This window comes from Camellia sinensis, chromosome 15 (genome assembly GCF_055761805.1).
Source record: "Camellia sinensis isolate YWXY chromosome 15, ASM5576180v1, whole genome shotgun sequence".
In the NCBI taxonomy this organism is placed as follows: domain Eukaryota; kingdom Viridiplantae; phylum Streptophyta; class Magnoliopsida; order Ericales; family Theaceae; genus Camellia; species Camellia sinensis.
Window position 1 is genome coordinate 104,823,432 of NC_138975.1, and position 72,089 is coordinate 104,895,520.

A 72,089-nucleotide genomic window follows, 5' to 3' on the forward strand; every position below is an offset into this window, starting at 1 on the left:
ATGAACAACGCCGGCTTAGGTAGGTGAGAGGGAGTGATATACATACTGGGATTATAAGGGACAGCCAGTGTTTGGATAAGGTTTATTTGCCGAGGTGGAGGGGCTTGGTTATGTGGTGGGAGAGGATTTGTAGTGATATTAGGCTTTTGAGGGGCGCTATCACCTTATTGTCAATGAGACCTTGAATCTCATGACGTAATCTAAAGCATAGGTCAGTGTCATGACCATGCTGTTGGTGGAAAGCACAGTACATGGCCGGGTTGTGTGTAGGAAGGAGAGGATTAGGCAATGGGCGTGGCTCTAGGGGCTTCAGATGCCCTTTTTCTATTAGGACCCTCAAGGCCGCAGATAGAGACATGTAAAGTGAGATGAAAACCCTTTAGCCTCGGGGTTGGTGCCTCACGGTTTGTGGGGTCGTGTCGGATGAACCGGCAAAGGGGGTGGCAGTTTTCGGTGTAGTGGTGACCATACCTACATCAGAGGTCCTTGTAGCTGCATTACTACTTGTAGCCGCATTGGAACTGCATGTAAAAGCCCTCTTAGGCTGCTCTTTCTCATGGTCTATCAGTCCCTGTTTTATTGCATCCTCTATCTGCATCCCTATTTCATAGAGGTCAGCAAATATAGGCAGAGGTAAGACTATCATCTTATGTAGAAGCCTCGGTTGCAGATTACGGACGACCATTCTGATCTGATCCTTTTTAGCTAGCCGAGTTGTCATCTTGGAGGCCTTGGCCCTCCACCGAGTGACGAAATCGAAGAAGCCCTCCTTCGGCTCTTGGCGAGTTGCTTCGAGATCACGAGTTGTGACCTCGATTTGAGTGTTATAGAAGTATTGAGCAATAAAGGCCTCAGCCATCTCTTCCCAGTTCCTTTTTATAGAATCCTCAAGTTTTGCGTACCAAATGGCCGCGATACTCGATAAGGTCCGGCCGAAGAGGGATAACTTATGCAGTCTAGTTAGGCCCATCGGCCACAGAACATCTGAAAATAGTCGCAAGTGGACCATAGGATGACCCAAGCCATCAAAGTGATCTATATGCAGCATTTTAAACCTATATAGCAATGTCACCGCTGCATCTGTGTAGCTATCCTTTATATCCAAGATCGAATTGACACCCTGAGCTCGTTTGAAGAGCTTCTCAAGCTTGCTCACTTTTTGTGCGGTAGGGTCGACCTCATACTCAAAGGGTGCCTCTGTTGGGTAAACTGGTGCTTTGGAAGTTTGGGGTGGAATCGGATCCACTGGGATGTCCGCATTTTCCTGAACATTGACTGTGGGAGCAGGAGCTCTGCGTACTGGAATGTTTGCAGGAGGTGGATGGGATGCAGAAGTTGTTGCTTGTTGCGGCTATTGTTGCTGTAGTCTAGCAATCAACTCAACCTACTGGGCTGCAATTTTCATTTGGTGAGCAGTGACTTCCACTTGGCGGGCAACGTCGAGCTGCATATTCTTGATAGTTTGTTGAAGTTGGCATAGCATTTCTTCCATGTTGTCTAAGGGGTGCTGTAGACACCCCATTTTTTACTGTCCTCAAGACTTGGACATCAGCCCGATGATTTCGCATGCTCGTGTTCGTTTTGAGTCCCTGAAGGTCTCGGTTGAGCGCATTGCCTTGGAGCCTCTCAACTTATCTATTTTGTGCTTGGTTGTGGACCAACAGCTTGTTGCTTCACTTCTAAAGAAGAGGGTGGCTTGTTGGCCATCCCCAATGTCCATCATCCATGGCTTATGCCTATCGGCCATCAGTGGTGGCCGGTCGGCCACTAATGATGTCTGACGGTCATTTTTCTCCTTTTTCAGATATTTATTTGCCAGTTATGTCAGCTGTTGATCACTGATTCTCATCTCCATACATGTGTATGGAGGGATGAATACAAGTTTTTGGCTTGTTTTTCTATATAATGGGGGGTCTCTCCCCCATTTGAGGGGTTACAAAAATTTGTGAGCAAATTTCCTCTCTCTCTCTCTCTCTCTCTCTAGAATCCTCTATCTCTTCCTATTTTGTGCTTGAAAGTGAGAATTCTCTACACTTTTGTTCTAGGACCCTTAGCCAAACACCTTCATCTTGGAGTTGAGATTCTTGGAGGCCTAGTTTGAGTTCTTAAGAGTGGTTTTAGCTCAGAATTGTTGTTGTTTTAGTTCTGTGCTTCAAAGGTATAAGGCTCACCCCTTTTAAGCTTAGTTTTAGTTACTTGTTTGGCCACCTTTGCATGCTATTTTGAGGCTGGTTTTAACCTCTGAAATCTCTGTTTTTATGGTTTAAAATGGTGGTTTGAGGTTTGTTTTGGAGTTAAGGGTGGTCTACCCTTTTTGTAGGCTGTTTGCTAAAGTGTTATGCCATTTTTCAAGATTTTAAAACAACTTTTTTTGGCCTTTTAACCGGTAAAAACTTGGTTTTGAGGTCCAAAATAGGAGGAGGTGGCCTCCCCTCCTTGTGTCTTGTTTGCAAGTGTAGATAGCCTAGCATGTGAGCATGTTTTTCTACCTTTTTATGACTTAATATCAACATGTTTTAAGCTCTGAGTTGGCATGATTTAGCTCTGTTTTGAGCTGTCTTGGTCATATGAGCCTTGTCTTGCATGGTTGTAGTGCAAATGCCTTCACTAGCTTAGTGTTTTAAGGTCTCTAACATGTTGTGCATGTGTTGCTTATATGTTGTAGCATCATTTTACATGTGATTTCAGCATATATAGCTCTGTCACACTCTCACTTATTTCACTCTTTCATTGCTTTTGAGAGTTGTGTCTTGAGTCTTGCTTGCGAGCTAACATGAGAGCATGTTTTTCTTGCCTTTTATGCTTCAATCTCAGCATGTTTTAGCCACTGTTTTGGCATGTTTTAACTCTGTCTAGAGCTGGTTTAGTCAATTGAGCTTGATATTGCATGCCCCTAGTGTAGTGTTCTTCACTAGTTTTAATGTTTTTGGCTCTTAACATGTTGTGCATGAGTTGTTTGCATGTTGTAGTATTATTTTTCATGCCATTTCAGCATTGAAAAGTCTACAACCTCCCTCTATTCTTCAATTTCTAATTTTCTTTGAAAGTGGTCTTGAGCCCCTTGTTGGCTTGAGTGTGGACTTGAGGCTCTCATGCCTAATAGTTTTAACCCTCTCTTGAGGGTTCCTCCTAACCAACAGCATAAGGCCTCTTTCATGCTCAAGGCTCTTGTGGCATAAGCCCTCTTTCCAATTAGAGGACTCTCACATTGGACTTAATCGGTTAAAGAATTAATCGGTAATGTAAAATGTGTAAACAAAATTAGCAAAGTAAAACATGAACAAGATAAACATTTGTGTTGCATTGCATGTGTTTGGATTGGACGTTAATCCAAACACAAGAAATGTGGGACGTTTCATACTCAAAGTGATGAAACGTGTCATATTTCTTGGTTGCCGATACCCTTGATCATGCATGATAGCGTGGTGGTCCTTTGAGTCTTATTTGTGCATTCATTAAGCTTGTACAAGCTTGTCTCTTAGGCCATCATGCATTGAAAATGCTTGATTGGTGGCTTGAGAGCCAAGTGCTACACTCCTTTGAGCTTGAGAAATGATAAGGAGGGTGGTAGTACACACATTCTTTGAAAAATGCATTGATTTGCCTCTGTTGCTCTCTGTTGCAGCAAAAACAGAAGTCTGGAAAAAACAGTGGCCGACCGGCCACTTAAACTAGCCGACAACCATCTTCTGTGGCCGATTGGCCACCAATCAATTTTTGTGCAAAACTATTCCTGTTTTGGAGCAGAGGCAGTCTGGAAATTGGTACAATGTTCAGAGATCAAGGCGAGTGCAAACAGAGGCAACCGATGGCAAGGCGATGGATTTTCGGGAGGAAGCCAACCGAGCATGCATGTCTCCCTCGTCCCTCGAGGCCATTTAAATCGCTTTACTAGTTAGTTAGCGTATCTAATCATTCAATTCGTTTTGTAATATTTTAATTAGCTTAGCATAGCTAGCTATTCAATTGTGTTGTAATAATTAATTAGCTAGAATAGTTAATTAGTTGTTTTGTAATAATTAGATTAGCTTAGTGTAGCTTAGCTTATTTATTCAGACCCTCCTTCCCGAGGGCGTAATGTTGTAATAAGCGTGCGTGTGTGTGTGCATGTCTTCCAACCCCACGTCTTTCTCCCTTTTATTTATATGCCTTTGATGGTTAGATTAGGGATCATTTTCAATTAGCATACCTTATGCTTGCATGTTTGCATCCATTCATTTGTCTTGCATTCACCGAGGCTCGGCGCATCATTCAAATTGCATTGCAATTTCAATACACTTCTTTGAATACGTGTTCTAAAGCATGTTATCAAATTGTTGCAAATGCCATATTAGTAGTCGAGCCTATTAATTGCATTATTGCATGTGTTGCATTAGGCATCTTGTATAGTTAGGATCATGCATCTTTCTAACTAGCTTTTGTTTTGGCTTGGAGTACACTGTAAGTTTTATGCTTTAGCATACTTGCATGAGTGTGAGTGTTGCCATGTTTCGCATGCTTGCCATGAGGCTATTTGCTTAAATTCTAAATTGCATGAATGCCTATGGATGAAGGTTTGTTGCCTGAATTGGAACAATTCGATGATTGTTAGTTTTAAGCCCACTTTGTGAAGTGGCAAAATCATGTTTTAAGCCCACCTGAGGGTGGCAAACCGACATTTTAGCCTACTTAAGAGTTGCACCTTCAAACCATTTTTGAAAACAAACATGAGTTGTTTTGTTCCAATTCTCGCGACTTAGTCTATAGTTGTATGTGTGCGTCACATAGTAAAGTTAGATTAATAACTGGATAAGAACACATGAAGTTTATAAAACAACATATCACGCTTAGTAGAAGCTGATCCTTTGATCGGGCGAGCGAGGGTGCTCATTTCAGGACCTTCCCCTCTCGTACCCAAGTTCCCAAGCCAAGGCAACTATGGTGATGACGGATACGTGGCCTTTGGCACGAGCTAGGGTTTCCTAAATTTCTCCAAAATAAAATATTTAGGTGGTGACTCTGTAATCTGGCAAAGCAGTCCATTTTTGGTGCTTTTTTATTCAAAATCAATTTTCCAAAATGATTTTCCGGATTAGACTCTTTGGTGTTTATCAGTCTCACATTGCACTTTGTGAGATTACATTCAGAACCGTAATAGAAGTCTGAACTGTAGGACCAATTCAAGCTCTCCGAAAGGAGGCGCGAAGAAAGTCGAGTCTACAGTTTCTGGCGACTCTGCTGGGGATTTAGAGAATTTGACTCGAACTCATGATATGTTGTTTTATCTATATTTGTGTGTTTTTTTGCATTGGATTTACATAGGTGCGCCTATGTCACAGTGTTTGCCATCTGCTATTCCTAAACGGTTTGTCGGAGGCTCGCTTGGAAAAGCTTGCCATAAGGCTGACCGGTTGTGGGCTCTGCCACGATGCGAACAAAAACCTCGGATCTGGACTACCGCTATACCATTTGATCCTCCTTTCACTTCTCGGTGTTAGGAGCGAGAGGTATATTAGGTGGTCTTGCTGAGGCACCCCCTTTTGACCAATTGACCTAGTTGCATATCGAAAGCCTTAGAGACTGTTCCAAACCAGGACATGTTGCTCACCCGAATGCAGGATTCTATGAAACCGCATGCGTGCGTAGTGAACCCCTAGCTCCTGACGAAACTAGGACAGGGTAGCCCTACCCCACCATAGGGGTGTTTTGGCTTTCACTTGCTTGGTATGTGCTGTTAGAGTGTGTCTCTACAGGAATGTATGTATTAGTTGCAAGCCTGAGTATCAATTTGAGGATATCAGCTTTAGGGCCAAAATCAGTGTTTAAGTACAGATTGTCTAGCTTATGATTTCAACTGTGTGTTGTCTCTATCTAAGCCGAGGTGCTGTGCGTTTGCTGATTGTTGTTTCCTTTTTTTTCTTTATTTTTCTTTTTGCAAGGTAGTATATCACAATTGTTTTCGACGAGGCAGATACCCCCCGAGCACTCTGGACCAGAGTTAGGAGGATTTACCGATCTGAGGATCTTATTGGAGAACAACCAGTGTTCGTTTCACTACCCCCGATTACGAGATGGATGATAGTCAGGCATAGATCACCGGTTCAACAGTTGCCAATTCAGCGGTCATTATCTGCTTCACTTGTGTGTAGTCGGGCCCAGTTTTCTCCTTCCACCTCAGAAAGAGAGCATACACCGATTCAGATAGATCAACACCCCTTAGTCAGTATGGAGGACATGATGCGTCAACTTCAACAAACTATCGAGGCCATGCAGCAGGACACTGCTCGCCAAGCGAAAGTTACCACTCGCCAAACAGAGGTTGTAGCCCAGCAGGCAGAACTAATTACTAGGCTTCCACAACAACAACCACAACAAGCGGCAGCTTCCGCTTCACATCCATCCCCAGCTAGGGTTCCAATATCCCGGGGATACAACTAATGTCCAGGAGAATGCGGACATTCCAACAGGGCCAGTCCCACCTCAGACTTCCAAAGCACCGGCCTACCCAACAGACGCACCGTCCGAGTTTAAGGTCGATCCTACTGCCTTGAAAATGAGCAAGCTTGAGAAGGTTTTCAAACGAGCTCAGGGAGTCAACTCGATCCCAGAAATAGAGGATGGCTACACAGATTCGGCGGTGACATTGCCAGATAGATTTAAAATGCCACGCATAGACCGCTTTGACGGTTCGGGTGATCCCATGGTCCACCTGAGGCTATTTTCAAATATTCTGGGACCGATGAGCCTGACTAGACTACAAAAGCTATCCCTTTTTGGCCGGACCCTGTTGGGTATTATGGCTATCTGGTATGCTAAACTGGAGGATTCTGTGAAAAGGAGCTGGGAAGAGATAGCCGAGGCCTTTGTCACCCAATATTCTTAAAACACTCAAATCGAGGTCACAACTTGTGATCTCAAGGCAACTCGGCAAGAGCCGAAAGAGGGCTTCTCCGACTTTGTCACTTGGTGGACGGCCAAGGCCTCTATGATGACCACCAGGCCAGCTGATAAGGACCAGATAAGAATGGTCGTTCGTAATCTGCAACTGAAGCTGCTGCAGAAGATGATTGTCTTACCCCTAACTACATTTGTTAATCTTCATGAGATAGGGGTACAGATAGAAGATGCGATGAAGCAGGGTTAGATTGCCCATGAAAAGGAGTAGCCCAAGTGGGCTTTTACATGCAGCTCAAATGCGGCTACGAGTAGCAACGCAGCTGCGAGGACCTCTAACGTTGGTATGGTCACCACCACACCAAAAATAGCCACACATTTTACCGGCACATCTAGAGCCACCTCAAACCTGCAAAGTACCGACCTCGGGGCCAGAGGGTTTTCACCCCACTCTACATGTCTCTATCCAAAACCTTGGGGGTCCTGATTAGAAAAGGTCATCTGAAGCCCCTAAAACCGCGCCCATTGCCAAATCCCCTCCCTCCTACAACCCGGCCAAGTATTGCGTCTTCTACCAGCAGCATGGTCATGACACCGACCTATGCTTTAGACTCCGTCATGAGATTTAGGATCTCGTTGACAACAAAGTGATAGTGCCTCCTCAGAAGCCTAATGTCATTACAAATCCTCTCCCACCACATAACCAACCCTCTCCTCCACCCAGACAAGTAAACTTTATCCAAACAATGGATGTCCTATACGACCCCAACATATACATCACTCCCTCCCACCTGCCTAAGCCTGCGCTGTTCATCCTAGAAAGCACAAACTTGTGCATGATGAGCGCGTCCATATCCCAACCCGAGCCTATGGTGGTGGCTGTGGTAGAAGAAGGCATGCCCAAAGGCTCCGTGGGCTTAACTAAACAAGAGTACAACCCTTCCTGTTACATTATGCCAACTAGCCAAGCCAGACTGAGGGTGGGATTACCAAAGGGGATAGAGGTTAATGTAGTCCGAGAGGACGGGCCAAGCCAAGGGCTAGATGATTTAGCTGAGCTTGAAGAGAACATCAGTAATCTGTAGTTCTTTGATGAACAAGATCTGGGGAATGTACAGATCGGCTAGTTTGATGTGAATGGATCAGCGGATAATATAGGGTGGCTTAGTGATGAGCCGAATGTCGATGAAGGGTCTCCACCAAAGCAAGAACAGTTGGAAACGGGAACGTCTGCAACGGCCAGAATAGTCGACAATAAAGGGAAGTTGCCGGAGAGCACCGGTACTAAGAATTTTGCTCAAGAATTGGGTAACTTGTGTACAGTTGATACGGAATAGGAGGCCACGTTGAAGTGGTTCGAGCAGGAAAGAACTGAGACTGATTAGAAGGCTAGAAAAGCCAAAGGCCCTGTAGGGACAGAATGTGTTGTGAACATGGGAACGATTATAGCGGAACCGGACAGTTGTTTGTCGGTTGCCAAAGGAATGTGGTGGGAAGACAATGATTTCCATCTTGCCCATATTGATCAGGACTGGGGACAGAATTTGCCGGATGATATGTGGTATACCGAATTGCTTTTATTGAAGCTAAACATACAACCCACATTTTATTTTCCATTTTAGGTCCTCCATTTTAGTTTTTCAAGTTACCCAATTGCTTTTATTGAAGCTAACATACAACCCACATTTTTTAGTTACCCAAATAAATAAACCCAAATAAACCATAAGCTCTGATACCAGTTGTTAGAGAAAATATATGACTTCTCACAAGTAAATCAATCAGTGGAAATGAAAACTAATGCAGAAAAATTAAATCAACAACGATATAAGAATTTTTACGTTGTTTCCTCAATGTGAAGTACGTCTACGGGATCGAAATCCAATTCCACTATCAACCAAAAAGTTTTCAAACGATTACAAACGAAACACGAATGGTCTCACAAACCACTCGTAGGTGAATTCTAAATAATTAGAAATAAACAAGTGGAAAGACCTTACTATATAGATGAACAAAAGTCTTTGAAACAAAGTTGTAAAAGACTCAAAATAATAACCCAAATCAACACCTTCTATGCTGAGCCGAAGTTGTCAACCAAAAACCTCAAACAATTATTCAAATCTTTTGTAGAAGATGCAGCAGAGTGAAACCCCAAAACAAAATGCACAGCCACTACTTTTTAACCAAAAAGAATTAAGCCACCGAATTTTTCTTCAATATTATAACATAGCGGCCTTAGCACCTCCTACAAGCCAAACAATACTTTTTTGGGCTTTTTATCAAAGTCCTAACTGTTACCAAACAGATTATTAAATATCCATTGGGCCTCCAAAAGTCAGATATAATATATTAAAAATATTTTATAACCAACACCAAATCAAATTAAATATTTTTAATCAACCAATTGGGTTTCATACTCCACTAAGGAGATATACCCAACAAATTGGTGGATTTGCCACCGGGATGTAAACCACTTGGATACAAATGGATCTTCAAAAGGAAAATGAAACCAGATGGATCAATTGACAAATAGAAGGCGAGACTTGTGGTCAAAGGATACAAACAAAAGGAAGGTCTTGATTACTTTGATACATACTCACCAGTTACTAGAATAACATTCATTAGAATGCTTATTGTCATTGCAACTTTGCATAATCTTGACATCCATCAAATGGATGTGAAAACAACTTTCTCAAATGGTGAAATAAATGAAGAAATTTATATGGAACAATTAGAAGGATATTCTGTTCCAGAAAAAGAAAAGAAAGTATACAAATTAGTTAAATCATTTTATGGTTTAAACAAGCACAAAAGCAATAGCATGAGAAATTTGACAATACAATAATATCAAATGGATTCAAAATTAATGAATGTGACAAATGTGTTTATATTAAGAACACAGACAAAGTCATTGTATGCCTTTATGCTGATGATATGCTCATCATAAATAGCAATAATGACATAATTAAAGCTATCAAGAAAATTTTGAATAAACATTTTGACGTGAACGATATGGAATTGCTGATGTAATACTTGGTATGAAAGTTATCAAAACCTCATAACGATATGCTTTGTCCTTATCACATTAAATTAAGAAAATACTTAAGAAATTTAGCAAAGATGATGATCATCTTGCTAGGACACCTGTAGATGTTAATCTATCCATTGCTAAGAATGTACAAGAAAATATTTCTCAGTTAGAGTATGCCCAAATTATTGAAAACTTATTGTATTTGATGAACTACACTGACATTGATATAGCATATGTAGTAAGTAAATTAAGTAGATATATATGAGTAACCTAGGGATAAAACACTGGAAAGCAATTATTAAAGTTCTGAAATGCCTCAGGTTTACTCATAACATTGGGTTATACTATACTTAATATCCATCAATACTTGAAGGACACCATGATGCAAGTTAGATATCGGATACTAGAGAATCGAAATCCACTAGTGGATATGTCTTTACACTCGAGGGTGCGGTTGCCTTGGAAATCTTCCAAATAGACATGTATTGCTAGATCTAGTATGGAATCAGAGTTTATAACTTTAGATAAAGTTGGAGAAGAAACATAATGGCTTCGTCAGTTTCTTGAAGATATTCCAATGTGGCCAAAACCTATGCCTGTTATATGCATACATTGTGATAGTCAATCAGCAATAGGTAGAGCGTACAGTCATATTTATAACAGTGAATCACGACACATTTGTCTTCAACATAATACTGTGAGACAACAACTCTTTAATGGAATCATTTCCATTGAATATGTAAAGTCCAAGGATAACATAACGGATCCACTATCCAAAGGGTTAGCAAGAAAGTTAGTTGAGAATTCATTAAAGGGAATGGGACTTAAGCCTATTAACTAAGAGTTACCATAATGGCAATCCAACCTAATTGACTGGAGATCCCAAGATCTAGGTTCAAAGGGACCACAGTGTTGTGTGTAATTCATAAGGATCATTAGGGAGTCAAATTCCTACCCTTTTTCTATGAGGAAGTAGTGATATCTGTAGAGTGTTAGGATAAACAATGCTTTTGATGATTCTTATATCTATGAATACGCAATGGAGTATGGCAGGATACTTTTCATAAGAATCACTTATATGAGTGTGAACTTGACCGGTTTTATGAGAATTGTTAAGGCTGAAATTCTCCAGGGTACTCATGAAGTACGAGGTTATTCAAAGCCAAAATGAACACAATTGTGAGAACCATACTGTGTCTAAAAATATGTTGTGTGAGTTCTATTGTCTTAATTTAAACAAACAGTTGACCAATTCAAGACATCATATTCCCTGACTAGCTAGTAAATTTGATAGTGTCTTATAAGGGAAGGTTCAAAGTCAAAAGCTACCTATCCTACGTAGAATATCTCCAATTTCTACATTCTCTTTAAAATCATCATGTTGTTGCATTTCTTTTTGTCAATTCCATTCATGTGGGCGATTTTTGGAAATTTGGTTTTTATAGGCTTATTTTGGGCTAACTTTGAGCCCAAATTCAAGTGGGACCCACATGTCCTTTAAGGCGGGTCTAAATGGTGATGTGTTCCTTGCCTGCATGGTAAGTCACACCTCGAAGTCGATTCCTCAAAATCATTTATGAGTAAATGGGAAGTTGACATCATTTTCGGCTTTGTGAAGTTCGAAGTTGAAGACACAATATGGGTTGCTCACTGCTGGAAATTAGGTTTTTAGTGGCGTTTAAAAAACGCCGCCATAGCTATCAAAAACGCCGCTAATTGTTTTCGTGACGTTTAATATCAAACGTCGAAGATGCGGCCGTCGCTGTAGCTTTACGACGCTTTAAAAGCGTCGCTATAGTAGTGTAGGCGGCGTTTTTAAAAACGCCGCCAAATGTGCTGCATAACGCTACTGTGACGTCACACCACATTTAGGGACGTTTTAAAAATGTCGTGATAGATCTTTTCTATTTAAAAATATAACCATTGGCAAAATTCTATAGCGGCGTTTTAAAACGCCGTTGTAGCTTCAATTTTTTTTAAAAAAAAAAATTTGTGCTAATTTTGTGAGATTTAACTAAAAAAATACCTGTAATAAAAATGAAAAATATTTAATATATTGACTAAATTTAGGTAAACATAATACTGGATCAATTCATGCTTCTCAATATGCAAAAATATTTCAAATCCAAGATGAAATAAAATTAAACTAGCGCCTAATGGTAAGTTGAAAGTTATTACAAAACAAATCGGCAGAAAAGATGTAATTCAAACTAATTATACATACAAGTACTATGAAAGACCAATGCCTTTCAGGTTTAATTTTTCCCAGGAGTGTTTGTTTCCTAAGAAATTGTTGGGGGAATTGGTTGCCAACAAGGGAGAATGGTTTGATGTCATGAATTGAACTAGGAATAGGACTCATTGTTTCGGTTTCAGAGTGACCCATTGCTTGAAACCCATTGAAAAACCTTGGAGAACCAAAGAAAGAAGAAATGGGTATAGTGTGATTTGGGGAGAGAGAAGCTAGAGAGCTCTGGTCTGCCATTAGAGCTTGCTTGGTCGTCACTGCTCTATATCTATTCCTCAGCATAATGACCAAATTAGATAAATTCCACTGCAAATCACAGATTCAGAACTTAAGATAGAGAATCAGAAAAAGTAAATCATCTTAAGAATTAAACTCAATGATGAGAAATGTTACCCGAAACTCAGAGAATGGAAAAGTCTCCTAAATTTCTTTAGCTTCCATGGCTGACTTTTTTTTTACTCCCTGATTTGTCTGTGTGTGATCTTGTTCCATCAGCAAGAACAAGAATCGATTGACACTCGCATGCAAGCCATGCAATCAACGTTGAGCTGCTCTGCCATTGACATGTGTGTTGTTGATCTATGGACTCTCAAGTTTGTGCATTGAATTTTCTCTGTTCTCTCTTCTCTTAGTGGGTTTTCATTTTCATTGTCATCAATTACTTATATGTTGAGTAGAGAAAAGAGACAAGTTAGAGAGAAAAATGTTCTATGGGCTGGTGGCATTTTAAAGAAGGAAATCTATTAAATGGGAGTAAAAATTAATGAGTCATGCTAGGATACTAAATAGTTTATTAAATTTTTTATTAAACTTTTTACATGGGTGTGGTTTCATATTTATGTGAATTAGCGAGAGATCTATTATCCAATGGTCACCAACGAGAACAACCTAATAGAGAAATCTATTATCAGAAAAAGAAGCAGATAACAATAGACTAGAAAGTAGCATACAAAGACTTGTTTACCTGCTTCACGCCAAGAACCAAGGGAATAAGACACTCGGGCTCAGTTGCTTGAGTAGATTCATCAATAAGGACCTATAAACAGATTGAAAGCAATCATGTAAACCAGAGCAGAAAAGATTGGCAATCCTTTATGACAGTAAAATGTTCACAAACCAACCTGGCGAAATCTAAAATTAGCCAATCGAGGATCGCCAGCACCAACACATGTGCAACAAATGACATCAGCACTCTGAGATACCTCCCACTCTATTGCTCGCTTCAGAGCTTTATATTTCTTCTCATCACTGCTGGATAATTCTCCTGTATATGTAAAAGGAAAGCTCCATTAACGCAAATCCAGGTCACAACAGATATCATTCCAAGTTTAAATATGCACCCACCCATAAACATAAAAAAACACTTTAGTCGGGTTAGTTGCAAGGCAGAATTTCTGATGCGTTAAATAATAATTTTATTATCCACACAGACAAAAAAACATACACAAAGTCCCATGCAATGGTTGTCATGACAAATTTGAAAGAAGAAAACAACAAGATATATACGAATTAGCAACCAAAACATAATTCAGCTAAAACACAATACAGAACAACATTGGAAAGGATGACTTGGCATGTTTTTCGAAAAGTTGAAAACCACTCAACTGAAAAATAATCCTGCAAACTGGAATTTTAAAGAAACCTGATAGTGAGAAAAGAGACAAGTTAGAGAGAAAAATGTTCTATGGGCTGGTGGCATTTTAAAGAAGGAAAAATGTTCTATGGGCTGGTGACCAATTAACAAGTAAACAAACCTGATAGTGAAGAGTTAAATGCTCCACGGGAGAACTTCCCTTGATTTTGCACAGAGCCTAACAACCTGGTTTAATTAAAAAAAATTAAAAATCTCACATCAATGAAAAACGACAAAATCAAATATCTCAAACGGAAAATCAACATTTGTCCTCATGTTAAAAAAATACATGAATAGACTAATGTTGATTGGGAAGATGATTGTCTGAACGATAGACCAAAAGTTATACCACACAAATAAAGCCAAAAGATCAATGTCTCAAGTAAAAATACTTGTAGAAGGAAAGCATTAAAAACCCTTGGAATACAACCCTCTCTTTTTCAGGGGGTGAAGCAAAAGGCAATAAAAAAAAAATTAACAAGGAAAACTCTCAACCAAACACACTGAGGAACAGCAAGTTGTTGTCAACAAAAGAAATGCCATCAAATCAATATTTTGGGTGGTCTTTCTTATTCTTTCCCTTATTTGGAAAAAAACATTAAGGAGCCACCAAAAAAAAAAACATTCACACACAAATCATTTAAACAACATTAAGGAGCCACCAAAATAGGATGCCCCTCTATTTGAGACAAAATAGGAATCTGGGCATTTAAGCCAACTTGATATTCATAATCTCATATGCAATAACCACATTCACACACAAATCCTTTTCCTACCAAAGATCAACTCCACTCATATAGCTGTCTATGTTGAGCACAATCAAACCCCTCAGCATCCTGGAGGAAAAGTTAAAAGGAAAAAATTTAAAAATATGAAATAACAATAGTAATAATAATTTAAAACAACAATAACAATAAAGATCTTAGGTTATTTGAGTTGAAGTACCTTTGGGATTGGGATGTCTTTCCCATCAACTTCAAGCTAAACTTGCCATGGTAAGTCAGCACAAGTTCTGTCCATTATATCCCTTGCACCTTCTTTCAATTAGCAAATCAAAATTGTGTGTGCAAATCAAGGGAGCACACATGATGTATTTATCTAATAAAGGTTTCAAAACATATTTAGAGTATATAAGTAGTGTTATGAAGAATATAAAACATTGTTATTATGAAAAGATTCAAAACACAAGACATGAAGGATTCAAGAAGTGTCAATAAAGTGTCCGATATTATGCACTTTTATTCTTCTTTTATCTCTTATCCTAGCTATGTTGTAACTCATCAACAATTTCTCCTGCTCCTCAAAAGTCCATGGGAATGGAGTTGATGCTCCCACATCCATGGCATGAGTAGTTAAAGCAAGTGAATGATTTGAAATTATTAGAATCTCATGGTTCAATGGAAGCTTCCCATCAATACCAAGGTCAAGATAACTGCATAGCTCTTGAAGTCGTGCATCCAACCCCTTAAGGGCTGCAAGTTTCCCAGTCACCTGCAACGGACAAAGAGAACAAAGTTTATTTTATCTTTCTTCTTCTTCTCCTTTGTCTTCAATAGTCCAATTGAAAAGGAAACCAGAACAGTAAAGAAAGAATACCTCTATTGCAAGGGCGCTAATGGTTGTATCCTTCACATCCCTCAGCAAGTGCTCAACCCTGTTGAATAAAGAAGCCAGTAGAAATTAAAGATGAAGCTGATACAAAAACAAGATAATATGCACATATATCATACATGTGAATTTTTTAGAGGCACTAAGTAAGTTGGCAACTTGGCATCTTCTTTAAAATCAACAAAGAATGAGAGCAGATGCTCAGAAAAAAGAAAAAGAAGATGCATGAGAGAGAAAGAGAGAGAGCATCTATTTCAGGTTTCTATCCCAAGTGGCATACCAATTTCCTCAATTTCATGAGCGGCAATTTCTGAAGGCACATGCACAAATACCTGCTAGACCAAACATGGATAGTTTTTTTTCAAGGACAGAATTGAGAGATATGGTGGATGAAAATTAATCGACTTAGGCATTTAAACATGGATAGTTTTTTTTCTTTTCCCTAATGTAAGAGTGGATTAAGCAGTTATAACTCAATTTATAGCTCTTCCTAGACCAAACATTGGACCTCATACTTTAAATCCTATTAACTATTAGGTACTTCAAATAAAGTTAGTAGGCATTAAATCACACCACTTTTGGGGTAACATTGGCAAACTAATTCTTAATTATGGATCTGTGCAGCTAATAGACTGCTTCCAGAAAATAATAGTAGCATAGAAAAGTTTTCTTTGTCCATGATGACCAAATGGGAAGAAAAACCAAAGTAAAATTCATTGAGCCAAACAATAAATAGCAGTATCAGCCACAATAACAGACATTACTTGGAGAAGAGATTGTTGATGGTGGAAAAACTGGCAAAACTGCAGAAGGTACACAAAAAATTAGCATAGCATTTTGCATCAATCATTCAAGGACAAGGACACTACAGAACAACATTCTCTCTAACAAGAAACCTGATGGGAGTGAATAGTCAAAACGAGCCATTGTCTGGAACAGGTCCAGATAAGCCATTGTCACATGATCACTACATCTAGAAAATAATGTAACATTAGCAGTCCACTGAAAATGAAGGATATATTTGTGTATAAAATACCAGAACCTCTGGAATTTACCTCATTTCCTATTTCCCGTAGATATCTAATAAAATTCTGGAACCGATTTTTATACCCGGACACGTAACTGCAAATTCAACAGAAAGCAAGAGAGAGGTTAATGAAACCAAGTCAGGCTACAAAAGACCTATCAGAGTTATAGTTGATGTTATAACTCCACACATCAAACAACAGCTAAGTTAGAAAGCTGACCAAGTCACGTACACGACTACAATTTACTGTTAAATGACCTTAAGCTACCAATGTAATTGGAGAAACAAACAAATTATAACTAAACCCCATACTAGAGCACAGTGCCAGACTTCCATTATAAGAAACAAATCCAATTTAAGCAATCCTAATCTATAGATCCCACCAAGATTTTTGCACAAAATGTTACAAACTTTACAGCTTTATTCCAAATCTAATCCACACAATAGATTCAACTTTGGATTAACAAAACAGTACATACACAAAGATTCTTGTATAAACTAATCCAGAAGTAGAATAGATACTCACGCAAAGGGATAGGGCTCAACAAAGAGAGCAGTTTAGCGAGGCCTGGAAATAACACATGGATATAAAGAGAACAGGAATATGCGACGTATTTATAAAACGTTGTTAAATATTAATAAACGTGGCGTTTAAAAAAACGCCGTTAAAAAAACGCCGCTTAAACCCATTTTAGAAATCACTTATCTTTTCATTATAACATGTTAACAGTGAAGAGCTTAGTTTCAACAATTAAAACTCATACTGCTTGACTAAAGTAGAGAGCACATATGAGTAGGCTTGAAAGAGTACAAACCTGTAACAGTTCAAGACTTCAAAAAATATGGTTTTGTTAATTAAATATTTATTATATGACTTGAATTATTGTCACACATGGATATAAAGAGAACAGGAGACAGTAAACTTTGAGGTAATTTGAACCACAGACAGTAGACTTGAATTAAATAGTACTAATTTCGTAGTATGCAAGTTCAACATGTGGCCATTGAAACTTCAAAATGTGGGTCTGCTTCTTACATAGTTCATTTACTTTAGTACTATTTACCCTTCAGAAATAATTATTTTCTTTGGCACTCCTTTTTAATCATGCAATGTATTGTGCTAGTCTGAAAATGAATTGACTCTATTAGCATGTTTTAATCATGCAGGGGGGGAGGGTCCAAACGAACCTATATTCACAAGGCCTCTTGTGTTTTGATGTGGGATGATGGGATCATAACACAAGCTCCTTTAAAAAGACGTTTAAATAAGAAAATGGAATTTGATGCATCAAATTGCACTGGCCATTACAACATACAAACAAAAGATTGCCCTGTAACATAAAGTCATTGCCCAAATAACTTAACACAGGACAAATATCCAAATAGGTTTGATTATTGATGTCCTATAGTGGCCTTATATGAGTTAATTGACTCATTTCATAAACAAAGATCATCTCCACATCATTACTCTTCACTCTTCAGAATCCTTTGAATTGTAATATGGATGTTTGATCAACTTTAAAAATGGAGGGCCAATTCAAAAAAAAAAAAACTTCGAAGATGGAAGGGGCATCAATTTAAGCCATTAAATCTGCAAATGGCTCTCTTTGAGACAATTCAAGAACACCAAGAAAAGGGAAAAAAAAAGATAAAAAAGAAAAGGAATAGCCAATCTTTGACCAAAATTACATGCTTCAAATATTGTATGTTCACTAAATCAAACATACAGCAGAAAAAAATGTATCCAATCCTTGACATATACACACAAATTTCACATGCACAAACAAAATACATACAAAACACTGATGATCATGGAAGAGAGAGAGAGAGAGAGAGAGAGAGAGAGAGAGAGAGAGAGAGAGAGAGAGAGAGAGGGTACCTCTTTATTCAAAATTATGATGCTGCTCTTCTCACAGAGATTGAAAGCCCTAAAGAACAAAATCCACAAAAATATCAAAACGCCAACCCCCCAAAAAAGAAACGAGAAAGAAAACAAAAGAAGAAACAACAATTGAAAAAATAAATAAATAAATAAATAAAAATTATAATCTTGAGTCACGTATCGATTTTTTCTTTTAACTGGAATCATAGATCGATCAATTTCAATTTCATAGTTCTTGGTTACAATTTCAATTTCAATAACCAAATCGAGAGAGACAGAAGGAAGAGCATGTGAGAGACAGAGAAATCGGTACCTCGCTGGTGCAGATGGTGGTGGCGGTGGAGCTTCGAAATCAAAATCGAAATCAGAGATTCAGATGAAATCGAAATCAGAGAAATCGAGCCGGTGCAGACGGTGCTGGCGGTGGAGATTCGAAATCGAAATCGCTCTGAATCTCAAAGATGAATCTGTGAGAATGATAAGGGCTTAGAGAGGGTTGAAAGAGGCGAGATTTGAAGCCGTGAGGATTCCAAATAAGATGAACTTCGAAATCAAAATCGAAATCGAAATAGCCAAGATGAATCACCGAGACTGTATCATTCTGAGATGAATTGATCCATTGAGATGAATCGATTCATTGAAAGGGTTGAGAGAGAGAGAGAGAGCGAACCAGAGAGTGATTGAGTAAAAGATTAGGGCCACAAAATGAGTGATTGAGAGATTAGGGCTTCAGAGGCTCGCCCATTTAAGGGAGAAAGAGAGAGGACATTTGAAGGCGCTTTAAGACGCCTTCTGTTATTGAAACGGTACCGTTTTAATATTTTTAAAAAATGACGTTTAAAAAACGCCGTCGAATATTATAAAACATGGCGTTTAATAAAACGCCGTCAAATAAACGTCGTCAAAACCCACATTTCCTGTAGTGGCTCTAATTGTGTTGTTCCACATTGGAACAAGGAGACAGTTTGTGTGTACATATAAACTCTAAGTTGACACACTTGGGTCGGGCCCAAGATGCACCCAAGTTTTGTGGAAGGGAAAGTTATGAACCAGGCATGCTTTGAACTGAACACCACACGCGCACATCGTCGTCATCCAATAAGCGGAGCCGGGCTAGGCGCGGGTGGATGGTGTGGATTATGGATTGTGTTCTACCTTTAATTTTTTAGATGAAATTCGTTTGAGTTTTCCTCAAATTTTTTATGAGAAATTTTAAATTTATGAAACAATTTGGTTCAAAATTTTGAGGGAAAATTTTCAAATCCAAAATTAAAAATTCAAACCCAATAGGTGTGCCTCCTCTCTCCAGTCACCTTTCTTCATTTCTTGCAATTCAAACTTGCACCTATTCGAAGGATTTCCTAGCCTTCTGAGCAACCACCACTATGCCTATAAATTCAGACTCCTCTAGCACTTAAATTCATTCAATATCCTTCTCGTTTTTCGTTCTTTCCTGCATTATCCTACATCTTAGTTTTAGAGAGATTTAATAGAGTTGTAGAACTCAAGTTCTGATTCACTGGGCAGATTCATTATAGTGCTACTTCAATCTGCGTTTTTAATCATTGTATCCTGAGAGATAGACGCCTTTAACCCATAAGCACCTGTGCGGTGGCGAATCTGTTTTAAGAATATAATGTCACACACTCGACCTGATTATTGAAGTACTAATCTGTTTTCGATAAATAAATTTTGTAAGTAAATTTATTTTATTTGTTTGATTTGTTTATGTTTTCATATTGTACACAGAATATATTGTTCCAACAGTTATGACCAATGAAATGATAAACTAAATATGATATATAAATATGGTATAGCATTACGTATTGAAAAAAAAAAAATAGAAATACACAATTCTTTCACAAAACTAAATAAAAAATGAAATTGCGTTTAGCTTACTATGACAGAAAAAATATCAGTAAAGAGCCATAGCTCCAACCATGGATCATTACATTAGTCAATCAAAGAGCTCCATAGTCCCTTTTGATTGTTGTGTCATGTGTGTGCTTAAACTTATGGTGAACCTTATATTGGCAAAGTACTGTGAGAATCACCACAACATTTATAGAGACAAAAAAAGATATATAATTGCAACAATGTTGGAGTTTATAGCACTGTACTATAGGCATCGCTTCTTGTCCTTCCTCTTTGCTTTGTTGTTGATTTCAAGAACTAGATTCATTTGAGCTCTCTGATTTCTCCGTTCTTGTACTAAGATCAGTAAACACATAATGACTAGCAAAGAAATTGAAGTACATGAAATTGATCACTCCCAATCCAGCAATGAGGAAGTAAAAGTAGTCAAGCTTGTTGGTGTTAAGGTCATGACCACCCAACCATGGTTCCTTCCCGCCCCTCCCGCTTAACTCATGAACAAGATTGACAATTACAGAGTTCAAGTAACTGGCCATTGACAAGCTGAGGAAAAAAACTGACCCTGCAACGCTTCGCATGCTTTCTGGAAACTGGTTGTTGAAGAATTCCATTATGGCAACAGCAGCAAATGCTTCAAGCAAGCCTGACAGGACAAACTGAGGCAATAGCACGGTAATACTAACTGGCGAAATGAAAGAGTGGTGTGCAATAGCAGCTTCGCGGCGCTTTCTTTCCATGAAACCTGCCACGAGCATGCACAGGATCGACATTACAATGCCAATCCTGATCTTATGTTTTGTTGACAATCTAACATCATCTCTTTTGGTGGTTCTCTGTCTGAAAGGGATGTACAAGCACTCGTAAATGAAAATCCACGTTGCTAGGGCAATCATCGATGTCAATCCCAACCACCCGGGTGGGACTTTGAAGTTATGAATCAAAGTATTCGATTGAATTGCTTGGAGGATCCCCAATGTGTTCATTTGGTCCATGGAAACGAAACATGCGATTGCAGTGAACCAAACAGGCACGACGCCCACCAAGCATTTCAATCGCTCGACCTGTTGGATACTACATAGACTCCAATTATCATTGGGGACACCTTCCGGATTCAATTCACTCGGGTCAACAATCAGAGCAGCCTTGTCAAAGCACTTGAACCTATTGGTACGAGCAAGCATAGTAACTACTTGTTGATCCGATTCAATCGGGTTAGGATTGTAGAACTCAGAGTCTGGACTTAATGTTAGCTTGCTTTTTTTACGTGCAGCGCTGATTACTTTGGCAATGTCGACGAACACGCTTCCCTGAGGCTTCATGTAGATGTAGACATGGTGGCCGAGCAAGAAAATGAGGATGGAGAGGGCGAAGCAGCCGGTTGGGATGGCGAAACCGAGAACCCAACTGACATTGGTCTGGATGTAGACAACTCCAGTGAGAGCTACTAAGAGAGCTAGTGTGAATGAGAAGTACCACCAGTTGAAGAAACTCTTGAGTTGGGATCTCCCTTTCTCGGTTTTGGTATCGAATTGGTCGGCTCCGAAGGCGATGTTGCAGGGACGGATTCCGCCTGAACCGATGGCAAGGAGGGCGAGACCAGAGAAGAGGAAGGCGAGCTGCCATGACTGAGACTCAGGGCAATTGGGCTCCCCTTCGCAAGGGGTGGGCCTGAGATCAGGTATGCCTGCAGTTAGAGCTACCATTCCCATACCCTGTAATTTTGACACCAACTTGGTTAACGATTTTATGGAAAAATAGGCACTCACAAAACGAAGTGCAAGGTATAAATTTAAATTTAGACAGCATAAGTTGCATTTAGAACGAATCTAATTATCACATTTCGATTGTTTGCCAAAATTTTACGTATTTTTCTGAGTGTGCGTGCATTGTTGATGATTTTAACTATAAATTTGGGGTTTGAAACCATCAATTCTTGTCATTGAGATGCATTTATCAAAAGGGCGTGGCTTCTGTCCAGTCCTTAATCGGATTAGACCGTGCTGTTGGACCCGTGGGAGCCGATCACGGGTCATGTTTTGATAATCTGAACCGTTCGATGTGTAGAACTCGTCGAGTACTATATGCCTGTAAAAACTCACGTTAATCGGATATCAACAGCTATGTGATCAAATCAATTTTGTATAAAAAAAAAATGGACGGTGAATAAATTAACGGTTAACAAAAATCTGTTTTGATCACATAGCTATCGATATCCAATCAACGTGATTTTTTACAGGCTTATAGTACTCAACGAGTTCTACACATTGACGGTTCAAATTATCAAAACAGGACCCGTGGTGGGCTCCCACGGGCCCAACAGCACGATCCAGTCCGATTAAGGATTAAGGACTGGACAGAAGTCATGTCCAGTCCTTAATCGGACTGGACCGTGCTGTTGGGCCCGTGGAAGCCCACCACGGGTCCTGTTTTGATAATATGAACCGTTTAATGTGTAGAACTCGTCGAGTACTATAAGCCTGTAAAACATCACGTTGATCGGATATCGATAACTATGTAATCAAATCAATTTTGTATAAAAAAAAATGAACGGTGAATAAATTAACGGTTGACAAAAATCTGTTTTGATCACATAGCTATCGATATCCGATCAACGTGATTTTTTACAGGCTTATAATACTCGACGAGTTCTACATATTAAACGGTTCAGATTATTAAAACGGGACCCGTGGTGGATCTTCGCGGGCCCAACAGCACGGTCTAGTCTAATTAAGGACTGAACAGAAGCCATTCCCTTATCCAAAGAGTATGATTTTTGTCCAGTCCTTAATCGGACGGAAAGAAACTCTAAATGAACACCGCCAACCAACAGGTTGACACGTTTGGTCAAAATGTCTGTACTTTATTAAAGGAGGGTGGATTCTTTTCAGTGGATTAGAAGTTGTTTGGGCCCACGGAGCCTAACAGAGTTTTATTTAGTGATTTGAACTCTTCACTTTATTGGGCATTTTTTATATTTTATTTTTTTAAAAAAAATATTACATCAATCTAATAATTTTAATCTATTTAATTTATCATATTTCTCAACAAAAAATCAAATAGTCTATTTTTTTAAAAAAAAAATAATTGTCCTCTATTTTTAAAAAAAAAATAAAAATTATCGTATATTTTTTTAATGATAAACACAATATTGAATAGTTATGATTGTTGGATCGGCGTAATTTTATTTTATAAATGAAATAAACAAAATTTTAACAAAAATAAATAATTTAGATCATCGAAAAAAGACGTATCATAAACCTCCCAAGGCCAAATAACACCCTCCAATCCGCATTATGAATCAGAGAGAATCCATTTCCATATTAAAAGGTTAATCATTTATTGAATCTCATTGCGAATAAAAACCTAAACGAATGCCACTATATATTGGGAAAAGTAATGATTTAGCAAACTTATTTTTTAATATAGTCATTCATAACTATCACTTAAATTTCACTTTCATCTTTTACTTTTTCATTGTCACAATTAAATCACTAAACTTTAATCAGAGTTTTTTGAATTTCATTTTGATCATTTACCTTTTAATTGTAACAATTAAAGCATTAGACAATAACCCAAGTTCTAATATAGTCCTTCTGTCATCATCATCCTATCGTTTAAAATTTAGATTTAAAAGTTAAAATTTCAAAGATTAAAGTGAAAATTTGTGTGAAAGTTAGATGATGAAAAATATATAATTTTTCATTTAATGCCCTAAAAGCTAATGTGGCAATTGAGTACATTCAATTCATATTTTTAATAGTTACTTGTTGAAGAACTATATTAAAACAATGATTAAAGTTTAAAATTTTAATTATTACAATTAGATGATGAAAGACTAGGTATTGTTTGGGGTGTCTTAAATAAGTGCATTTTTTGTCTTTTTGGACTAAAAAATTGAGGAAAAAAATATCGATGTTTGGGTTAACTTTCTGACTTTTTATGGAAAAATGTGTTAATTGTATAAATTAGTGTGTAAGAGAAGATTGTGATGGACGTGATGGAATAGTTGTACGGTGAGGGACAGTGTATGCAGAGTAGGGGGGAGATGATTCCCTACTTTTCGGGCAGTGAATTGAAGGTGTTGTTCGGCCCGTGAGGGCCTACCACAGGTCCCGTTTTGCTAATCAAAACCGTTCGATGTGTAAAACTCGTCGAGTACTATATGCTTGTAAAAAATCACGTTGATCGAATATCGATAGCAATCTGAACGGATTAGTTTTTTTTTCAACCGTTAACTATAACACCATCCATTTTACAAAATTTTAACTGATTTAATCATATAGTTACCGATATCCGATCAACGTGATTTTTGGCATATGAATAATACTCGACGAGTTCTACACATTGAACGGTTCAGATTATTAAAATGGGACCCGTGATGCCCCCAACGGACCGAACAACACCGTGCTATATGTACACCTAAAAAAGTGCAATTTTTCCCACAACAATGCTCCGCCTGCTCTGCCTTTGTGATTGTTTGAAAAAGAAAATTGTGTAAAATTAATTTTTTAATATTTTTTTTGAGTGAATAGTGATAACTTTTTAATTTTTTGAGTAATTTTTTGCCCTTTTAGCCTTTTCTAGAGTACCCAAACCAGGCCTAAATGAAAACTCGAATGAAAGATAAAAGGTGAAAGGTGTAATTTATCCATTTTAAACTTATTAAACATTATTCTAGATGCAATAATACTACAACGACAACATTTATTTACATGTATCCCATTTAGTAAGGCAATACATAAGTGACCAAACTAATTTAATTTAGTGTCCAGCTTGTCTTCGATTGGAAATCAATATTAGACCGTTCAATCCAGTCTATGGACTCACTTTTGACTCCTATTTTGATAATCCGAATCATTCATATTTTAGAATTCGTCAAGTACATTATTTCTGTAAAACATCATGTCGATCGGATAACGGCAATTACGTGTTCAAATCAGTTTTATATAAAAGAAATGAACGGTGAAAAAATAAGCAATTCATAAAAAACTAATTCGAATACGTAGTTGTTGTTATCTGATCAACTTGATTTTTTACAGGTATAATGTATTCGATAAATCTTAAAATGTGAACAGTTCGGATTATCGAAGCGGGACTAACGTTCTAAATCGCTGTATCGGGTGACGAACGGTATCGATCGCGGAGTATCAGTATCGGTAATATCGATCGGTACGTATTGGAAATCGGGTGTCGCGACGGTGATATTTTAAAAATCATTTTACAGGTTTTTTAGCTTTTTTTTCCCGTACCGGTCCGAACCGGTGAGTATTCACCCGTCGCAGCTTGTGTAACGGTTACAGACCGATACGCACTAGGACTCGACCGATACTCTTGCGATTTTCAATCTCAACGGTATACCGGCCTATATCCGTCGCAGTATCCCATTTTTTCGATACGTAACGTATCGGCCGGTATTTAGAATTATGAGCGGGACCCAAAAGTGGGCCCACGAACCAAACTGGATGATCCAATATTGATCTCCAACTGAAGACAACCTGAACCCCCTTATTTATACAATTATGCCAAATGATATGATAAATCAAACAGGTAATTCTACTATGAATGACCCTCAAGAGGGCGTACAATATGCAACTTATAACACTTTGACTAAATTAGTTTCAATCCTAATTAAAAGGGCTATAATAAATTATATCCAAATATCACTTAATCAAGTCATAATAATCAATATCATAATGAGTCATAACTAAGGATTATAACCAAACATTATTTGAGTCAAAATTAAAATAAGGATATTTCTAAGTCATAACCAACACCATAATATATTGTAAGTGGGATATATGGAATACACTTTTTTTTTAGGTTTTAAAGACGAAAATCAATTTTTAAGGACAAAATATTTTAGTTGCAAAAAGAATTATTGTTGTATTTTTAGTAATGAAATTGAACATTTAGTGATCAATTATTATTCTTTTAAGACAAAACTTTTTTGTCTAAAAAAATAAACATTTTTTGGGACTAAATTATTTTGTTCATAAAGTGCATTTACTAACAATATTTTCAAAATTTTGTTGACATGAATTTGTTCCCAAATATTTTTTTGAACAATGTTTTCATTTTCAGGGACAAAAAAATTTAGTCCTTAAAACAATATATGTTGTAATGTATATTATAGAATTTTTCCAAAAGGAAAAATATATGAATATGATAATTTTAACATCACTGTTATGGATGTGATTTCTGTTCCCAATTGTCTGCATGCCATATTCCTTTTGGGGAAGTGGTTACTTTAATAATTCATCAGATCATAACAATAACTTACGAAAACTAAAAATAAATTCAAAATCATGAATAGTAATCTAAACAAACATTTAATGATGAAACCCTAATGAAAGAGAGATTTGGATAGGGTGAATGTGAGATGTGATCAACATACCAGAAAAGAGGAGATAGATCCAAAGAGGAGGGTAAGGAAGCGACCCAGATAAGCATCTGAGAGGAATGCACCAGCCAATGTGGTTATATTAGATGATCCTGACCATATACTCACCACATTCACTAATTCTATTCCTTCCATATTATATTTTGTTCTCAAATATACCGTTATATTTGCTATCAAACTCATCGATGCCAACTTTTCAAACGATTCATTGCCTACAATAAATCAAATGTACCCATGTTAAAAATTTGTAGAAATTAATGATGATATGAAAAAAACCATGGATTGATTGATTTGTTTATTTGTGTTTACCTAGAATAAATGCAATGGCATTCCATCCCCCTGGTTTTCGAGGAGAATTAGGAACAAGAGCTGGGTCGCTGTCTCTACTTGGAGGAGAATCTCTTTGATCCTCCATCTCTCACTGATTAACTCTTCCCTTTACCTTCTCCCTCTTGTTTTACCCTTCTCAATTTCTAAATTGTTTTGTTCTAAACTTTATATTCCATATCAGAGAGAGAGAGAGAACCTGTTTACCTAGAATAGTAAATCAAATATGTTAAACACTTGTATTTTACAGCATTCTCAATTGCACGATATGAGAATCTTCGTACGATAAAAATCTTCAAAAATGAAAATTTAAAGTCACGGTCGTGTGGCTAACAATGTATTAGGGAAATGATTTTCCTGATAAATCTCGTGACATAAAAATAAAATTAAAAAATAACATTGTTGGTCTGCATTATTTTGTTAATTTGATTATTAACTTTTTCAATTTGTATATAAATGATATCAGTGTTGTTTTCATCAAAATTTTCGTCCAAATTTTATTAAAAATACTAAAGTTCTCATTATAAAATTTAAACCAAAATAGTGTTGGGATCATTTAAATATAATTTCAATAATTTAGAGTAAATTGGTAATAAATCCAAGCTAACGAGAGTATAAGTTATGGATTTTTTTGCCAATGGGTCACAATAATTGAATCTATTACTCATTAGGTCCTAATTTCTATCTCATGCACCAAGAAGCCTTGTTATATTTTTTATCTCGATTTTGCCCCTGTTGTTGTACTGTAGAGCCATTGATGAATTAGTGGTGTTGATGAACATGATAACTGCTAGAGCCATTAATGAATTCGTTGGTGTTGGTTAACATGAGAACTGCATCTGTGGCCCTTGGATTTGAGAGAGATGGTGTTAGATCTGAGTAGAGATTAAGAAAATCGACATGAATGGAGTTGGGGTGTGTCGACATTGACGAGTTCCAAAGCCGTTGATGAATTCGTTGGTGTTGGTGAGCACGAGAACTGTCTTTGTGGCCCTTGGATTTGAGAGAGATAATGTTACATCTAAGAGAGATCAAGAAAATCGATATGAATAGAGATGGGTGTGTCGACAATGATGAGTTCGGAGCTTCGTATTGTATAAACCAGTGATAAATTTGTCTAAAGTAGTGTTAAATTTATCATTGATGAATTTGTTAAAAAATTTACAAATAGCAGACTTAATTTGAGAGAGGGGAAGGGGGCATCACAACAAATTTATCACTGAATTAAGTAACAAATTAACAACTTTAGCATTCATAAATTAAGTAACAAATTTATCACTGAATTAAGTAACAAATTTATCAGATCAGTTATATGTCTATAGAAGATCAACAACACCTTTCAATGCACTGATTGGACACTTTGCATCCCAAACCGGTGATAGAGGAAGATGATGGCAATGACGATGTCGAAGATGTTAGATTGGTGATAAAGGAAGATAGTAGCAACGATAATGTTGAAGATGGTAGATTGAGGATGGAGGATTACGATGTTGAAGCTAGCAAATGAATGATGAAAAAGGAGCAATGGTGATAGCAACGAAGGAAAAGGAGACGATGGTCGGTGATGAATGAAGATTAGGAAATGGTGTGCCCATGACAAAAATGGGAGAGAGAAAGAGAGAGAGAGAAAGAGAGAGAGATGTGTTTGTGTTTAGGGTAAAATCATTCAACTGAATATAAGGTGTAAAAATGGAAGATTAGTTGAATTATTTTGGGTCAGGACTTCCTAGGAATTAAGTTCAGTCCAAAGGACAGGCCCGTAACTCCCCCATAAGTTATTAGGTTCAGTAAATATATATATATATATATATATATATATATTGTCAGAGCCTGCCAAATAGTTTGGTAAGAAGTCCTTTTGTATGTTTTGAACAATATTTGTTTTGAATTCTACCTATTAATTTATCTGTTGGCTTTTTTTGACTATCTGTTCAAATTCATATCTATCTGTTCAAATTATTTTCTATCTATTCAAAAAAAAAAATTGACTACCTGTTCAAATTTATATATATATATATATATATATATATATATATGTTGAATTTTTTCCTTATCTGTTCAATTTTCTTCCTATCTGTTCAAATTCTGTGGATTTCTCTCTCTATTTGTTCAAATTATGCCGGTTTCTCTCTCTAATTTTTCCTATCTGTTGAAATTCTTGTGTTAATTTTTCTTATCTGTTGAAATTATTGTGCTAATTTTTCTTATATGTAGAAATCTATTTTTATCTATTCATTTTTTTGAATGAAAACCTAACCCTTGTCACACCAAACAACTGAATTACAATTAATTCCTTATCTGTGTAAAATATTTTTTTTGGAATAAATCTATATTTGTTTTGCTCTTACCAAACTAAAGAAGCAATATGTGTTCTTATCTATTCAAACAAAAATGGATTGGAATCCAAACACATATTCGAATCCAACATGAACATGATGGTAAAGGAAAAAATATATACGTTCTTATGTGTTCAACCTGAACATGTGTTCAAACAAAACACAAAAGAAACCCGTATTTTTTTAAACAAACACAAAGACAGATCAATTGTAGGCCATCATCAATCTCAAAACATAAACAAAACACAAATCGAACACACCCACCAACCAAATCTAACAGATCTGAGTTCAAATATAAAAAATAAATAATAACAAATAAAAAAAACCTCGAAGAATAACAAATCTAATGTAGATCTGAGTTCAAATCTAAAAAATATATATCTAAAACATAGAGATAGAGGAACAAAAAAGATGGAGATAAAGAAAAGAGAGAAGGGGGAAGTGAAAGTCCCCGTGAAGTCCCTCCAATTCAGGTGCGTATGCAATCCCTAGCATAGCCTCTTCATCAACCTAAGGTTCATCTTCTTACACCATCATCGCATCAAAAACCACCATCGCACCGGTGAAGCGATCAACTTAGTAGCGGTGAAGCAATCGGCGACGGAGGCAGAGGCAATAGAGGTAATGGAAGCGATCGGTTGCTTCAACGGGATAGATGAAGAGAGAGAGAGAGAGAGAGAGAGAGAGAGAGAGAGAGAGGGACTATCGTCTGTCTAGGTCCGTGTAAATGAGTAATATAAATATATAAGGATAGTTTAGTCATTGTGCAAAAGTATGTCCTTATGAACATAATAATTTCGTATTAGAATTTTTAAATGAAAGAAATTTAAATTTGAACTTTTAAATCAAGCGCCTAATAATTTAATAACTAAATCGATATAATTAAAATATGGGATATTAAAATAAAATAAATTGCATACTTTTTAAACACTATGTTAGTCATTGAGGGATGTGAGGGAAGTGTACGTGGTACTTTGCATATGTTTTTTATAGCCATTATTGATGTGGTGGCTCCGAAAGCTATGGAGATTAGTTGATTAGTATCAATCAATGCATGTCTAATCGTTGTAACGTCTATGTTTGGTGAAATTATTTTAGTACAGACAAGGTATGTGATACATTTTTCTATTAAGGTGATTTTTTTTTTTTATATTAATAAAATAACAACAATACATAAGCACTATTACTATGATTGGCTTAATGGGAGTTTATCATCAATGTCATACATTCTATTATAATAACGAAACACTGGGTTTAGTGAACTTTAAGGACAACTTATTATCTAATAAGTCCTATGATAATTAATTATATTTCTAATTAAATATTATTAAAAAATATCACTAATTGTTAATTTTTAACGACGGTTTAAAAATTATCACAAAAAATCATTAATTATAAATTTTAGTCACAATTTAAAAAAATTGTCACAAAAAAAGTCACAAATTTTCAACTTATAGTGACAATTCTAAAAAATTTGTCTCAGAAAAATATCACTAATTATATGATTTAGCAACAATTTATTAAAATCGTAACAAAATTATCAATTTTTAGCTACATACACAAAAAAATCATTGCAAAAATTATTTTTATCAATAATTTTTTAAAACTTATTTTCAATAGAACTTGATGACCATTAAGTCCAACTATTAGGACCTATTAGTAGTTTACCCTAAAAATTATTTATAATTGTCATGTTTGGTACAATTTATTATAGAGAAAATTATTGAGAAGTCTAAATTAAGGAGGGTATAATGCATTAGATCTAGGGGATATTGTTTGTTGGGGAGAAATCCACCATTTGTGAAATAATTTGGTGAGAAATCCAATGTGAATTTTGAAAAAAAGTATGTTTCTAATTTTGCCGTTAATTTATCTATTAAATTTTTATTACCATCTATTCAAATTTATATCTATGAGTTCAAATATATTTTTTACTATTTGTTCAAATTTTTTCTTGTCATCTGTTTAAAATTTTCCTATTTATTGAAATTTACTACCTAATCTAATGAATTTTTACACATCTCTTCTCTCTCTATTGAAATTCTCATTTTTCACTTATCTGTTCAAATTCTCATTTTTTAACAGATCATATCCACTATTTAAAAAGATTATATGTTCAAAAAAAATTCTATCCATTCAAATCTTTCTTTTTTGTCTTCCTCTATCTGTTGCAATATGTTTCATCATCATCATCATCATCATCATCATCAACAATAATCAACTACCAACCATCAACAACAGATAAAAAGTAAAAAAATAATAATTCAGATCTAACACACACACACACACACATATATATTCAACAGATCTAATACAAATCTGAGCTCAAATCTATAATAAAAAAAAATTGAAAAATAATCCATCTATTCAAATCTTTCTTCTCTCTATCATATGAAATAAAGATTAAAAAAAAAAAAGGAACTTACGTACAGGCCATAATACGTGAACTTATTATCCAATACATTCTATGATAATTAATAGCGTTTTTATCAAATTCTATTAACAAACGTCATTAATTGTAAATTTTCAGCAACAGTTTAAAAATTGTCAAAAAAATATCACTAATTATAAGTTTTAGCAATAGTTTAGAAAAATTGTCACTAATTTTCAACTTTCAACGACAATTTGAAATTTTTGTTATAAAAAAAGTAATTGTTAGTTTTACTGACAAAAGAACTCACCAATTGTTAAGTTTTAGCTATATATGCAAAAAATCGTCACGAAAAATTACTTTTAGTAACGATTTTATTAGACTTATTTTCAATATGACTTTAAGGAAGTTAAGGCCTCGTTTGGGAACAAGCTATTTTACGAACCTTTTGGCTTTTTAGCTAAAATATGAGGTAAAAAAAACTAATATGCTTGGAATGATTTTTGATTTTTTACATAAAGATGTACAAAAAGTAAAGAGAAAAAAAAGGACATCTTTGACTTTTTTTGTATAGGTTACAGGCTTTTGATTTTTTTAATAACTTTTGACTTTTAGGCTAAAACAAGCACTTGCCAAATGAGGCCTAAGTCCAACTATTATGAGCTATTGGTAGTTTCAAAAAAAAAAATATGAAACTCTGTCATTCCAAAGCTAAGATTTATGTTGAAATAAGACTAATGTTGGTCATGAATAGTCACGGATTGAGCAGAATCAAAGAAAAATCAATTTGTACACACATATACACAAGTTGATATGTATGTATAGACACAGAGAGAGAGAGAGAGAGAGAGAGAGAAAAGAGATGGAGAATGTTTGCTCAGATGTAGAGAGAAAAATCGAAAGGGAAGGGTACAGTGAAACCCTAACCCTAACCTTAGGCAGATTGCAATAGTGATGGTGGAGCTTCGATTGAAAGATTTGGTGATTCGAATAACAGATATGGACATCAACATATCCAAATCCAACTTCATCGCTTACACCAAATTCGACGCATTAGGCGACGACAATAGGGGTTGTTGGTGGGCGACTCGACGGTGAGCAAAAGTGTCTGAGGTGGAGAAGTTTAGATATGTAGATTCATCATCAGACACGCACACACACAGAGGTCTCAATCTGCGATGGGGTTGAGGAGCTTTGGTGCGAAGAACTAGAGACACGGGCAATGCTCTGGTGCAACAAAATTCTAGTACAACGAGCTTGAGAGAGAAGGTGGAAAAGAGGAGCAGAGTAAAGAAAGGCTGAACGGTGGTGTTGAGATGGAGGACGGTGGTGGTGGTGTCGGAGATAATGAGAGAGAGAGAGAGAGAGATTGATTGATTGATTGATTGATTTGGTGGGTTTGATTTCGGGGTTCACCATATAAGAGCAACTCCAACCACGCTCTTCATTTTTCACTAGCTAAAGTACAAAAAAGATAAGCTCTTTATTTTTCCTAATTACTTTAACTATTGTATGTTCCAATTGTACTCTTTATTTTAATTAGTCATTCAAACAAACTTTACCAATTTTTAAAATAAAAAACATTATATATTACTGTTGACATAATTGTTGAAGTGGCATTTATAATAATATATTTTTTAACATATTTTAAAATAATGTTAGTTATTTTTTTAATTAAAATATATAGTGCATAAATTATTATTTTTTCATCAGCAAAAAAGGAAACTTTATTGATGACAATAGCATACAATATATATATATATATAGGAGATTTCATCGATAAATGAGGGGAATGCAAAAAGCTCAAGCATAAGCAAGCACAACCACAAAGGTTGGAGAGGAACCAACACAAGCCAAAAGAAGAGGAGAAAAAATTAAGAGGCTCAGACCCACACTACTGCAGCATGTTGCTACCACAATGCACCAAGGCTATTATCATTTCAAAAACATAATAACACAAAACTCCAGTGTGAATTTTCCATTACTCAAGCAATCCTCATCACAACCACCCAAGGCTATCCTAACAGAATACACCAAGGCACACTGCAACAGATCAACAACCAAGGCCAGACCAAAGCAAAGCCCAAACCCTGCCACAAAGCTACTATTGCTCTGCTGTTACTATTCTAACCCAGGCGCCTTCTAACCTGATGCATATTGTATATCAGGTCATCGACACAAATGGAAGCTTACCAAAATTAAGAATTGAAAGAACACAAATTAACACTGTAAAATAATTAAGTAGTTCAGCAAGTATGAAGAGATAGAAAACACAAAGAGTACATAGTTGAAACTTGTAAATAACTAACACTTCAACAAATATTCACCTTTGTAATTAAACTACTAGTAGTTCCAGCATTCATTCATTTCAATTCCAACATTGTTCAAACAAACAATAACTAGTTCCAAAATAAACTAATAGAAACAAAATTCTACTTGCAAGGGGAAATTAAATCCACCAATAATCTAAGTCGAAAACATAGTTCGAAAATAACTAAATTCCTTTTCGGAGAATTTCCATTTGGCAGCGATGAATATACTCAGCTTGCAATGGAAGCATCCCACTCGTATCTATAGACATTATTCTCTCTTCCTCCTTTAGTTGTTCCATTTGCATCTTTTCTATCTCGTTTTGAATCCTTTCTTTTTCATTATCAATCTTTTCTTGCTCTTGCAGATAGGACCTTTCATATATTTCTATTTTCTTCTCATTCATTTTTTTTTTTTATCTTCCTTTAAATCTTCTAACAATATCATAATAGGTGACCCTCGTTGATCATTTCTATGATTTTTGCTCCTTTTTTTATTCAAACGATCCTTTTCAGCCTTTCTACTCGATGGTCTTTCCAAGTTTACGTAGTTATCATTCGACGCATCGTTGTCTCCTAAATTGATTGAATTCATTGTAAGAGAACAAATGTCGGGAGTCACTGCTTTGTTTGTTTTTTGTTTCTTCAAGTTATATTCCTCTTGCCATTTTGGTTGATCTCTTAACTCATTCCAACAATGTTCAAATGGAAATGACGATTTATACAATTTTTTATACAATTTCTTCGCATCACAAATCTAAAAACAGATAAAAGAACATTAACTATCATGTAATCAAACAACGACTACAATAATAAGTATAAAAAAAAATTGACGGCATTGATACCTTGTCTTTTTCAGTAAGATCACTTTGATCCAACTTTTGGATTTGGGCAAAGCACCCATAGAACTTATTCGTGGCAAGTTGAATCGCTGACCAACAATTCATTAGAGAAGTTTGACTACGAGTAGATGAAAAGGTTTCATACTGGTGGAAATACTCCCAGACTCTTAGCCAATATGCCTTTGATTTTTGTTCATTTCCTTGAACTGGATCTAAGCTAATGTTAAGCGAAGCCGATATGATCATAGCGTCTTCTTCTGTAGTGAAGTTGCCACCGCATTGTGATTTCTTGGTGGTGTCTATTTGAGGGGGGGGGGATTACAGAAAATTGCCCCTCTTGGTCAAACGGTTGATCTACAAATTCATAGTTGGTACCATCGTTTGTCAAGTTGGTGTAATAAGCATTTTGTTGATGATCCGTCTACAGACAATACCATAAACATTTTTTGAATTCTTAAAACTCAAAAATAAAGCATTACAATGTAGTAATTTGTGTAAACATAAGACTAGATGAAAAAGAAAAGCAAAAGAACAAGCTAAATTGAATCAGTTACATTCATTCAAAATAAATTGAATCAATCACATTCATCCAAAATAAATCACCTTCAACAGTATTAAAAAAAACCCAAAGAAAATTGTTATTCCATAAGGAGGTTAAGGAATGGTCATTCCATTCCAATATATTTTCATTTCAATGAACCAAACACAACCTCAAAGTTAAAATATCTTCAAGAGAGGCAATCATTCTAATCTAATAATGACCTTGTTAATCAATGCATTCAAGTTGATTATTAGTGTCATCCAAGTGGTTTCATTGGGCTCATCTAAATCTCTTTTCCACCAATAGCTCTATTTACACACAACATAATTTTAAAGGAATTAAGATTATGCAAAAAAGAAAAAGAAAAAAAAGATTACACTATAGATAAAATTACACATACATATCAAGATTTCACGATAGTTAATTGGCCAACAACAATAAACTTTTCTAATCCATCAATTGAAATGAAAATTATTATTTACCTTTCAAGCATACAGAACAAATTAAAAAAGTGACCAAACACATTGACGAACCAAAATAACAACCAAATCAAACCAACATGACAATAAAATAAATAAATAAAATCCTACACCTCCTACTAAATTGAATATATTTTCCCTTTTCAATATTTTTTTATATTGAATAAAATGTTACTTTTGCTGGAAAAAGATAAATAAATCAGAGATCGAATAGATTTGGGGTATTTAGAAAGCAGAACAAATCATCATCAAACAATTTCCACCAAAATCTGTGGATTTCCAAAGCCATCAAATGCTATCATTGTTGTGGTCTCACTATATATATTTCTGATTTCATAAATCAATCTAGTCGAAGGGGGTTACAAGGAGGGAAATGGGGGTTTAAAAGAGGGGTTTGGGAAGAGGGTTTCACATATAGGAGATGTCAGAAGATGGGTTCTAGTGGTATGGAGTGAAAGAGTTGTACAGAGAGAAAAGAAAGGTTGAAGAGAGGTTTTGAAATAGGGTTTTGTAGATAGGGATGTGGGGGAAGAGGGAAGGAAGGGAGAGAAATGGCTTTGCCAACCATGGAGGAAGAGAGAGATAGATTGAGAATGGTACATACCTTAATGAAGGAGAGAATTGCAAAGATGGAGTTGCCCAACGATTTTGCAGAGGGGTTTGGGAAGAGGGTTTCACATGTAGGAGATGTCAGAAGATGGGTTCTAGTGGTATGGAGTGAAGGAGTTGTATAGAGAGAAAAGAAAGGTTGAAGAGAGGTTTTGAAATAGGGTTTTGTAGGTAGGGATGTGGTGGAAGAGGGAAGGAATGGAGAGAAATGGCTTTGCCAACCATGGAGGAAGAGAGAGATAGATTGAGAATGATACATACCTTAATGAAGGGGAGAACTGCAGAGATGGAGTTGCCCAATGATTTCGCAGAAAAAGACTACAACTGTATTATTTGGAGAGCTTCTTGTGCTCTTTGAATGTAGCCAGCGAGTAAAGGTGATGGTAAAATACCTAGCCTTTTGGCTAGCCCGTCGGAGGGCTGAAAATGGATTGAGATTGGCTAAAATACCTAACAAGCCTGTTTTACCTAGCCCTTTGGAGTTGCTCTAACACATGTATATATATTAGGTAGTTTGGTCATTTTGTAGGAAGTTTTCTTTATGGACAAAGTAGTTTGTAATGTGAACTTTTAGGCAAAGAAAAACTAATTTGGATTGATGAATCGAGTGCTCTTAATTATAAGTAAAAAATTGATAATCAAAAAGTAGAAAACAAAAGTATCATTCTTCCAACTTTGAGATCATCAATTTTTTATTTTTTTTGGGGGCTTATTTAAGTTCTTTTTGCCTAATATATTGTGAATAGAAACTGCATCAAATACTCTGACATTAACTCATATATTAAAATAAATTATAATTAGCACATTTAAATTACAACAAATAACCCTAATATATCTCTACTATTATAAAAAGGCTTATAAGAGCATCTGCAGCAAACCCCCTAAATCATTCCCTTACCTATTTTAAGGGATTAGAGCTCCTTGATACCACCCCACTAGCTCCCTTATAAGCCACCATAAACTAATATTTGCTACAGTGACTCCCTATTAGTAGGGAGTCACTGTAGCTCCTTCATATCTAACAGTGGTTGTCCATCTAAATGTCCCAGATGAGTGATTTGGGCAAAACTTGCTTCATCGATCGTCCATCCAAACGTCTGGCCAGTCGACCTCCCGGACGTCCAGCCGGTTGGCCGACCAGTCGATCGCCCCTTAGTCACTACTCTACTCTGTCCATTATCAAACCTTCAATGTCTTCTCTCTCTCTCTCTCTCTATATATATATATATATTTGTATATGTATGACAATTGCAGAAGTGAAAGGTAAAGATCATCTATAGTTTCTGTCCATTCTCAATCTATATTTTCTCAAACCATCAATGTCTTCTCTCTTTCTTAATGATTTTCTTACAGAGTTTTGAATTATAGTTTCTGATCATCTATAAGGGAGCTGATGGGGATGCTCTAAAGACATGTTTCAAGTAGGGAATGGTACCTACCTCAATAAAAAAAAATAAAAAGTAGAAGAAAAAAATTAAGGAATGGTAGTTTTATAAATCCAATCAGCTGAAACTGAACAGCATTCCCTAGGGAGCCTCTATTTACTAGGACTGGTGTAGACACCCCATTTTTGACTGCCCTTAAGACTTCGATACTACTGATGGTTTACTTGGTGATGAAAGGTGTACAGGGCAAAGGTTCAATTTATTCGGCAAGGAGAGAGTCAAATCCCAACTTCATTCCCCTTTTGGACTAAAACTATTTTTCATGGTTTTTAGACCTTAAAACCCTCTCTTTCAAAATTCTTTTGAAAATAAGTTCCTACGATGTTCCGACGCTCGCATTTTGTTAAATGTTGCGCTTTTCGGTAAACCGAGCAAAGGACAAAGTGGAAATGAATGAAAGAGAGATGAAATCTTTGGAAAATCTTTCAAAACACCTTGTTTAGGGGTTTGGAGTTGAAGAAAAGAGGAGAGGAGAGAAGAAACCAAGTTGGGAAAGAAGATGGGCATGAACCGTTAAGAGAGAGTCGAGCAACCCTCGCTAAATTAAGTTTATCCTTTTGTATACTTGGATTTAAGCTATGAGGCCACCACCGTTGGAAATAAAACTTCTGGGGCTTCATTTTGCACTCAAGAATCTTCTAAAGACAAGTCCGGATGGGGGAGATATGATTGGTTGAAGTTGGGCATCATTCCAGTTGAACTGAAACTGAGTAGTCTTCACTAAAAGAGACATAACTTTTTTCACAGTTGAAATTTTCATGCAAGACTACCACCATTGGAAATATTACTTCAGGGGATTCAATTTGGACACCAGAATAACCTAAAAAGGAGTTCATATGAAGGAGTTATACCCATTTGAAGTTGGACCTGCAGAGCAGAATTTGCAGTCGGCCACAAATGTGCACAGTCAGCCATAAAAGTGGCCGATCGGCCATCACAAGTAGCAGGTCGGCACCAAAGATGGCCAGCCGGCCAGGAGTGACACAAATTCAGATTTTTTGAAGATCTTTTCCCTCCAGCTATTTCCAGCAAGCTACAGCTGTCCCAATTCAGATATTTTGGACCAAATCTCTTGCTTTTGCTATATATTATGCCAAATATCTCATATTCAAGGAGAAGATTCTTGAACAAGTTTGAGAGGTTCTCTCACTAAACTCCCTCTCTCTACAAATTCAGAGCAAAATCTCTGCCTCTCTCTCTAAAACCTCTCTCTCTCTCTTGCCTCTTTTATGCGTAGAAGTGCATAGAAGTAGAAAAATACTTCTAGTTTGCCTAGGCAGCTTTCATCAAAGTTTCATATCTATGGGTTGAGGTCCCTTGGAACTTGTTTTGGGCTGCTAAAGCTTGGTTTTAACTCAGAATTCTTACTGTTTTGCTATTTAGCTTCAAGGGTAAGTACTTGTCCCTCTAAAGCTTTGTTTTGCATGCTTGTTTTACCACCTTTGCAAACTGTTTTTGGCTTGGTTTTGAACTGAAGAAAACTCCGTTTTTCAGTGCTAAAAATGATGGTTTGGGCCTATTTTGTGTTAGGGGGTTGTCTCTCTCTTTTGTTCCTTAGCTTGTATAGCTTTTGAGCCATCTTTCAAGGCCTTTCAAAACAACTTTTCGTGGCCTTTTCACCACTGATATCCAGAAAATTTTTAGTGGTAAAAATCCTATTTTGAGGTCCTAAAGAGGAGAGGGAGGTCCCCTCTCCTCTTGTCTTGCTTGCTTGTGTTGATGGCCAACCAAATGAGCATGTGTTTTTACTTCTTTATGGCTTTGTTTAGGCTCATTGTTGTGACTTCTTAGACCTTCCATAACTCTGTTTTTGGCTTGTTTGATCATTGGTTGCATGCTTCATGCACTTATAGTGTAAATCTTCTTTGCTAGCCTTGCATGCCTAATGAGTTAGCTTGTTATTCTAGCATGTGTTGGCTTAGTCTCAGCCCATTTTTGGTGTTTTTTTGGCATTCTCTAACTCTGTTTTGAGTGGTCTTCATCACTCAAGCTTTGCTTTGTATACTTGTAGTGCAATTGTGCTAAATTGCCTAACATGTGCTATTGTGTTAGCCTCTAAATCTAGCCATTCTTAGCTTATTTCAAGCATGTTTTAGAACTCCATTTGGGCTATTTTAGGACTATTTTGGGCTGCCTTGGTCATATGGCTCATGTTTTGTATAGCTATAGTGCAAATGCCTTAACTAGTCTTAAGTTTGAGACCACTAGCATGCTATATTTATGATGTGTGCATGCCTTGGCATCATTTGGCATGGTATTTCAGAGCTTATGGGCTTGTTTGGTTTGTTTTGGGAGAGTTATTTTTGAAAAAAAAATTGGGAGAGTTGTTTTAGAAATTTTTTTGGTTTGTTTGGTTGTATATTTTGAGAGAAAATTTTTTTGTGGGAGTTTGGGATGATTTGATATTTTGGAAGAATTGAGTAGATATGTGTGAGAGAAAAAGTAATTAAGAAGGAGAGAAGAGAGAGAAAGAGTGATTGATTGATGTGTAAGAGAGATAAGTGATTTTGAAAATTGTTTAAGAAAAATCTCAAACCAAACAAATTTTTGGAAATTTTTTTCTAAAACTCATCTCCCAAATTCAAACCAAACAAGCCCTATATCTTTGTCATACTCTCATGTTTATCACTCTTTCATTGTGTTTAAGAGTTGTGCCATTGTACCTTGTTTATGAGCTAATTCGGGAGCCTATCTTTCTTGCCATCTATGTTGCAAGTCTAGCATGTTTTTGCTACCATTTTGACCTACATTAGGTCTGTTTTGAGTGCTTAAGGTCATTTGAGCATTGCTTAGTATGGTTGTAGTGTAAAGCCTTTGACTAGCTTTGTATTTCAAGTCCCTTCGCATGCTTTATTTGAGCTATTTGCATGATATGGCATCACTTGGCATGTAATTTCAGAGCATATGTCATTGCCACACTCTCAAATTTTCCACTCCTTCAATGTATTTGAGAGTTGTGTCTTCTTGCCTTGTTTGCAAGCCATCAAATGTGCATATTTTCCTTGTGTTATATGCCTTGATCTTAGTATATTGCAACCACTGTTTTGGCATGTTTGACCTCTGTCCGGGGTTGGTTTGGTCATTTAGGCTTAGTATTGTATGCCTATAGTGCTATGCTCTTTGCTAGTTTCAATGCTTTCGACTCTGAGTTTGCCTTGTGTAACAAGCCCGCGGGGGGCCTCGCTACAGCTCGGACTCGATTTGTAGTCACGGCTCTAAATCTGAACCAAAGAGTCCAAATCCGGCAAATCGTTTTGAGAAAGCAGATTTTTGAAAGAAGTGCCAAACATGGACTGCTTTGCCAGATACAGAGTCGCCACCTAAATATTTTATTTTGGGAAATTTAGGAAACCCTGACTCGGTGCCAAAAGGCCACGTGTCCGTCATCACCAAAGCTGCCTCGGCTCGGGAACTTGGGTACGATTAGGGAAGGTCACTTCGTGAGCACCCCCGCTCGCCCGATCAAAGATCGGCCTCTACTAACCGTGATATCTATTTTTGAAAACTTTGTGTGTTCTTATTCCGGTTATTAGCCTAGGTTACTATGTGATGCACACAGCACATAAGTATAGACTGGGTCGCCCGAATTGGAACAAAACATTTCATGCTTGTTTATTTGAAAGATGGTTTGCTACTCGCAAGTAGGCTTAAAATGCAGATTTTGCCACCCTCGGGTGGGCTTAGAAAAGATAGTTTTGCCACTATCTAGTGGGCTTAAAACACACATTTGATGAATTATTCCAATTCAAATAACCCAACCTTCACCCACAGGCATTCAGGCAGTTATATCACATTAGCAATTAGCCTCATGGTAAGCATGCTATTCATGGCAGTCACTCACACGCATGCAAGGATGCTAAAGCATAAAACTCACCGAGTACTCCAAGCTAAAAAAAGAAGTTCATTAGAAATCATGCATGATCCTAAATATACAGAAATGCCTAATGCAACACATGCAAAAATGCAACTATAGCAGGCTCGGCTATTCTAAACATGGCATATGAAATGCTACAACTAACATGTATTCAATTTGGAATTGAAAGTACGATGCAGTTAGTATGGTGCGCCGAGCCCGGTGCATGCAAAACAGATGAATGAATGCAAACATGCTATCATACTGTATGCTAATTGAAATATGCCCTAATCTAACCATCATAAGTGGATAAATAAAAGGGAAGAAAGACGTGGGGTTGGAAGACATACAACACACACACGCACACTTATTACAGTTATGCCCTCGCACAGAGGGTCCGAATAAATATACAGTCCCGAATAAAAGAATATTACAGTCCAAATAATATACAAACTCCTAATTAATTTAACAAATTAACTAAGAAAGCTGTAAAACTGGCGTGCAAGCCAGGGACTGCCTTGCTTCTGATGAATGATGCATGTCTAGGCTGTTTTGCGCGGAAATCCATGACGATGCCCCAATTAGCCTCTGTTTGCAACTGTTCTTAAAATGCGTGCCAAACCTCGGAAGACCGCTGATTCTTGATTTGCTGCAACAGAGAGCAGGAAAGGGGCATAGCAATGTATTTTCACAAATATATGCATGCCTCGATCCTCGTGCCACCAATCACGCATATCGAGGCATGATGGCAGAGGAGTCGAAATGTGCAACTTAATATAGAATGAATGCACGTGTAAACGCAACAAGAACCTAACTCCATCATGGGTAATCCGGAGTGTCGGTGACTGGAAATTGAGACACGTTCCGTCACTCGAAGTACGAAACGCACCTCGTTTCCCGTGCCCGGGCTAACTCCTATTCCGGACACGATGCAATATGCATGACATGCATGAAATGTAACTAAGATACAATCCTAACATGCACAATGCTATGAAAATGAGATGTCTCGAAATACGTGCACAGGGGTACGCAAACCGAGGAAATGCATGAATGCGATCTAAGATACAACCTAGTATGCACTATGCTGTGAAAATAAGATGCCTCGAAATGCGTGCACACGGGCACGCAAACCGAGAAAATGACATACACAATGCAATAGCATGGAAATGGCATATAGAATGCAACATGGACTTATACTAACATGAGAGAGCCTCAGTCACACTCACATAAGAGGCCGATGGATGAAAATGGAGTGCCTCGAAATGCGTGCACGCGGGCACGCAAACCGAGGCGATGACATACGCAATGCAATGGCATGGAAATGGCATATAGAATGCAATATGGACTTATACTAACATGAGAGAGCCTCAGCCACACTCACATAAGAGGCCGGTGGATGAAAATGAAGTGCCTCGAAATGCGTGTACACTGGCACGCAAACCGAGGCGATGGCATATGCAATGCAAATGCATGAAAATTGATATGCAAGCATGCTAATGGATTTTCAACAATGAAATGTGGGGGAAAACAGCCCCGAAGTGAGGCGAAAACACACCCGATGCATGGAATAGTCTCGAAGCATGAATTTTGGGACCCGAAATGGCCTATAGCTATACCAAACATGCACAATATGGATATGCAATGAATAGACAGAAGCAAGGCAGCCCCAAAATTAGCATTTTACTAGTACAAAGCATGGCCAAACAGCAAGCAAAGATAGGGCAACAATGGCATGCAAAAATGGCCCTAAACACGAAGTGGGTCTCTCAGACCTCAATGTCCCTCAAAAGGGAGCAAATAAGAAGTATGCCAAAAACCGGAGCAATAGGAGATGGTTAAGCGGTCCCGAACCGAGGCACATGGCCTGACGGCTTCGAAAACCGGGAACCGGACTCCGAAATGGGCAAAATGGCCCGCGGCCACAAAATGTAGCCCACGGCCACTAAGAGATGGTCTACAGGACCTCTTCCTCCCCTCAGGAAAAGAAACAGAGAAAACCGAGTCTGGTTCGCAAACCGAGGCAAGGCACAGAAGACGGTTCGGAAGTCCGAAGGCAGGGCTCACAGCCAGGACTCTGCAACTTCTGAACGAGCACGATATGCAAAATCACCGAGTGCTCAACTGGTGACGTCTGAGTCTTAAGGTCGGTCAAAAATGGGGTGTCTACACCTTGTATGCATCGTTTTCGTGTTTTGATGTCATTTAGCATACTATTTCAGTGCTGGAATATATGCCATTGCATCCCATTCTCCATTTGTTATATCAATTTGAAAAAGGTTTTAAGCCCTTTGTTGGTTTGAGCGCGAAATCGAGGCGTTCATGCCTAATGGTTTTAGCCTTCTCTTGAGGGTTTCTACTAACCAATGGCATGATGCTTCTTTCATGCTCAAGATGCTTGTGGCTTAGTCCGTCTTTCCATTTAGAGGACTCCTCACTTTTGGACTTAACCGGTTAAAAGATTAATTGGTAATCTAAAATGAGTAAACAAATTGAATTGAAGTAAAACATGCCAAGATAACATGTTTGTGTTGCATTGCATGTGTTTGGATCGGACATTAATCCAAACACGAGAAACGAGGGACGTTTCATACTCAAAGTGATGAAACGTGCTTCATTTCTTAGTCGCCGACACCCTTGATCGTGCATGATAGGGTGGAGGCTCATCGAGTCTATTTGTGCATTCATTGACTTGTACAAACTTGGCTTCTTGGCCATCATTCATTGCAATGCTCGGTTGGTGGCCCGAGAGTCGAGTACCACACTCCTTTGAGCTTAAGGCATGATAAGGAGTGTGGTGGTACACACATTTCCTTGCAAATACACTGCCATGCCTCTGTTTGTGCTCTGTTGCAGCAAAAGGAGAAATTGCAGGAAGCAATGGCCGACCGGCCATCAAAGCTGCCGACCGGCCACCAAGTCTGCCGACTGGCCATCCTTCTTGGCCGACCATCCCTCAGCATGTTCCTAAGGTGGGTCAGAACTTTCAAAAGTACAGAAGGTGTGCAAACAGAGGCATCTTAAGGCACGGTAGTGGATTTCCGAGCGAAGTCGACCGAGCATGCATATCCCCCTCGCTTCCCGAGGCCATTTGTTTAAATTGCTTAGCTAAACTAGTTCATTAGCTTAGTTATTTTGTAATTAATTAGTTAAGTGTTTAATTAATTAATTTGGTTTGTACTTAATTAACTTAGAATAGTTAGTTGTTTCAATTCAGTTTGTAATAATTAGCTTAGCGTAGCTAGTTAGTTGATTTATTCGGACCCTCCGCCGAGAGGGCAAATTTTGTAATAAGTGTGCGTGTGTGTGTGAATGTCTTCCAACCCCACGTCTTTCTCCCTTTTATTTATCCACTTTTGGTGGTTAGATTAGGGCATATTTCAATTAGCATCCTTATGCTTGCATGTTTGCCTCCATTCATTTGTATTGCATGCACCGGGTTCGGCGCATCATACAAACTGCATTGTATTTCAATGCCAATTTGAATACATGTTATCAAGTTACATTCACATGACATCTTAGAATAGCCGAGCCTATCTTAGTTGCATTTTGCATGTGTTGCATTAGACATTCTTGACATAGCTAGGATCATGCATTGATTACTAACTAGCTTCTTTTTTTTGGCTCGGAGTACACTGTGAGTGTTTACGCTTTAGCATACTGCATGAGATGTGTATGTTGCCATGTTAGCATGCTTGCCATGAGGCTATTTGCTTAGTTGATAAATTTCACGAATGCCTGTGGATGAAGGCTTCATTACTTGAATTGGAACAATTCATTGATTGCGAATTTTAAGCCCACTTGAAGTGGCAAATCATCATTTTTTTTTTAAGCCCACTTGAGGGTGGCAAATCCGCGACTTAGCCTACTTGAGGGTAGCAACTTTAAACCATTTTTGAAAAACAAACATTGAATTGCTTTGTTCCAATTCAGGTGATTTGGTCTATACTTGTATGATGTGTGCATCACATAGTAAGCTAGCTAATAAACCAGAATAAGAACACGTGCTTTCAAAAACAACATATCATGTTAGTAGAGGCCGATCCTTTGATCAGGCGAGTGGGGGTGCTCATTTTAAGACCTTCCCCTCTCGTACCCAAGTTCCCGAGCCGAGGTAACTTTGGTGATGACGGACACGTGGCCTTAGGCACGAGTCAGGGTTTCCTAAATTTCCCAAAACAAAATATTTAGGTGGCAACTCTGAAATCTGGCAAAGCAGTCCATGTTTGGCGCTTTTTGATTAAAATCGATTTGCCAAAACGATTAGCCAGATTTGGACTCTTTGGTGATTTATCAGTCTTACATTGCACTTTGTGAGATTAGATTCAGAACCGTGACAGGAGTCCGAACTGTAGTAGCTAGAACTACAATTCACGCCCTCGCGCGTGGAGCGGAGTTCGGGGCGGTCTACAACTGGGCATAGGGTTATCCGAACCGCCTAACCCGAATTGATCCGCATACAAATGAGTGGTTTCGCAGACACAATGCGGCAAATGCGGTTTGGAATATGACATGATTACGGGTTGCGGGTTTAACCCGCACCCGCAAGAACCCACCCGCACTTTAAAAAAAAAAAAAAAAACCTAGACTGTTGTTATTTTATTATTGCATTTTTTATGAATGTAAAAGTTAATGAAGAACTACTTTTAGGTAAGTTTAGGATTTTGAATGATTTTACTTTAATTGTATTGTTGGGTAGTAGATGGTGAATGAGATTGATGATCTAATTTATGATTTTGAAAGTTGTGCTTGTGTTAGTTTATGATTTGATTTAAAAGTTTAGAATTTTGAATGATTTGTTTGTGTTAGGAATTGATTTTTTTGTGTTTTAAATTTTATAAATTTTAATTCATTAATTATTAATGATGGAGCATTTTAGAAAATATGAGGAAAAAGACCCAAAATAAATATTTACAAAATGGAGAAAAAAAATGCTCCAAAATAAATTTTTAAAGAAAAAAGTCCAATTCGCAAACCGCTCGGACATCCGCAAACTCTATCTGCACAAACTGCAACCCGCACTGTGGGGGGTTGTGGGTTGAATTTTTCCCAAACCGCATACATGCAGACGAGTCTAAATCGATCCACAAACTGTCCAAAACAGAACCACGACCACATCTACTATTTACACACCATCAATTCTCTCATCCCATACTATTAATTTATTCAGTCAACGCAATTTTTTGTAAAATCTTTTTCTTAATTCACACCCGAAATCCTCACATACCCTCGTCTTTATCATTTTTCCACTAACTTTAACCCTAACCCTAAAGCAGTAATGATAGTACAATTGGATCAAAGCAGTCTGTGAAATCAGATCAAAACAATGCAAGAAATGTAAACAGTTAAGGGTAGTACTGCAGAAAAATAGTGTTCGTGCCTCTACGGCGATGGCCGACAAATGAGACACTGGCTCTCTCAGTAGGAGGTCCTCTGGTGCGTCTTCAGCAAAGTCAGTAAAGGATTTGATGCCTCCTGCGACGAGTACTATGTGAGTCTAAGGATGGTACCTCGCTGGATCGAAGGGACGTATGCTCAACGGTAATAGCTCCGGCTCGGCCTCAAAGTTTGCCTCGAAATCTATTGGAGGAAGTTCGAGGAGAGCCCCGTCATGAGGAACATCATCCGCCATCTGAAATACATGCAAAATGAGCAAAAGTGAGGAAAAATGAAGGAAAAGGGTAAAACTTTGAAAAAGTCAACCCTAGGAGAGAGAAAAAGTCAAAGCCGAGAAAAATGCGCAAACCTTGAGAGAAACTCAAAGGGAATGAGCCTAGAATGGTGGAAATGAGAAAAGAAGCGTCGAAATCAAATTCTGATCGGTTCAAAGTGAAGAGAACTAGAGGGTATTGGCGGAGAAAATGTTTTTAGGGTGTTAGAAAACGCGTGGAACGCGTGGATCTAGAGAGAAGGAGCACCTAGAGAGCAAAAGGAATGATTTTCGTGCAAAGATTTGTGGGGAAATGAAATGTAGAGTTGTGTACTTAAAGACCCAAGGGTGAAAGGACCGAATTGCCCAAATCTTCCATCGATGGCTGGCAGTGGCATATCGATGGCCGACAGTGGTGCACTAGTGGCCGGTAGGGCACACCAGTGGTTGACAGGTGGCCGGCAGTGTTCCACAAGTTTTCCATGCATCTCTGGCTCTGTTTTGTGTCCTTGGATTCCAAAAAGTGCCAGGGATGTTCAGTGTTTGATTCAGAATGTCTTCACGGAAGTTTGAAATCGCATTTCCAATGCGTGATGGTCATCGCTCATTAACATAAACGAGGTGTATCCTTTTTGATATATTGCAACTCTTCTGAGAGGTAAATCGGAAGTTGCCTCTAAGTCATCTTTATCAAATACGCTTTTGTCATTGCATAGAATGTGCATTTCTTTATCGTTGCATGGAATATGCATTTTGAATTGTTGCGTAGAACATGCATCACCATGTTTGCATAGAATATGCATGTTGCATTGAATATGCATTGTTGTTATTTTTGCATAGAGCATGCTCTCACTCACGCCGCATAGAATATGCTTCTATTTTGTTTCTTGCATATTGTGTATGAAACATGCTTCTAACATTGTGTCACGGTTATTCGTCTCGCATCGAATATGCATTCTTATTGCATGCACTTGTTAAGTTTCTTTCTTATGCAGGCACGATATTGTATGTACGATTTATTCAGAGGAAGTTCAGGTAAGATCATTCATGTCCCTTGAACCCCTTGTTGGTTAGAAACATTCTGGTACACCCGGTGTTTACACCGACACCTGGCTTTGATTAGAAACATTGGGACGTGTTCCCGATGTTTATACCACCTCCCGGTTAGAAGCATTTGGAACGTGTTCCGATGCTTATACCTCCTTGTTGGTTAGAAACATTGGGACGTGTTCCCAATGTTTATACCACCTACCGGTTAGAAACATTTGGAACGTGTTCTGATGCTTATACCACCTTGTTTTGGTTAGAAACGTTGAGACGTGCTCTGATGTTTATACCACCCTCCGATGTTTACACCACTTCATTTTCTCTTCTCGCGTGTAATGCGCTAGGATATGTTTTCGTTTGAGACCTCGGGTACGCCCGACAGTCGTTCTTAGCCTGCATGAGACGCAGTTAAGTTTACATAATTTTCTTACATCCTTTCTACATGAAGTGCAGTTCGGCTTGTGGTTCTCAGGTGTGGCGTGTTTATTTGCTTACTTCTTCTCATGTATGAGATTACTGTACCGCGTTTCTTTGCTTAAAATGTGGCAATATCTTTGCATGATGTTTGCATGTAAATGCTTCATTATAGCCTCATTACATGATCATAAGTTATGTTTTTGCATTGTGCATACCATTTGCATTTTGCCTCAGCCAGCGGACGCAACTATGTATTGTTATCTTTAATGTTTGTCTAAGTCTTGCAGCCTTATCAAAATGGGTCGTCTCTGGGCTTTGACATTCACTCGCGTCATTTTATGACTTTGAGTTCTGTCAAAGAGGGGCAACTGTAGACACCCCATTTTTGACTGTTCTCAATACTTGGATGTTCTTGCATGTACATCCGATAATGAGTTTGATTTCTCGTCGAGCGCTCAAAGTCCCCGGCGGAATGACACAGGTTTGAGTTTTCCAAACCTGCATCCATTCTATTTCATTTTTGGACCTTCTGTAGGCCCTTTCAGCATGTTGTTTCATGGCTTGCAAGCCATCCTTGGGCATTGCCGGCCATGGCTTTTGCCTTGCCGGCCATTGATGTGCCATGCCGGCCGTCAATAAGCCCCTGCCGGCCATCACTGATGGTCGCTAGCCACCAATGTATCAGTAGATATTTTCTGATATTTTGTGCCAACTGTTTACACAGATTGAGCTATCTGCTTGTACGTGTATGGCTGGATCTCTTTGAGGGTATTTTGTATCTTCTAAATATAAAGGCCCCCTCTTGCATGTGTGGGGGTTGAAAATTTTGAAGACAAAAAAATTTCTCTCTCTCTCTCTCTAGAATCCTCTCTCTAAATATTTTGTGCCTTATAGCCTAAATTCTCTACACTCTTGCATATAAGCCCTTGATGAAACTTGATCACCATTGATTTAAGGTTTCTTGAGGTCCTATTTGAGCTTTAGAAGAGGATTTTGGCTTGGTTTGGCTTGATTTTGGTGCCTAAAGTGTATCTTGTCTTCAAGAGGTAGAACACTTGTGTTTTAAGCCTAATTTAAATACATGTTTTTGTCATCTTTGCATGCTGTTTTGAGGCTGGTTTTGAGCTCTGAAAGTCTTTGTTTTTATGGTCTAAAATAGTGGTTTGAGGTTTGTTTGGAGTTAGGGGTAGTCTACTCTTCTTGTAGCTTGCTTGCTAAGTTGTTGTGCCATCTTTCAAAGTTCTTTAAATTAAACTTTTTGGTCTTTTTGCCACTGAATTCTAGGGGATTTTCAGTGTTAAAAATTATGTTTTGAGGTCCAAAATGGGAGGGAGTAGCCTCCCCTCCTTGTGTCTTGCTTACATGTGTAGATAGCTTAACTTGTGACCATATTTTTCTAGCATTTTGTGACTTGATCTCAGCATGTTTTTGCTGCTATTTTGACTTGTTTTACCTCTATTTAGGGCTCGTTAAGTCACTTAAGGCTTGCTTTGTCTGCTTGTAGTGCAATTGTGCTTGATAGTCTAGTTTGTGCTATGTTTTAGCCTCCTATTCTAGCTTTTTTTTAGCTTACGTCCAACATGTTTTAGAACTCCTTGTAAGTTGTTTTAGGATTGTTTTGAAGTGTTTGTACCTTGTGAGCTTTCTATTGCATGCTTATAGTATAGTGATCTTTACTAGTTTAGTGTTTTTGGCTTTTAAACATGTTTTGCATGAGTTGCTTACATGTTGTAGTATCATTTTGCATGCAATTCCAGCACTGAAATCTCTGCAACCTCCCTCATTTCTTCACTTTTTCATTTGCTTTGAGGTTTGGTTAGCCTTGGGGTTGTGTTTAAGCTTGAGATTGAGACTTGTGCTTAATGGTTTTAATCCTCTTTTAAGGGTTTCAACTAACTAACGGCATGATCTCTCTCATGCCTTAAGTCATCCCTTGGTTGACCCCTCTCTCATTAGAGGACACTCACCTTGAACTAACCGGTTAAAGAATGGTTTGGTAATGTAAAATGTGTAAACAAAATTGGACAATTAAAACATGAACATGATAAGCATGTTGTGTTTGCATTGTATATGTTCAATCGGACGTTATATTGAACACAAGGAAGATTGGAGCATTTCATACTCAAAGTGATGAAATGAGCAAATCTCCTTTGTCCTCATTGCCTTTGATCATTCATGACAAGGTAGTGGTCTAAAGTCTTGTTTTGTGCATACAATGAAATTGTACAACTTGGATCTTTGGCCATCATGCAATGAAATTGCTTGATTGGTAGTTTTGGATCCAAGAGTGCCACTCCTTTGATGCTTTGAGATGATAAGGAGGAGTACAGTACAAACATACTCTTGAAAAACCCTTTATTTTCCTCTGTTTATGCTCTGCTGCAGTGTGGTGACTCAGAGCACCAGTGGCCGGCAGTGCCTCATTGGTGGCCGGCAGGGCACACTTTTGGCCGGCAGATGGTCGGCAGCAAGCATTCATGGCCGGCAGGCCACTGATGCAATCCTTAGCATTGATTTGGTAAGGTGGAGCAGAAAGGTTCTGCAGTATGATCAACCCTGCAAACAGAGCTTCTCAAGAGCAAACCGGTGGGCTTTTCAGGTCGAAAACCGAGCGCATGCATCCTCTATTTCCCGAGGCAGAGCTGAGGCAGTGTAGTTTAAATATCTTGCATGATTAGTTAGTATACATTTGCTTAACTAGTTTGCTAATTAGTTGAAGGGTTGTAATAATTAGTAATTAGTTTACTAGTTATTCGTTTGGTTTGTAATAATTAGTTTAATTAGCTTAATCAGATTAGTTTGATTAGTTTAGCTTAGTGTAGCTTAGCTTATTCATTCGGACCCTCCTTCGCGAGGGCGCAATATTGTAATAAGTGTGCATGTGTGTATGCATATCTTCCAACCCCACGTCTTTCTCCCTTTTATTTAATCACTTTTGATGGTTAGATTAGGGACACGTTTGGATTAGCATACCTTATGCTTGCATGTTTGCATCATTCATTTGCCTTGCATGCACCGAGGCTCGGCGCATCATTCAAACTACATTGAATTTCATACACTTATTTGAATACGTGTTTCAAAGCATGTTATCAAATTGTATCACATGCCATATTAGTAGCCGAGCCTATTAATTGCATTATTACATGTGTTGCATTAGGCATCTTGTATAGTTAGGATCATGTATTGTTTTTAACTAGCTTTTGTTTTGGCTTGAAATACTCGGTAAGATTTTACGCTTTAGCATATTGCATGAGTGTAATACCCATAAATGACATGTTTCGCATGCTTACCATGAAGCTATGTGCTTAATTGCTAAACTGCATGATTGCCTGTAGATGAAGGCTTGATTGTTTGAATTGGAACAATTCAATGAGTGTGAGTTTTAAGCCCACTTTGTGAAGTGGCAAATCATGTTTTAGGCCCATCATGTTTGATGGCAAATCAGCATTTAAGCCCACTTGAGGGTGGCAAATTCAAACCATTTTCGAAACCAAACATGAGTTGAATTCGTTCCAATTCTTGCGATTTTAGTCTATACTTGCTTCTGTGCGTCACGTAGTAAAGTTAGCTAATAACCGGAATAAGAACACATGTGTTTATAAAACAACATATCATGATAGTAGAGGCCAATCTTTGATCGGGCGAGTGAGAGTGCTTAATTCATGACCTTCCCCCATCGTTCTCAAGTTTCCGAACCGAGGCAACTTTGGTTATGACGAACATGTGGCCTTTGGCACGAGTCAGGGTTTTCTAAATTTTCCAAAAATAAAATATTTAGGTGGCGACTCTGTAATCTGGCAAAGCAATCCAGTTTTGGCATTATTTGAATCAAAATCAATTTTCCAAAATGATTTGCCGAATTGGACTCTTTAATATTTATCAGTTTTACATTGCATTTGTGAGACTAGATTCAGAACCGTAACAGAAGTCCAAACTATAGGACCAATTCGAGCTCTCCGAAAGGGGGCACGAAGAAAGTCGAGCTACAACTTCGACAGCGAGGCAACTTTGGCAACGAGGCGAGATAAGACGACGTGACTCCATCTATCTGATTGCTTGCATCTGGTACAATCTTTGCTACCGATATCTATTTATTTCTGAAGGCTGCACTTGGGTAAAAGAAAAATAACACTCTTCTGGTCAATCGGTCGGACGACTGGTTGGACGTCAAAGCAGACGACCGGATACACTTAATCCCCTCACTATTTCTTTAATCCCATACCCTCTTCACCATTGTTAATCAGGCAGTGCAATGGGATTGCCAATCCAGGTGGACAAATAATCCACTCATAAATTTTCTCAACCAAACATGTTTTGAGAAGTCCAACCTCACTAACACTCCAATCCCACCACTCTAACCAAAGAAATCATATATATATATAATTGCAACAAATGAGAATGATGATGAAAAGGACCTCATCGTCGCTGCAATCTCACCTTGCTGCCATTGCGTCACCACCGGACTCACCGTCACCCGCCATCCTCTACGTTTCTCGTTCGCTATCGCATCCCTCCGCATTTACTTTCATCTCTCAGTTTGTCTCTATCTTTGTTCGTCTCTATGTTTATGTTAGGTTGGGAACAAAACAAATGATAGAGAAGAGAAAAAGAGGGGGGGACGAAAATTTTGAAGGAAAAAGAAAAAAAAAACTAAACAAAATGACATCGTTTTGGCGAGCATCGCAGGAATCATGGTAGGAAACCATGGCAAAAGATCTGGAATCATGGCAAGATATGGGTATGTCAATACAGTAAAATCTAAAAAAAAGTAGGGTACGAGTATGGCTTGATATGTTTGTAAAAAAAAAAATTTAATTTGAAATAATGCAAAAATTGATTAAATGGTTTAATTTATTAAGATCCAACTTACAACTGACATTTGATGCCTATAAGCCAAAATTAAATGTCATTATATTAAATAACTTACAAATCATAACTTAATTTTAAAATCATTCTAAGTATAGAACTAAAAATAAATAATCTAATGAAATGAATTTTATCTCTGTAACAGAAGAAAATATTGTTTCGATTGAGGTGAGGTACAATATGGCTTGGGTTTATACTAGATTCATCTCGGTACACCAAAAATTAGGAGGGGGAAAAAAAAATCAGGTGCATGTTTTGTATATCCAATACATATGTAGAAGTGCCATACGAAATACTATACGCCGATAAATACTTGATATGGGAACGCCGTATTTGTCAAAATATCCATACTTCATAGCCACCTTCCAATTCTTCCAAACAAATGCCTTACTTCATCATCTCACCCTTGTGACACGATCAGTTTTATATACACCCCTACATTTCTTTGTTTGATTCAAATTTTATAATATGTTTTCTAAAAAATAATTTGAAAACTAATTTGGCAAAAACAATAATAAATAACACTAGTTAGTTTCATATGGTTCCTCTTTTTGGGGGTGAAAATATTTTTTTTAAATATATATATATATATATATATTCTTTATTTTCATCAAATTTGTTTACCAAAGTTGCATTTTTCTATCTAAAATTGGACAACACTTTATTTTGGGAGTAAATTGAGAAAATTACAAGCATTAAGGGTCAAAGTAAGAAGAAAAAAAATAAAATAAAATACTATAAGGGTCAAAGTAAAGAGACAAATTGTAATTAATCTATTTTTATGTCCCGTCATGCCAATATGTCATTTTCCATCTAAAATAAATAAAAGCTTGTTTTGAAAGTAAATTTAAAAAATAAATAAATAAAATCAAACATTGTTAAAGTGAAAAAAAAAATTCTTTAAGAACCAAAATAAAAAAAGAAAAAAAGGTTAAATTACAAATAAATTTCCTAAGATTTGTTTAAAATATAATTGTCACTTGTGATTTTAAAAATTACAAATATTCTCTTATCACCAAAAAAAAAAAAAGTCATTTAACAAAATTAACAAAAATAAAATAAAATTCTTAATTACTTTCTTATACAATAATAAAATTATTTAAATTGTTAATTAAAAAATATTTTTGACATCATTAAAACTGTTAATTGAATTGATAATTTATTAATAAAATAAGTCATTTGTTATACAATTAGAAACTTGAAAGGACGAGATGCCAAATCTAAAATCACAAAGAATAATTTGTATTTTATTTTAACTAAATCTTCAAGAATAAATTTGTACTTTACCCAATTAGAAAAAAGCAATGAAATTTAAAAAGAATAAATTGTAATTTATCAAAATAAAAATTGGCATGTTCGTTAAATTGCAGGCTTCGCTCTGTGCTGGCTTGGTGCGTATAAATAGGACAAGTGTCCTCTGGTCATTACAATTTGTTTGTTGAAAAGTGGCGGCCGACCAAAAACTATTTTAAACAATGCTCAAAATGTTTTACCATAATTAATTAGCTATTAGTTTGAGAAGGTGAGGGACACACCCATATTAAGCTTATAAAAAATTTTATTATGAAAAGTTCTTTATTGATACCCACAAATAAACAAAACAAAACAAAACACGATAGGGTACATAGATATATATATATATATATATAGCAGCATCTTTGAATAAACTGCAATGCAACGCTATTGTTGATACATCCATATTTAGTTTAATTTTATGATACATTAAGGCCATATTTGATTAGGGTTTGAAAGGAGAATTAAAATAACAATTTTTTAATGTTACTTAGACTGTGTTTGTTTTTAGAGAAATGGTATGGGATTGCTAATTCAATGGAACTATTAATTCTCTCCCCATGGTAAGATTAGCATTTTCATAGGAGGATTGAAATTACTAATTCAATCCAATTGATGGTGGCTAAGTGACCATTTTGCCTTCCGTTCAACAAAACTAACAAAATTACTTATGACATACTAATGTCATAAGAATTTTTAGGTGATATGTAGATTTAATCTCAATTAATTAATACCACTACACTGGTGAACAAACAAACATACCACAACACTATTAATCATATCGCTCAATCTCACCGTTCTCATAATCTCATTCAATCTAATCCGCTAAACAAACGTGGTTAGAGTTGGTTTGGGGTGGACTTTTTTTGTGGCTTTTTAGTTGTTAAAAAAAAAAAAACTTTTCTCACCATAATAATTTACAATATTTTAATATTTAAGAAAGAGAAAATATTTTATTATTTTAAGAAAAAAATATTTTGAGACTAGGTGTATTTAAATATGATATATGAATAAAAATGTAAGAAAATTGAGAAGGCCAAGTGTAAATAAGTTTTATAAACTTCACTAAACTTGCACACAATATATGTGAGGTTGTGGGAAACTTTGAGGGGACAGGCCCTCGAAAAAAACAACCTCCCTATACCTTCCCACAGTAATATTTAAAAACTAAATACAAATTTTATATTAAGTTGTGTTATGAGAGTAATTCTAATATATTGAATTGAATGAATAATACAATAATAGAAACCTGTATATATAGGTTGATAAGAACCCTAAATAGGTACATAAGAAGATAGAGATACAATGAGATTGATATAAGTATAATAATATACAGCTAACTTCCCCTTCTCTCCCCCTCCATTCTCTCTCTCTCTCTCTCTCTCTCTCTCTCTCTCTCTCAAGCTCAAGGTGGTAAGGCAGATATCAACTTGAGCTTGGAGAGGAGATCAGAGAAGCAGCCTGGACGATGAGCTTTGGTGAAGAGGTCGGCAGTCTGATCAACAGAGGTAACAAAAAGAAGACGAACAAAGCTACTAGTAACATGTTGGCGTATGAAATGGCAATCAATCTCAATATGCTTGGTACGATCATGGAAGACATCGTTATGTGTAATCTAAATAGCACTCTGATTGTCACAATAAAGATTGATGGCAGTAGAATGAGAAACTCTCATGTCAGAAAGAAGCCAACGAATCCACACAAGCTCTTAAGTTTTGCCAGCAAGAGCACGATACTCGGCCTCGGTAGTAGAACGAGCAACAAGAGTTTGCTTCTTGCTATGCCAGGAAATGAGAGAGTTGCCCAAGAAAAAGCAGAACCCAGTAGTGGAACAAAGGTTAGTAGGATCCCTGGCCCAATCGGCATCAGAAAATGCATGCAGTTGTAGAGAAGAGTGAGGGGAGTAGTGAAGACCATGAAACAGAGTTCCTTTGAGATAGCGTAAAATGCGAACCAAAGCATCATAGTGTGGAGAATGAGGAGCAGCCATGAACTGACTGACAATATGAACAGCATAAGCAATATCTGGATGAGTAACCGTGAGATAGACAAGACTGCCAACTAGTTGACGATATAAAGTTGCATCAGTCAGTAGGGAACCATCAAGGGGGTAGGACGAGTCTGAGGATCAACCGAAGTAGTGGCAGTCTTACAATCGGTAAGGCCAGCACGAGCCAAGAGATCAGAAGTATACTTGGCCTGGGTAAGAAAATAACCAGAGGAATCTTGGGAAATTTCCAAGCCAAGGAAGTAGCTAAGTAAACCCAAATCTTTCATCTCAAATTGGCAATTGAGAAACTATTTGAGACTAGAAAGGCCCACTGTGTCATCTCCAGTGATAATCGTATCATCCACATAGAGGAGAAGGAGAATAGTATCACGCTCCGTCTTATGCATAAACACGGCAGAATCATGGGCACTGGAGGAAAAATCGAAGCCATGAATGGTAGAGCTGAACTTGGCAAACCAGGCATGCGAAGCTTGTTTCAAACCATGCAAAGCATGGCAAAGCTTGCAAACTTTGTTTGATGGAACAGAAGAACCAGGAGGAGGTTGCATATAAACTTCCTCGGTGAGGTCACCATTGAGAAATGCATTCTTAACATCCATCTGAAAAAGACTCCAGTGGCAAGCAGCAGCAACTGCAAGTTAGTTGCAAACTAAAGTAAGACTAGCAATAGGAGCAAATGTTTCCTCATAGTCAATCCCATATTCTTGAGTAAATCCCCAGACTACAAGGAGAGCTTTGTAACACTCAATGGAACCATCAAAATGAGTTCTGAACTTGTAAACCCATTTGCAACTAACAGTACTCTTTCCAGGAGAAAGATCAACCACATCCCAGATATGAGTTTTATCGAAAGCCTGCAGTTCATCAGTCATAGTTTGTTGCCAAAGAGGGTTAGAACAAGCTTCTCGATAGAAAGTAGGTTCATGGGAAGAAAAGGCAATGGAACCAACAATATAATCATGGAGAATAACACAAGGTTGCCTTACCCGTGTAGAGTGATGCTCTGGTGGAGGAGGAACCTCAATGGGAGGTCGAGATGGAGAAACCTCCACAAGAGCTGGAGAAGGTGTAGGACCATCAGCAGACACAGGATCCTCAAGATGGACGATAAGCGTAGGCGACTGTGGAAGCATGGAGCCAGAATCTGCATCAAATTCATTAGAAAACAAGTCTATGGAAATATCGGTAAAGGCTGGTGAGTGAGTGGACTGTGGTAGTTGAAACGTGGAAAGATTGGAGAACATTTTGTGTTCCCAGAAGACCACATGACGGGAAATACAAAGGCGCTTGGAGATAGGATCCCAACAACAATACGCTTTATGTTCTATACCATATCCCAAAAAACAGCAAAAACGAGAACGAGGTTCTAGTTTAGTGTGTTCATGAGGCTGGAGTAGAACAAAACAAGCAGAACCAAAAACTTTAAGAGTGGTATAGTTAGAAGGAGCACCATACAAGCGCTCGTAAGGAGAAGTGTTAGCGATGACAGGTGTAGGGTTATGGTGTGAATGGCAGTGAGGGCAGTTTTCCCCCAAAATTTTTCAGGACAAGAAGAGGAGATGAAAAAGCCCGGGTAGTGTCTAGAATATGATGGTGCTTCCGTGTGGCTCGGCCATTTTTTTGGGATATGCCTGCACAAGATCGATGAGATAATGTACCATGAGATCGAAGAAAAGAAAGAAAATCAGAATCCAATTACTCCTTAGCATTATCAGAACGAATAATCTTAATAGTACGAGAAAACTAAGTGCGGACCATGGCAGAGAAATCATAATAAATCTGCTTAAGTTTAGAGCGATTTTTGAGAAGAAAATGCCAAGTATAGTAAGAAAAATCATCAAAAAAAATCACAAAGTATCTTGACCCCCCCCCCCCCATGGTTGGTGTGGGGAAAGGTCCCCAAATATCAAAATGTACAAGATCAAAAGGAGCAGTAGAAATAGAAGTACTTTGATTAAAATTTAAAGCGGGTTGTTTAGCAATTTGACAAGATAAATAATCGACATCTTCAAGACGGACACGACCTAACTAACCACTAGAAACCAAAGGTTTCAAACGACTAAAAGAGACATGTCCTAAGCAACACTGCCAAAGATGAAAATAAGACATAGTAAATGACATAGTAGATGTAGCAGAGGAAGCAATGGAAACAGCAGTAGATGCTTTGTGTGGAATGCAAAGATGTAGAAGCTCGAACAGACGTCCATGCTTACGGCCTATCCCAAGGATCTGTCTCGTCCGAGGGTCCTATACCAAACAACCATTAGCAGAAAATGTAACGGTTAGACCAAGTTCACATAACTGACCAACAGAGATAAGGTTCAATTGAAGGGCAGGAATGTGATAAGTATCAGAAAAAAACACAGTAGAAGTAGAGATTGGGCCAATGTGACTAACAAATATATGAGAACCATCAGCAATGTGTATAAGGGGAACAGAAGATGATGATGAGAAAGAAGAAAAAATAATGGAGTCAGAAGTCATATGATTACAGCATGCGGAATCAAAATACTATGAAAAGTTACCTAAGGTCACTGAAAGAGCGGTAGAGGGGGGGAGTACCAGCTTTGGCGAGCACGTGGTCGATGATGGACTCAACATCATCCATAGAGAAGAAAGGAGTAGTAGAATCAATGGAGTGGTGAGTAGAAGACCCTCAGAGGCAACAACAGCAGAGCGAGAACCTTAGCCAAAATTGGACTGATACCTAGAACAAGAAGACCTGGTCTTAGATGAAGTAGTGGAAGGAGCTCGAGGACAATTGCTTTGGAAATGATTTGGAGCAGTCTTGTGACACGTCAAGCATTCGCAAACCTGGCACTGGACAAGAGAATGATTGGCTGGCAAGCCACAGTTGCGACAATAACTGCATACAATAAATAGCTAAGGAGATGAAGAACTCTGAGATGATGGCGTAGCAAGAATAGAATCCATGGTTGGAGATTTGAGAATCCCAAAACGAGTCTCCTCTGATAGTAGCTCAGTAATGGCTTGCTCTAAAGTGGGCAAGGGCAGTCGATGGAGCAAAGAAGCACGCACGAGCTCAAAAGTGCTATGAAGAGCCATAAGAAATTGTAAGAGTCACTGATGATTCCGATAAGTAATAAACAGCTATCCGTCTTCAGAATGTGCCCATGAAGGTTCAGAAAGAGCTAGCTGGTCCCAAACAGAAAACATCTAGAATAAAAAGTCATTGAGAGACTGACCGGGTGCCTGGCGCATGTGATGAAGAGTCTGCAACAGTTGATATTAGTGAGCATGTCCAGTGGTCTGATAATATTCCTTCAAGAAATCCCAAATTGCTTTGGTAGGAGAGGTAATGGAATCATTATCCTGAAAGTGTCCAAACTGAAGGTTGATGGAAGGAACAAAAGTATCCCGGAACCATGTGATAATTTGGTAGCTCTTGCCGTCCCATTTATCAAGACAGTCATCGAAAGTAGATGCAGTCTCTGTTTCTGCCTAGATGGGTTTAGGAAGAGTACCAGTGATAATACGCCAAAGTCGCTTCCCTTTGATGAATCCAGAGAGAGCTTGGGCCCAGAGAACATAGTTGGACCCATCAAGTGTAACAAAGAATGAATGAATGTTGTCAAAACGATCCATGATACTTAAAGAAGGCCAAAAAAGAGAATAAAAGGCCTTGTAAAGACGAATTTGGCCAAAACAGAACACACCAGTAAATTTAGAAGGCCAAAAATAGTCAAGGTATAGTCTAAACGAGCCAAAAAATGATCAAAAAGACAAGGAATCGGCTAGTCAAATTTGGTGGGCTAAGCTGGTCAACTAAGGCTGACGTCACAGCAAGGGTTGACGTCACAAAAAGGCGCGGTGCATGGTAGCAATTAGGGACAGCGGCGCACAGGAAAACAGGTCTGACGTCAGCGATGACGTCAAAACACATGGCTCACGTTAGTAGGTGAGGTCGCGGCACAAGATAGCTCAAGGCAGGAGAGCAGGAGGCGTGTGGGGCGCGTAAGAAGCGTGACAGCACGTGGCCTATCTTTGGGAGGCACGTGAGGGCGTGTGAGACGTCTGATAGTGGTGATTCTAGTGTCTTTGGTTTTGTCTTGAAGAGGTGAAGAGGCTGGTGTAGTCCAAATGTGGAAATAGTGATGGACGAGAAACGCAGAACCCAATAGAAACCAACGTGAGACAGAATCAAAGCTGCCAGACCAAAAAAAATGTGATAAAGAAGAAGAAGAGCCTAGGAGAGGACCTTAGGCTCTGATACCATATTATGAGAGTAATTCTGATAGATTGAATTGAATGAATAATACAATAGCAGAAGCCAGTATATATAGGTTGATAAGAAACCTAGATAGGTACATAAGAAGATAGAGATATAATGAGATTGAGATAAGTATAACAATATACAACTAGCAAGTTGTATGAATTTGACATAATTATATTAAAATTTAGGTAAATTATAAATATATTTTTTGATATTTGTTTAAAATAAGGATTGTCTTCTGTAATTTTAGAAATTACAAATATCCCCTTTTTAGGAATTTGTTTTTATTTAATAGAATTAACATAAAAAATAAAATTTCTAACTACTCTCTTATACAATAATAAAATTACATAAATTTTTAATTAAAATATATTTCTGACATCATTAAAAATTGTTAATTGACTTGATAATTTGTTATACAATTAGATACTTTAGAAATTTTTATTTAACAGAATTAACAGGAAAAATAAAATTTTTAACTACTCTCCTATACAAAAATAGAAATACATGAATTGTTAATTAAAATATATTTCTAACATTATTAAAAATTATTAATTGACTTGATAATTTATTAATAAAATGGGTAATTTGTTATACAATTAGAAACTTTAGAAATTTTAAACCTAGAAAAAATAAAATTTATAACTACTCTCCTATACAACAATAGAATTACATAAATTGGTAATTGAAATATATTTCTAATTGACTTGATAATTTATTAATAAATGGGGTAATTTGTTATACAATTAGAAACTGGAAGGGGTAGGATGTAATTTCAAAAATTACAAGGGACAATTCGTATTTTAAGCAAATCTCAAGAGGTATATTTATATTTCATCTTAAAATTTATTAATTTTTTAATTCACGTAAGACATAACTCTCTTTTTATTAGTAATTCATTAGTTATAATAAGTTATCATCCCTTTTACATTAAAATATATATTTTATCTTATTTAATCTTGTGTTTTCACATTTTTTGTATTAGTTTCGTTCTTTTAGTATTATTAAAATGAGGAGTGATGCTCTAATACAAAAGTTAGATTCACGTTTCAAATCCAGTGATGTGACAATCTATTAAAATATTTAAAGCATATCTCTCATGTTTTCTTTAAGGGTGATTGACCAATAAATCTCATATTTTTGACTTGTGATCCATATAGTCTCATATTTTTTCTTATGATTCATTTAGTCTTTTTGATTGTGTAATGACTTATTTGCCCACCACAATGTAGTATTACATTTGGAAAGTTACATTAGAGTGTACGTTTGGAGGGAAAAAAAAAAAACACTAAAGAATTTTTTAGTATGTTATGTTGGAGTGTTGTAGTATTACATTTGCAAAAAGTATATTAAGGAGTTTTTTTTTTTTTTTTTGAGTGTTACGTTGGAGTGTAATGTTTGGAAACAGTACACTGAGCAGTTTTTTTAGTGTTGGAGTGTTAGGGTGTTACATTTGAGAATGTACACTAAGGAGATTTTTCAGAGTGTTACGCTTAGAAATAGTATATTAAGGAGTTTTTTAGTGTTGGAGTGTTACATTTGGGAATGTACACTAGGGAATTTTTTTAAAGTGTTATGTTGGAGTGCTACGTCTAGAAAGAGTAGACTAAGGAGTTTTTTAGTGTTGCAATGTTACATTTGGGAATGTACACTAAGGGATTCTTTTGGAGTATTACGTTGGAGTGTTACATTTGAGAAAAACACATTGAAAAGTTTTTTTAGTAGTAGAGTATTGGAGTGTTACGTTTAAGAAAGTACGCTAAGGAGTTTTTTAATGTTGAAGCGTTACCTTAAAGTGTTATGTTGGAGTGTTAAGTTTGGGAAAAGTACACAAAGGAGTTTTTTAATGTGTTACATCGGAGTGTTACATTTGGAAAAAAATACACTAAAATGTTGGTTTTTGGAGTGTTATGTTGAAGTGAAATGTGATTCAAAAATTGGATCCAACTTCCCTAAGATGGCATCTCCTAATGGAAAAGGGTAAAAACATCTATAAAATCATACCAAATTTTAAAATAGGATCTCCCGGTAAGGTTATCAAAACAAACAAGACTTGTCAGTGTATTAGAAGATTCATGGAACTGATTGGAGTAACTAATTCCCATATGGGACTTTTTGATAATTTTTCCAATCACGAATCAATCATCTATCTTACACATCATTTGGTCTAAAAAATAGATCTAGAAAGTAAATTTTTATATCATTTTCTTATTAAAAAGAAAATCAGTATAATTATGCTAAAATTGTAAGTTTTACTTCTTTTTTTTTCCAAATGTCAGTTCACGTCATAATATACCGTAAATTTTGGGATAAATTTCACTAAACTGTCTTCAAAATTTAGAAGAAAAAAAATACAGTAAGTCTCACAGTTTTCACATAATTATATTAAGTTTCCTTGAATTTTTAAGGGGCATTTACATAAAAGTCCCATTTTGTGAACTTATAATCCATTAAGTCCTAGATAAAATTATTTGCTCCTTCAAGTCCCATTAATTTTTAATAGACTAATTTACCCTTCCAAGACCCCCTCCATTGTTGTACTTCATTCACTCTCTCTTACTCTTACTCTCTCTCTCTCTCTCTCTTAGCCGAGAACACGTAAAGAGGTGGGAAGAAGTTCTGAGAAAGATGTTACCTGCCGTAGCTCCATTGCCTAACGAAGAACAGCTCGATTAATCCATCACGATTGAGTACGACGGCCCTCCTGTGCTCTCCCAGGTCCCCAAGGTCGATCCACTGAACGTCGATTCCATCTCCATTCGCATCTCTTCAATCGTTTCCGTTTCCGAATGCGTACCAGTTGTCCCTATTGCTGTCCCGATCGCGAAGCTTTCGAGGTTCAACAAAGGTGGAAGAAGCACGAGTCCAATGGAGGTGAATCGAAGATCGTCGTCGCTTTCGCGGAGTCAACAGGAGTTGCAGAACACCTCAATCAATCACGAGCTTTGATTCTTCATTTGGTGTGCTCTTTAAATGAACACACAAAAGAATTCAGGGAAGAGAGAGAGAGAGAGAGAGAGAGAGAGAGAGAGAGAGAGAGAGAGAATATTATAAATATATGTAAACTTCTTCATTTTAGTTCTGATTTGTCGCTTCCAATTAATTCTGATTTCTCAAAACTGAGTTGGAGATATATGTGGCCTCAAAATTTGATAAAGGCCTATTTTGAAAAAAAAAAAAAAAGTCAGTTTATTTGTTTGTTGATTTATTTGAATCATTAGTGTGTTTAGTTTTACAATTTTAAAATTGAGAATATTATCAGTTTAAAATTGAAAAAATGATAATATTCTCAGTTTTAATATTGAAAAAAATTGAAAATTTTCTCAATTTTACTAGATATTTTTGAAAAATTTCTCAATTTTTTTCATGATTAAAATTGAGAATATTATAAACTGAGAATGTTCTCAATTTCAAAACAGAGAATAATTTCAGTTTATAAAAACTAATAAATTTCTCAAATTTTTTTTCTAAAAATATTGTCAGTTTTAAGAAATTTTTCAATTTTTTTCATGATAAAAAATGAGAATATTATAAACTAAGAATATTCAAATTGAAAACAAGAGAAGATGAGAGAGAAAGCTAGAGAGAGCAAGCCAATGATTTTGATCAATTCAAGAGACAGTGAGGATTTGTTTGTAATTACGTAGAAGTGGAGGCGCTGCCAAATGTTGGAGGAGAGAGTTGGGGAATAATAAATACTGGTAGTAATAATTAACGAGTGGGGAAGGGTTTGGCTGTTAGGCACTTTGCGAGGGCGAAGGGCACCAGTCAGTCATACACAGCCCAAACCAATATGGCTTTAATTTGCAGGCAGTTGTTGATGAATGGGCGTCAAGTCTATTTCGGGTATGTATTGATTTTCACTAATGTCTCAACGTTCCCAAGTATGTCCCATGGCTAGTCCATTGAATACTTCTTCAAATAAGTATTGCTTTGGACACAGCAGTTTACTTATTAATATTGCCCCTAATAATACTACTACCCAACGAAGCCTTAATTCCAGCCATCTTGGGATTGACTATATATATATAACTATTTGGATTGAAGGGTAAAAATGTCTTCTTATTTATAAATAGGACTTATTGGTTTAAAAACTTTTAGATAGGACCTCAACTACCACAAAATATGTAGATAGGACTTTTAGGTAATTATTCCAATTTTTAATTCAAATAGCATGTAGTTATTTTTTCGTCAATAATTTGTTAGTTGTATGAATAAAAAAATAATATTATCATTTATTTTACATTGTTTTTGGTATTTTCACACTATTTATATTTGTTTCAGTCTATTTAACGGTACTAAAAGGGAAGTTATTATAATTATATCAAAATTGTAGAACTTATTATATACTTTTCATATTTTTAAGTGAGACTAATGTAATTTATCTGAAGTTTATTTAAATTTCGGATAATAAATAAATAAATAAACAAACAAAACATATAAAGACCAAAAAAAAAAGGGAGAAAATTATCCAAGAATCCCACAACAGAATCAGTGACACTATTTAGTCTCACCAATTTACATGCGCACCACCAAATCCTATTTGTATAAACAGCAATACCAATTGGTCCTGTTTTGATTTGAATTAGGTTATTTGTGGACTTTTCTACCCTTTCCTTTGATGGGTATCACAATGTAACGGATCACGTTATTGTCAGTCATGTCATTATGCGATTGTGTGTGGGGGGAGAATATCTTTCCATAGTCGGCACAGAAAAGGGTTCATGTAGAGGGTGTTTACAGTGTGGCAAAACATTATTGCTTGCAGCTTTTCCTGTAGGGGGCTAATCTGTTTTGCCATTGTCGAATTTCATTAGGTATTCTATCAACGTCGGTTACAGCGATGCTTTCTTCCCTTTACTTTTCTAATTTATATGCAATATGTTACATATATTACAGGTGTTGGGTGCGCTACCTATCCCTAAGCATGGTCTGCCATTTCATTTTTCATTATCATGTGTTAGGAGAGGTTTTGGTGGGGGAGATTGGTGGTTTGGGTGTGGGTTGTGTGGTGTGACATATACTGAAATGTATTCCTAGTTTTTGGTATGACACACGCAAGGGTGTCTTACATGTTTGTCATCATTTTGTCCGACACTTTCTTATATGTCTATATTTTATTACAGGGTTGGACAACATCGTCATGTTGCTGTGTAGTTATCGGTTAACAAATGTCGCATGCAAACTGAAATCACCGTACACATTTGGAGATCTTGTCAATTTCGTGTGCGACAAATTTGTTGGGCTGACACCAGAAAATTTTTGTTCGTTTTTCAAGATTTCGAGTTGCAACAATTTTTCATTACAAACCGATGTAGACATGCAGAATATGGTTCACCTTGCCTACTCATTCCGACTGCAACTAATCGATGTTATAATTGAGTTACGCAGTGGGGGAAGTGTTGTGTCGGATAGTGATTGTGTTTATGAGAGTCCGCGTACACATGGTCATGGCTTCAAACGGGGGGTCGGGATTACGGGCATGGAATATGATATTGACCTGTTGCCCAATTACTGTCCGCATGAGGAAAAGACTTTCTTATCAGCGCTATGGGCTAACGGGATTACTCATGTGGGTTAAAGTTTCGAAAGGGAAGCACAAGCTTTCCGAAATGTCCTTTGAAAATATGCAGTGGAGTGTGGGTTCGATTTCAAATACTTAAAGAATGACTCGGTACGGATTACTGCTGTCTGTTCGATGCATGACGTGAAGGGGTGTTCATGGTTTGTGCACGCGCGAGTATTGGATGCTAATGGGTTTTTCTACGTTCAGAAATGGGACAACAAGCATAATTGCGGTGTCGCTGTCTGCACAGTGAAGAACAGTTGCCTTGGGTCAGATATTGTCTCCGACATTTTCTCACAACATATACGCGACAAGCCTCTCACAAGGCCGACTGATGTTGCATTTGATCTAAAAAAGAACTACGAGCTCGAGATAAGTTACTACGTCGCTTCGCTAGGTGTCGAAAAAGCTAGGGGTGAGTTATTTGGTGCCCATTTCGCATCTTTTGACCAACTACGTTGGTACAGCAGGGCCATTATGGAACACAACCCGAGTACTTACATCAACATTGAATGCGATGAACATGACAACTGGTTCAAATAGTACTTCATATCGTTCAAGGCATGCATTGACAAATTCAAACATTGCCGCCCATTACTTTTCCTAGATGTCACTTTCTTAAAGGGAAGGTTCAAAGGGAATTTACTTGTTGTCACTACAAAGGACGGAAACTGAGGTAATTAATATACACCTCTCCATAGTATTTTTAAATTTATCAACCTTTGTCATTGTCGCACACATGCCCCTGTACATTACGCAACATACTAATAACACATAACAAACCAAGTATGTTCCCAGTAGCGTTTGCGATCGTTGAAGTGGAGAACACAACAAACTGGTCATGGTTTTTGCAGAACCTCCAGAATGCGATCAGTGGTGACAGGACCTTCACATTCATTTCGGACCGACACGTCGGACTCATTGAGTCAATGCCCATTATCTTCCCCACTGCGTACCATGCATTTTGCTTGCAACATCTGCAGAGGAACCTGAGGAACAAGCTTAAATATATGAATAATTTTCACAAGATTGGGTTGATCACCAAGTTCAACAACTGTACGTATGCTCCAACAGTTTCCGCATTTGAGGATATGGTTGGAAAGTTCACCAGATCCGGTAAGGCAATTGTGACCGATTTCCTCCGAGATCTCCCTCCCCAAAATTGGGCTAACGCTTATTTCAAGTGCATAACATATTCATGCCACACACTGTATAATTTGTTTGGACCTTACCCCATTTCTTTTTTACACTACCACATTACATTACTTATTTTGTATTCGTTGTGGGCAATGTCACGTAACACAAGGGCAACCGGTATGGCGAGATGTGTTCCAATACCGCCAAGTCTTTTAATAACTAGATTGCCGAGGCCTGCCACCTTCCAATAACCAGATTGGTTGACAACATTAGAAAACAAATAACGTGGCGAATGTCAACACGGCGAGACGTTTCGCATAAATGTGCTGGAGTTATATGTTTGAAGATGGAAAAGCGATTAGAAAAATCTTACAACACCGGCAGGTCATGGAATGTAAGCCAATCAAACTCGAATGCGTACGAAGTCCACTCAACCCCGTTCGTCATGCTGGACGTTGACCGACGCACATGTTCATGTTTTCAATGACAAATTAATGGGTTCCCGTGCGCACATGCCATTGTTGCAACATGCAGAAGTGGTGAGACTTGTGCGCGCTAATCGAGCTGTGTTTCCATGTATCTGAATATCGATTTTCATGCATCCCTAGCATTACGCCGATACCAACTGTGGAACAGCCACAATCAACTAGCCACAAATATGTCATACTGCCACCCCCCGTCAAATGACCACCAAGAAGGCCAAAGAAAAAGAGCATACCACCCTGTGGGGAGAAAGTGCAACCAATCTGTTGTAGCAGGTGTGGCCGCATGGGAAACCACAATAGGAAGACATGCAAAGAACCAATCTAGCATTTCAAACCATGTCTCGGGGGTTTACTATTTTTTGAATTAAACTATGTTTCATTTTCAGTTAATAACCATGGGGGATAATCATATATTTCCCTTCAGTTCATTTCGTTTTTCCAAACAATTTTGTGGCAATGACATTTATCCACATTGCTATCAATTTTATAATATATTATGACCATTTTATGTGCACTCTAAATTTTTACCAATCCCCATGCGGTTGGCACGGGTTGTGCAGATGCCTAACTACGTGTGACTGTAGACACCCCATTTTTGACTGACCTTAAGACTCAGATGTCATCGTTTGTGCGCACGATGATTGTTCATGTTTGTGCTGATTTTGAGCGCCCGAAGTTCTCGGCTGAGTGCCTTATCTTTGATCCTCTTAACACTCTGTGTTTTGGCCTTGTTTTTGGGCCAAACCTGGATGCCTCTTGCCTGGAGGGGGGGGGGGGGAGGCCTCACCGGCCACTTTTGGCACTTGTCGGCCACTTTCCTCCCTTGTAGGCCACTTGAAGTGGTCGGTCGGCTAGGGGAGGTGGCCAATGGCCAATTTTCTCCTTTTTCAGATATTTTCAGATCTTTTGAGCCAGCTGCTGAGTACTGAATGCATCCTCCATACACGTGTATGGAAGGATGAAGCAAGCTTTTTGCTTGTTTGTTCTATATAAGGGGAGGTCCCTCCCCCTATTTGAGGGTTCTCAAAATTTAGAAGCAAAATTTCACTCCCTCTCTAGAATTCTTTCTCTCTTGCCCTTTTGTGCATAGAAGTAAAGAAACACTTCTAATTTGCCTAGAAATCCTTAATCAAAGTTGCATATCTTTGGGCTAAGATCCCTTGGAACCTATTTTTGGGCTGTTGGAAGGTTGTTTGAGCTTAAGAAAGTGGCTGATTTGTACTGAGCTTCAAGAGGTATAACTCTCTCCTTTTTAGCTTGTTTTGCATACTAGCTTTGCCATAGTTTTCAACCACTTTGGGGCTATTTGAACTACAAAAACCTCTAATTTTCAATCCTAAAAGTATTGGTTTAAGCCTTGTTTGGTTAAGGGGTGATTCCCCTCCTTTGCTCTTTGGCTTGTAAAGCCTTTTGAGCCATCTTTCAAAGCTTTTGAAACAACCTTTTCTTGGCCTTTTAACCATTGAATTCCAGGGAAATTTCAATGGCAAAAAATTGGTTTTGAGGTCCAGAATAGGAGGGGGTGGCCTCTCCTCCTTGTATCTTGTTTGCATGTATTGATGGCCTAGTATTTGAGCATGCTTTTCTACCTTTTTGTAGTCTAGTTCAAGCATGTTTTTGGCCTTATTTTAACATGTTATAACTCTATTTTTGGCTGGTTGGAGCACCTCTTGTTTGTTTCTTACACTTGTAGTGTAATTTTGCTCACTAGCGTAGCATGCCTAATGAGTTAGCCTATCATTCTAGCTTGTGTTAGATCAACTCCAGCACATTTTTGCTACTGATTTAGCATGCTTTAGCTTTGCTTTGGGTGGTCTTGGTCATATGTTCTTTGCTTTGTATAGCTATAGTGTAAACGACCTTTACTAGCTTTGAGTTTAGGGCCTCAGGCATGCTTTGCTTGTGATGTTTGCATGCCATAGCATCATTTAGCATGTAATTTCAGAGCATATATCACTGTCACACTCTCACACATTCCACTCTTTCAATGCTTTTGAGAGTTGTGCTTTGTGTCCTGTTTGTGAGCCAACATGCGAGCATGTTTTTTTTGCTTTTTGTGCCTTAGTCTCAATATGTTTAGGCCACTATTTTGGCATGATGTAGCTCTGTTTTGGGCTGATTTGGTCATTTGAGCATTGTATTGCATGCCTCTAGTGTAGTGTTCTTAACTAGTCTTGGCGTTCTTGGCTTTTAGCATGTTATACATGAGGTGTTTGCATGTTATAGTCTTATTTTGCATGCTATTTCAGCACTGAAATGCTGCAACCGCCTTTCTTCATTTTCCCTTTTGTTTTGAGGATTGTTTGGCCTTAAGTTTTTGTTTAAGCATGAGGTAAGGTTTGCGCTCAAATGGTTTTAACCCTCTTTGAGGGTTCCTCCTAGTCAACGGCATAATCTCTCTCATGTCCTAAACCACCCTTTTGGTTGACCCCTCCCATTAGAGGACTTTCACATTGGACTTAACCGATTAAGGGATTAATTGGTAAGCTAAAATGTGTAAACAAGAAATGAGCAAAGTAGAACACGAACAAGATAAGCATTTGTGTTGCATTGCATGTGTTTGGATCGGACGTTAATTCAAACACAAGAAATGTAGGACGTTTCATACTTAAAGTGACAAAACATGTCCCATTTCTTGGTCGCCAACACCCTTGATCATGCATGATAGGGTGGTGGCATTTTGAGTCTTATGTGCGCATTCACTAAGCTTTTGCAAGCTTGGTCCTTTGGCCATCATGCATTGAGATGCTTGATTGGTGGCTTGAAAACCAAGTGCCACACTCCTTTGAGCTTGAGACATGATAAAGAGGGTGGTAGTACACACATTTCCGGCAAAATACATTGTCGTACCTCAGTTGTTCTCTGCTGCAGCAAAACCAAAAGTCTGGGGAAGCAGGTGGCTGACCGGCCACTTGAGGTAGCCGACCGACCACTTTCACTAGCCGACCGGCCAGTTGAGGTGGCCGGCAGCCACTTTTTGTGGCCGACCGGCCACTAGTCCATTTTTGTGCCAAAATGTTCTTGTTTTGAGGCAGAGGCAGTCTAGATGTTGGTTCGATGTTCAGCAATCAAGGAGAGTGCAAACAGAGGCAACCGGTGCAAAGTGATGGATTTCCGAGATGACGCCAACCGAGAATGCATGTCTCCCTCGCTCGCGAGGCCATTTCACTGCTTATGATTAGTTTGTGTGTAATTAGTCATTCAATTTGTTTTGTAATATTCTAATTAGCTTAGCATAGTTATTTGTTTCAATTTGGTTTGTAATAATTAATTAGCTAGCATAATTAATTAGTTGATTTGTAATAAGTAGCTTAGCTTAGCATTGCTAGTTAGCTTATTTATTCGGACCCTCCTTCGATAGGGCGCAATGTTCTAATAAGTGTGCGTGCGTCCCTTTTACTTAACTGTTTTCGATGGTTAGTTTAGAGGCATATTTCAATTAGCATACCTTATGCTTGCATGCGTGCATCATTCATTTGTCTTACATGCACCGAGGCTCGGCGCATTATTCAAACTGCATTGCATTTCAATACACTTCTTTGAATACGTGTTTCAAAGAATGTTATCAAGTTACTTCGTATGCCATGATTAGATAGTCGAGCCTATTAGTTGCGTATTGCATGTGTTGCATTAGGCATCTAAACATAGTTAGGATCGTGTATTATTTTCTAATTAGCTTTTGTTTTGGCTCAGAGTACAC

The 72,089-nt window shown here is 37.4% G+C and overlaps 2 protein-coding genes across 5 annotated transcripts; both read right to left on the bottom strand.

Moving 5' to 3' along the window:
* Positions 1-12,975: 12,975 nt before the first annotated feature.
* On the bottom strand, positions 12,976-19,224 carry LOC114312064 (regulator of nonsense transcripts 1 homolog). 4 transcript variants are annotated; one of them, XM_082909179.1, is made up of 11 exons: positions 18,613-19,224; positions 18,297-18,345; positions 16,446-16,512; positions 16,287-16,363; positions 16,155-16,193; positions 15,379-15,436; positions 14,728-15,273; positions 14,559-14,618; positions 13,904-13,968; positions 13,271-13,413; positions 12,976-13,185 (listed from the first exon to the last, which is right to left on the bottom strand). In XM_082909179.1, exons 7-11 carry the CDS (start codon positions 14,751-14,753, stop codon positions 13,084-13,086), a joined length of 396 nt encoding a protein of 131 aa, XP_082765305.1. In that variant the 5' UTR covers positions 14,754-15,273; positions 15,379-15,436; positions 16,155-16,193; positions 16,287-16,363; positions 16,446-16,512; positions 18,297-18,345; positions 18,613-19,224; the 3' UTR covers positions 12,976-13,083. The 4 variants fall into 4 exon arrangements, 1 of the variants encoding a protein (XP_082765305.1); XR_014356743.1 differs by lacking the exon at positions 14,559-14,618 and adding an exon at positions 13,755-13,791 and having other exon boundaries at positions 12,980-13,185; positions 15,201-15,273; XR_014356744.1 differs by lacking the exon at positions 14,559-14,618 and having other exon boundaries at positions 12,981-13,185; positions 15,201-15,273.
* Positions 19,225-20,121: 897 nt separating this feature from the next.
* On the bottom strand, positions 20,122-27,099 carry LOC114317099 (Major facilitator superfamily protein). Its single transcript, XM_028263796.2, has 3 exons — positions 26,884-27,099; positions 26,569-26,786; positions 20,122-21,886 (listed from the first exon to the last, which is right to left on the bottom strand). Exons 1-3 carry the CDS (start codon positions 26,987-26,989, stop codon positions 20,465-20,467), a joined length of 1,746 nt encoding a protein of 581 aa, XP_028119597.1. The 5' UTR covers positions 26,990-27,099; the 3' UTR covers positions 20,122-20,464.
* Positions 27,100-72,089: the final 44,990 nt, after the last annotated feature.

Excerpts from the sequence above, each read along its gene's own strand:
- LOC114312064 (XM_082909179.1), bottom strand. The coding sequence starts at position 14,753 with ATGGGAAAGACATCCCAATCCCAAAG. Across the intron at positions 13,969-14,558 it reads ATGAGTGGAGTTGATCTTTG|GTTGTTAGGCTCTGTGCAAA; the intron begins GTAGGAAAAGGA and ends TAATTAAACCAG. Across the intron at positions 13,186-13,270 it reads CTAATTTTAGATTTCGCCAG|GTCCTTATTGATGAATCTAC; the intron begins GTTGGTTTGTGA and ends ATCTGTTTATAG.
- LOC114317099 (XM_028263796.2), bottom strand. The coding sequence starts at position 26,989 with ATGGAGGATCAAAGAGATTCTCCTCCAAGTAGAGACAGCGACCCAGCT. Across the intron at positions 26,787-26,883 it reads TGCCATTGCATTTATTCTAG|GCAATGAATCGTTTGAAAAG; the intron begins GTAAACACAAAT and ends GATTTATTGTAG. Across the intron at positions 21,887-26,568 it reads GATCTATCTCCTCTTTTCTG|GGTATGGGAATGGTAGCTCT; the intron begins GTATGTTGATCA and ends TCAAAATTACAG.